This window comes from Callospermophilus lateralis, chromosome X, assembly GCF_048772815.1.
Source record: "Callospermophilus lateralis isolate mCalLat2 chromosome X, mCalLat2.hap1, whole genome shotgun sequence".
NCBI lineage: Eukaryota > Metazoa > Chordata > Mammalia > Rodentia > Sciuridae > Callospermophilus > Callospermophilus lateralis.
The window spans coordinates 97,445,011-97,517,099 of NC_135325.1; the positions used below are offsets into that span (position 1 = coordinate 97,445,011).

The window sequence follows — 72,089 nt, forward strand, 5'->3', positions numbered from 1 at the left end:
CCTCTCTCCTTGCTCCTCCCTAATCTCAGGAGAATCAGGATTACCTTTTTTCCCCATCCTAGGCAGTTATCTATCCTTGAGCATACCCACCATGGGACTGAAGTAATCCATACTTTGAGAATAGCACAAGAAGATCTCAGAAATGACTATTTAGCAAATTAACATGTGAATTACAACTCTAACAGAACACATGGAATGTAGCCTTTGAGTCACCTCTTTAAAAGCCCCCTGTTCCTGCTGATGGGCAGAGTCACAACCTTTGGGACAGGAGTCTCCTATTTCTCCTTTGCTAGCAGAGCAATAATTCTTCTTTTTCCTTTTTTTGTTCAAAACCGTGTCCTCGTTATTACATTAACATCAGGGATAAGGACTGAGCTTTTGGCAACAATTATATTCCTTAGTTTTCTAGAACTATTCAAAAGTATTATGCATACTCACTAAACAACTTCTCACAAGTGGTGAATTAGGAGCATGAAATGCATTTACTTTGCAAATACCTTTAAATAGTTCACACCATCAATTATCAGTGCTCTCCTTACTACCAGCAGGACTTTATTTTTATTTTTTTTTTTAATATTTATTTATTTTTAGTTATCGGCAGACACAACATCTTTGTTGGTATGTGGTGCTGAGGATCGAACCCGGGCCGCACGCATGCCAGGTGAGCGCGCTACCGCTTGAGCCACATCCCCAGCCCGACCAGCAGGACTTTAGAAACTTTAGGCACAACCAATTTAGAGAGACAACTCCAAAAATTACAAAAGCAATAGAGAAAAATGAAAATCCATTTTTACAATTCTGTTTCTCTAGAACCACTCCTGATACAGAACCAACAGGATATTTACATGTATATACACACATATACATACATACATATATATGCATATGTACACATAATATGTGAGAATCGCTGGTCAGAGTGTGCTTTGGAAGAGTGAAGGAGCTAAGGGCCAATGTCCGTGAATGATCACAGCAGCAATTGAAGCACCCACTTGAATGAATATAACTCGTATCTATATTGGCTCCCTTTTCTTCTACCTTTTGTACCATGCAGGCCCCTAGCCTATTGGACTGTGCTGTCTATATTTAGAGCAGGTTTTTCCCCTCAGTTTGCTTTCCCACATGCCAATCATTTCTGGAACCAAGGACACACTCAGAAGTCTCTTAATCTTAGGCATCTCTTAATACATCAAGTTGACAATTCAGATTAACCATCACAAGTTATATAGCAGGTATTTGGATAAAAATATCTAAAACTCAGGAAAAGCTGGAGTTATGCATGGTGTAATGGTACATGTCTATAATCTCAGTGCCTGGAGAGGCCAAGTTAGGAGGATCACAAGTTCTTTTTTTTTTTTTTTTTTTTTTTAAGAGAGAGTGTGAGGGGGGGGAGAGAAATTTTTAATATTTAACTTTTTAATATTTATCCTTTAGTTTTTGGTGGACACAACATCTTTGTTCGTATGTGGTGCTGAGGATCGAACCCGGGCTGCACGCATGCCAGGCAAGCGCGCTACCGCTTGAGCCACATCCCCAGTCCGAGGATCACAAGTTCAAAGCCAACCTGGACAAGGGGTGGGACCCTCATCAATTTATCAGGACCCTGTCACACACACAAAAAAGGGCTGGGGATGCAGTCCAGTGTAGAGCACCCCTGAGTTCAATCCCCAGTCTTTAAAAAAAAATAGGCCATGGGTAAGATCTCCTAAAAAGAAATTACAAAATGAGAGGAGAATCTATAATCAAATTGACTGTTAACATTTAGTGGTTGAGTAAGGAGAGTGAGCGCAGGGCACAGTGGTGCATGCCTATAATCCCAGTGGCTGGGAGACTGAGGCAGGAGGATCATCAATTCAAAGCCAGCCTCAGTAATTTAGAAAGGCCCTAAGCAATTTAACAAGACTGTCTCAGAATAAAATATAAAAATGGCTGGGATGTGGCTCAGTAGTTAAGTGCCCCTGGGTTCAATCCCTACTACCAAAAAAAAAAAAAAAAAAAAAAGTGAAGAAGAACCAGAGAACAATAGATGGGGAAAACTAGGATGTAGCAGATATGCCACATGACAAGAATGCTACAAAAAAGGGAATAGCTAATTGTAGCAGAATTATGACAGGTCAAACAAATGAAAATTAAAATGTGTCTATTAAATTTCACAAAATAAAGGTCATTTTATTACTGTTCTTTTGCAGGGCTGGGGGATCAATCCCAGGGCCTTGCACATGCTGGTGAACCTTTACCACAGAGCTACACCCACCAGTTCCTGAAGGTCATTTTTGGATGGTAATGTTAACTTAGTTCTGTATAACACAATCCCAGAACCTAGGGACTTGAAACAATTTATTGTTATTATATCTCACAATTATTTGGGTCAGGAATTCAGACATGGCATATAAAAGATGGCTCATTTCTGCTTCTTTGTTTCTGGGTCCCAGGCTGGGTAGAACAGTTCTGGGCAGACTGGTCACATCTCTCTCCAGACAGCTTCTCCATCTGGCTAGCTAAAGTCTCCTCACAGAATGACAGACTCTGAGCAGAGAGTTATTACATTGTGCCTTGAAGGTACCATAGTGAGTGTTCCAAAAAGCCCAGGTGGATGCTAACCAGGATTCTTATGATTAAGTCTTATAAATCCCTGAATATCACTTCTATTGAATTTTGTTTAAGCAAGTCCCTAAGAGCAGCCCAGACTGAAGAGAAGAGGAATTAGACTCCAATGGAAGAGGAGAAGAGAAGAGAGAGGAGGGGACATAAGGGGAGGGGAGAAGAAATCACTGTTATGATTTCTGAGAAAGTAAAAGGGTATAGAATTCAAAAGTATGGAATCCAGATGTGAAAACTGGTCTCAGAAAGACAGCTCTTCCATTGCTATAAGGATGATAAAACTTAAAAAGCAACAAGTAGATGAGGCCAATCCCATTTTCCCTTCCATTTTATGTAAAAAGAAGTATGTAATGTGGGGCAGGGGTACTTTGAAGAAAATGTCGAAATTTTGAAACAGTATAGAAAGAAAAAAGATATTGTTGACCAAATATATTGTTATCTGCCATAATATGAATTAGGATAGCTGGATAGACTTTTTGGCACATCTGAAGTAAAATGTTTCTCTAAAAATCAACATATTACATGAATAAGCAAGTAAATAAACCAATTCATAGCACTACTTAATAAAATTGACAATACATATACATATATGTCATATATAAATTAAGAAGTTACCTTATACATAGAATTATGTTTTGCAAATATCCATTGAACATTTTCAAAAGGGAATCACTTCTTTAAAAAGCACAGAAACTGGGAAGGGAGAAGGATGGGAATAGGAAAGACAGTAGAATGAATTGAACATAAATTTCCTATGTTCACATATAACCAGTGTAACTGCACATCAGGTACAACCACAAGAATGGGAAGTTAGGGCTGGGGATGTGGCTCAAGTGGTAGCGTGCTCGCCTGGCATGCCTGTGGCTAGGGTTCGATCCTCAGCACCACATACAAAGATGTTGTGTCCGCCGAAAACTAAAAAAAATAAATATTAAAAAATTCTCTCACTCTCTCTTTAAAACAAAAGAATGGGAAGTTATACTCCATGTATGTACAATATGTCAAAATACCTTCTACTGTCATTCATAACTGAAAAGAACAAATAAAAAAATGAAAAAACGTGCAGAAATCATATAAATGGTGTTCTCTGATCACAATGTAATGATTTTTTCCCCTGCAGTGTTGGTGATTGAACCCAGGAGGCTCTTTTCCATTGAGCTACTTTCCCAGTCCTTTTAATTAATTAATTTTTTTTTTTGAGACAAGGTTTTGCTAAGTTGTTGAGGGTCTCATTAAATTGCCCATGCTGGCCTCCAACTTGCAAACCTTCTGCCTCAGCCTCCTGAGTTGCTGGGATTATAGGCAACTGCCACCATGCCTGGCTTAGTTTCTACCCTCTTAATAACTTGCAGTGGGGAATAAACTCTAACATGAGCTTCAGAAGAGACGAACCATATTCAAACTATACCAGTTATGAAGAAATAGATGTCTTTTTAAGTTTACGGGTTTTTCACTTACTAGAAACAAAAATATAAATTTATGAGTTATAATGCACTAAATGTTAATAGAAGTAATAATCACATAAACAAAAGTTTTGGTATCCTCAATAATTTACAAGAGTACAAATGGGTGCCAAAAAAAGGGATTTATGGAAGGAAGACCAGGCAGGTAAAATCCCATTATTATTACATCATTTCAAGGGTACTTGTTATCCACATAATCTATCATGATGATATTAACCTTGTTTTTTTTTTTTTGGTACCAGGGGCTTTACCATTGAGCCACATCCCCAACCTCTTTTAATGTTTTAACATCTTGTAAACTATAGTACAGGTATTGTTTTTACTCTAAATGAGATGGGGAGCCATTGGAGAGGTTTAAGCAGAAAAGAGACTTTAATTTTATTTTTCTTTCTTGGGTTCTGGGGATTGAACCCAGGAGAGATTTATCATTGCACTACACCTTCAGCCCTTTTTATTATTTATGTATTTATTTATTTTGGTACCAAGGATTGAACCCAGGGGGTGCTTAACTACTGCGCAACATCCCCAACCCTTTTTTGTATTTTTTGTTTAGAGACAAGGTCTTGCAGAGTTGCTTAAGCCCTTTGCTAAATTGCTGAGGCTGGCTTTGAAATTCAGGATCCTCCTGTCTCTGCCTGCAGAGTCACTGGCATTACAAGTATGCACCACTGTTCTCAGTTTGTCATTTAAAAAAAAAAACAACATATTTTTAGTTGTAGATGGACACAATACCTTTATTTATTTATTTGTGATGCTGAGAATTGAACTCACTGCCTTACACGTGGTAGGCAAGTACTCTTACCACTGAGCCACAACCCCAGCCTTCAGTTTGTCATTTTTAATGGGAAAAATCTGACATATTGAAAAGAGATTGTGGTAGGAGCAAAGATAGAACACCAGTTAGGAGGGTATTGAAATAATCCAGGCAAGACATAATGATCACTAGGTGAAGCTGCACATGCTGTAATCCCAGCAACTCAGGAGGCTATGGCAGGAGGATCATAAATTCAAGGCTAGCCTCAGCAATTTAGCAAGGCCCTGTCTCAAAATATTTAAAAGGGCTGGGTATGTAGTTGAGTGTAGAGTGTCCCTGGGTTCAATCCTCAGCAACACAGAAAAAAGAGAAAGTTTCATTGTTTGTATGTGTGTGTATGTGTGTGTTTTGGTACCAGGGATTGAACCCGGATTCTTAACCACTGAGCAACATCCCAGCACTTTTTTTTTTTTTTTAAATTTAGAGACAGAGTCTCCCTGGGTCGCTTAGGGCCTCACTAAGTTGCTGAGGCTGGTTTTGAACTTGCAATCCTCCTTCCAGCCTTGTTTGTTGCTGGGATTACAGGTGTACATCACCATGCCAGGCCTAATTTGCCTGATTTGTTCATTATTGTACTCAGGTTCCTGATACATGGTACATAGTCAATAACTATTTGTTGAATGAATAAACAAAATGTTGTAACTGCTCCTGTTAAAGTTCCCTGTTTCCCATTATAGAAACAATCCTGGCAACAGTTGTCAATGCTCACAAACAAGGTTAATATCATCATGATAGATTATGTGGATAACAAGTACCCTTGAAATGATGTAATAATAATAGGATTTTACCTGCCTGGTCTTCCTTCCATAAATCCATAAGCCCTGTCCATCAAAAAGGCATCAGGCAAACACAAATTTTATAAAACATCTCAACAGATTCTAAAATTATCAGGGTCATCAAAAATGAGAAAGATCTGAGAAACTGTCACAGCCAAAAGTAGCCAAAAGTGACACAATGAATAAATATAATGTGATGTCCTGCATGGGATCCTGGAGCAGAGAAAAGAACAGTCAGCAAATAACTAAGGAAACCTGAGTAAAATATGGACTTCAGTGAATAATCAATATTGGTTCATTAGTAGGGACAAATGTACCATAGCAATGTTAATAATAGAAGAAATTTGGTGTACAGTGTGTGCAAGCTCTACAATACTTACAGTTTTTTGCAAATGTCAAACTGTGTGTGTGTGTGTGTGTGGTGCTGGGGATTGAACCCAGGGCCTTGTGTGTGCAAGGCAAGCACTCTAGCTAAGCTATATACCCAGCCCTCTCAAAATATTCTTTTTTTTTAAGAGAGAGAGAGAGAAAGAATTGTTTAATATTTATTTTTTTAGTTTTCGGCGGACACAACATCTTTGTTTGTATGTGGTGCTGAGGATCGAACCCGGGCCGCACACATGCCAGGCGAGAACACTACTGCTTGAGCCACATCCCCAGCCCTCAAAATATTCTTAACAAGTTTATTAAATTAAGCCAGGTGGAAACTTAATCTGACTTTATGGTGTTTAGACGTGGGATTTTTGGAAGTGATTAAGGTGGAGCCCCCATTATTGAATACCCAAAGCTTTATAAGAGAGACCAGAAGACAAACAGACACACACACTCCCTGTCTCTTGCCATGTGATGTCCTACCCTGTCTTTGGGACTCTACTATCCATAAGACCTTTACCAGATGCAGCCCCTCAATCCTTGGACCTCCAGAACTGTGAGCCAAAATAAACCTCCTTTCTTTAAAACTTACCAGTCTGTGGTATTGTGTTATTAGCAACAGAAAATGGACTAATGAAATTCCAAAACAGCAGTGATAAACTATTAAATGTTAAGATAAACAATACATTTTAATGAAAAAAAATTCCAAAATAAAACAAACCTGTTGAGTAGGGTGGCATTGTCTCAGTTTTGCAGATCTTTTTAATATCTGACTTATTAGAAGCTGAATTTTTATATTTTTTTATTCAACCTGTCACAATATGTTGTTTTCTATAAATTGAAGGGATTACTTTAGATAGAAGTGTGGATGACATATGTGATGGTTTCAATGTTGTTAATCCCCTCAAAACTTTATATTAAGGGCTGGGGTTATGGTTCAGTGGTAGAGTGCCCATCTCACACATGTGAGGCACTGGGTTCAATCCTCAGCACCACATAAAAATAAATAAAGATATCGTGTCCATCTACAACTAAACAAACAAATAAATAAAATAAGTGAAGTGTATTGTATCTATCTACAACAACAACAAAAAAACCCTTCATATTGAAATTTAATCCCCAATGCAATAATATTAATAGGCATGTCCTCTAGGAGGTGATTGAATCATAAGGGCTATGACTTCATTAATAGGATTAGGTAATGTGTCAAGATGCATTTTACAGTCATTTATAACTAATTAGAACAGATAAAAAAATTTAAAACAATTTAAAAATTAAAAATAGGATTAGGTATTATTATTATTATTATTATTATTATTATCATTGTTATTATTTTTGGTACTGGGAATTGAACCCAGAGGTGCTTTACCACTCAACTATACCCCATCTCCTTTTACTTTTTATTTTGAGACAGGGTCTCACTAAGTTGTGATCCTCCTGCCTCAGCCTCCCAAGGTGCTGGGATTACAGGCATGTGCCACCCTGCCTAGCTAGGATTAGGTGCCTTTATCAAAGGGATTGGTGGAGGGAAGAGTTCTCCTATTTTCACTTTTGCATCTATTCTGCAGGTTGAAGACACTTATGTCCTCATCTATGAGGAATAGGCCTCACCAGACATTGAACCCACTGACACATTGGTCTTAGACTTCTAAACTTTCAGAACTGTGAGAAATAGATTTCTATTATTTATAAGCTTCTTAGTCTCAGATATTTTGTTATATATAATGATTGACTAGGGAATACAAGCTGGGTAAGGAGGGAGCTAAGAGGGTGAGAAGAGTGAGAGACAGTGGACAGTTGGTAGGATCAATGGATTAGAGCTTTAAGTGTGGCATAAAAAGAGTGTTGGCATTAGGGTATACAGGGAATGAGATATAAAGAATGAGATATAAAGAGATATAAAGGTGGTGCGGAATGTGAAATATGAGCCCTGTGTGGCAACACTCATCTGTACTTCCTGCTACTGGAGAGGCTGAGGCATGAGGATTGCTTGAGGCCAAGAATTTGAGGCCAGCACAGGCAATGTCTGATGCCTTATCTCAACAACAACAGAATAGCATAAGAATTGTAATGCATTCCACTGTTATGTATAAATAAATTTTAAAAAACAGAATAGCCTACATGAAAATGAGATAACAATGGGGTTTCAATTACTGCTAAAGACAAAGACTAGGGTATGACCAAGGAAGAGAGTGGCTGAGATAAGGTAGAGGGCAAGCAAGATCATTGGGAAAATGGAGTTTGAGGAACTAAGAGAAAAGCGTGTTGGACATAATATACCACAATTTTTCATATCCCTATTTGTATATAAAGTATGTTGACACCCAATTCGTGACTTCATACATGTACTTTGGTGGTATATGTGTGTAATAAAATTATAATGCAAAAAAACCCCCCAAAACAAAGTATATGTATAAAAACATGAATTGGTGTGAATATACTCTATATACAAAGATATGAAAAATTGTGCTCTATATGTGTAATAAGAATTATAATGCATTCTGCTGACATGTATTTAAAAAAATAAAATCAATTATAAAAAAAGAAAAGGGTGTTGGAAGGATCAAGCAAACGCATATTGAAAGATTCAGAATTTATAATAGTATTTTATTGGGGTGACTATATCCCAGAGTTAAAATTGAGCAATGAAGGGGAATAATCCAGAGACCATAAAATGACAGCAGCAATGAGTGGCAGTGGATGGATACTATATAATCTGTGTTATGAAATTCAGAACAGGGAAGTTTAGGGAGGGGAGTGGTGTAGAAGTGTGATAAGGAACACGTTGGACAACCAACTCACCCTGTGGGAGGATAAACAGCCATTATGTGAGGGCTGTAGGGAAAGAAATGTTTTCACGGAAGATCCAGATTTTCTTTAAAATCAGAAGATGAAGAAGAGAGCGCACAGAAAGGAGGCTGAGAATATAGAAGGTCCAGAGTTCTAGGAGGTATGATGGAAAGACTTCATTAGTTGGGGAAACTTGAGAGATGGGGACAAAATGGCCAATGTACAAAACCAAATGGAGGGCTGGGGATGTGGCTCAAGCGGTGGCGCGCTCGCCTGGCATGTGTGTGGCCTGGGTTTGATCCTCAACACCACATACAGACAAAGATGTTGTGTCCGCTGAAAACTAAAAAATAAATATTAAAATTCTCTCTCTCCCTTTAAAAAAAAAAAAAAAAAACAAATGGAGATCAATCTCCATTTGAGGGTTGGCTTAAGAGTCTGGGGCTTCTTATAGTGACTGACATAAATGGACAGATGTTCTAATGAGAATAGTCCCTTGTGGACTTGAGGTAGTGATAGTGAGGTAATAGGGAGGAGTGGGCACCTGGGGTCTTCCTTGATTCTTGTTGATAGAAGTAAAGGTTTAAGGAAGCTTGATATTTCTCCACTCTGAGCTTTTACTTGAGATGCATGGGCCCCCTCTTGACTGCTGTTGACAGAATAACAAGGAACTGTGGTTTTAGTCTCAGTGTATTATTCTGCTCTTGACTTCTTCCAGGGGAAGGGCTATATATGGGGTCCCAAATGAATCCTCTGTTGATGCAATTGAGGACTTCTAAAGTAAGATAGGTGTTAGAGCACAGGGCTCTGATACCTGATGATGGGAGGCTAGTCAAAAGTCTGAGGAGCACTGGAATTCCATGGCTCTACTCTACCCATCAATCTACCCATAGGTGACAAAATGATTTCTGATTGAGGGGGAATGGTTAAATAAATTGTGGTGTGCTGTAGCCCTCAAAAGCTATCACTTTCCTATTTCTCTCTCTCTCTCTCTCTCTCTCTCTCTCTCTCTCTCCATTTCTTTTTTTTTAAGAGAGAGTGAGAGAGGGAATTTTTAATATTTATTTTTAGTTATCGGTGGACACAACATCTTTGTATGTGGTGCTGAGGATCGAACCCGGGCCGCACGCATGCCAGGTGAGCGAGCTACCGCTTGAGTCACATCCCCAGCCCTCTCCATATCTTATGACACAAAAAGAACTCCAATATGAATTTCACCCATGAGGTGAAAAAAAAGCAAAAGGAAAATAGCATGCATAGTATGATCCAATTTATTTATTTTTTGGGGTACTGGGGATTGAACTCAGGGGCACTTGACCACTGAGCCACATCCCCAGCCCTATTTTGTATTTTATTTAGAGTCAGGGTCTCACTGAGTTGCTTAGTGCCTTACTGTTGCTGAGGCTGGCTTTGAACTCGTGATCCTCCTGCCTCAGCCTCTTGAACAGCTGGGATTACAGGAATGTGCCACTGTGCCCTGCTAATTTATGTTTTTTAAAATCAAATATGTATAATATATATGTAGATGCACCAAAAAGTTTCTGGAAGGTTACACATAAAACTATCATTGATTACCTATGGGGTTGGAAGGGAAGAGCTGATGAGGAATAGAAGAGCAGGGCATAGAAGGAAGAGGTGGGGATTACATGTTGTAATTTTTTTTAACTGTGGATTGAACCCAGGTGCACTTTACTACTGAGCTACACCCCCAGCCCTTCTTATTTTTGTTTTGAGACAGCATCTTTCTAAATTTCTGAGGGTATCCCTAAGTTGCCAAGGCTAGCCTCAAACTTGCAATCCTCCTGCCTCAGCCTCCCATGTCATTGGGATTATAGGCCTGCACCAATGTACTAAGTGTTGTGATTTAGAGAAGAGAAAGTTGTAACTACTTGGTTTCAAAGCCAGATTCTTGTACTACATAACTGGGTAATCTTGGGCCAAGTTACTTAATCTCCCTTTTCCCTCAGTTTCTTCATCTATAAAGTGGATATGCTAACTAGCATCGACTTTACATCACTTTGAGAATTAAGTGAGTTAATATATGAAAGAATTTGCAACAGTACCTGGCTTAGGGTAAGTACTCCATAAACATTAGCTATTGTTATTGTTAGTATACTTCTTTGTTGTTTGAACATTACATAATGTGAAAATCATCAAGCGTTTCCTTTGAAAAAGCTGAGAGGAAGGAGCCCATAGAGAGGGAGAAGTTGAAAATATAAAAGAGATAATAATAGGTTAAGTAAGGTTATTGAGAGACCCATACTTGTTTGGTATTTGGAATGCAGCTGGAGGAGTTAGACCCAGATTGGAAAAGTGATATCTTTCATTTTAACAGTAGGAAAGAGTGACTGTGAAAATATTTCTAGTTTGGTAGTAGGAAGTGGTTGTCTATCAAGAGACTTCTCTCTTATTTTTAGAGTGTCCATAATTTAGTGCTGTCCAGGAATTGGAGGTTTTTTTCTTTTTTCTTTTTTTGGTATCAGAGATTAAACTCATGGGCACTTAACCACTGAGCCACATCCCCAGCCCATTTTATTTTTTATTTTAAGACAGGGTCTCGCTAAATTGCTAAAGCTGGCTTTGAACTTGTGGTCCTCCTTCCTCAGCCTCCTGAGCTCTGTGATTACAGGCATGAGCCAACATACCTGGCAGGAATTGGAGTTTTGAGAAGAATGGAGAAGTTTGGGGAGTGTCACTGGGGAGAATGAGAAAGTGAGCTAAAAACATGATATGTATCTCCAGATAAATGAAAGGTTCAGTTGAGGCCAGCAACCATTAATTTAGACAGGTATCATCTCCCCATCTTGATAAAATAACAATTTAACAGTATTTTGCATGGGTTATATTTAGTTCTCATAACAACCTCATGAAGTAGAGTCTTCATTGTACAGATGAGAATACAGACAATGTTTAAATAAGTTACCTGTGGTCACATAGCAAATAAGTCAAACTGGATATTTACATGCTTGGCAATAATAGAGGAAAACAGGGATAGTGGGTTTGGCTTATTACTAACTTGGTCTAGATGGTTAATCTTGATAGTCTTCTGATAAAAAGAGGGTCTTAGGTCCCAGATTTTAGCTATATTTGGGATTGGAGTTGGGAGCAGCTGTTTTGTTGGTATGAAAGGAGCCAGGCAATTGGACAGACCAATGCATTTTCTCATCTTTGCTCTGAGACTGATTTTTGGGGGTGGGGGTGGGGAGTGGTTTGATTCTCAGGTATGTTTTGCAGTGATATTGGATCTAAAGCCAGGCTGCAGTTACCTCTAAAATGTTAGGCTGAGAGGCAATTTGTGGGAAATGTGAGCCTATTCAAAGACTTCACAGGCTATAGATTCTGAGAGATGTGAGGCCCAGCAGGGATCTGGTAGTGGCCCAAATCTTTCTTGCAGTGAATGAAGCTACTCCAGTGTTCAAAGCAGTGGCCCAGCTCCTAGAGAAACCTTTTTCCCCTGCACTCTCTAAGGGGTTTGGGTGCTATGCTTAGTGCTCAAGAAGTTTATAAAAAAGAAAAAGAGACCTACTGCAAACTTCCCTAGGCAGCATTTTAATATTTATTTTTTTTTTAGTTTTCGGCGGACACAACATCCTTGTTTGCATGTAGTGCTGAGGATCGAACCCAGGCTGCACGCATGCCAGGCAAGCGCGCTACCGCTTGAGCCACATCCCCAGCCCTCCTAGGCAGCATTTTAGAGCCTTGTGTCAAACTTTCAAAATCCCAAGAAGACAAACACAATTGTTAAACATTTAATGTTTCTTATACCTGGGTTACTTCTTTTAGTAAAACGTATGATAGACTTGGGGTTTCTGGATCCTGTGCTACATGTGCATTGGGGCCCTTATAAGTTGCACAAAACATTTATGCACAAAAGAAGGATAGAGAATGTGTATGTCTAGAACATAAAGGTCCTTTATAACTATTATTACATGAATACATGAAGTTCATTTTTAATTTGTGAAGACATTTATTTATTTTATGACATGGTTTGTTGTAGTCATGATTTTACTTAAAATTGAATCCTTTTCTGGGAGCAAAGCCCCAATAATTACCTTGGAAAAATAATCCACTTTAAAGTTATACCATTTACAACACAATATCTAGAAATTCATTGAAGTGAAAAGTGGGCACTGGTAATGTATCTGTGTAGGTGGATCATGAATGAACATACTTATGTACACATATAGATCTGAATATCTCATTAATATTAAGGACCTAACTAGGCATTTCTCATAATTCGTATTAGATTCTGTAAACATCAAGAGTGTATGAAAGTAGACTAATATATATATATATATATATATATATATATATATATATATATATATACACACACACACACACACACACACATACATATAATGCCACAGTCTAGCTGGGCACAATTCAGGAGCCACTTGTCAAAAGAAACTAACTTTATTTTTAGAACCACACACTCCAAACAAAACAGCTCCTCAGGAAAAACCCCTCAGAGCCCAACTGCCACCACTGGCTTCCCACTAGCCACTCTCCCACCCACCAGCCTCTTCACCTCCCACAATCCTCCTGCTCTTGAGGCCGATTGGCTGGGTTGCATGGGCGGAGCCAAAAAAGTCCCCCAATGAGCAGCTCCGTGGTCTGAAAGGGCAGGGAAACAGCCCAATGAGCATCACTGCAGAGGAGCCAATCAGCTAGATGTTGCTAGATGTTGCTGGGGCCGCTGTGAGCCAATCATCAGCTGGTAGTCTGAAAGGGCAGGGAAACAGCTCAATGAGCATCTCCAATGAGCATCACCGCAGAGGAGCCAATCAGCTAGATGTTGCTGGGGCCACTGTGAGCCAATCATCAGCCAGCAATCTGGAAGTTTGCTGGGGCCCCTTTGGCTGTGGCTCTCAACAATATATAACATATATATAAAATATTAATATATACACACACAGCTATATGTCAATTCCCATTGATATTACATTTTTTATAATTTAGATAATTTTTTTTTTTGTGCTGGGAATCCAAATCGGAGCCTAGGGACCCAACTCAAGGTGCATGCTAGGCAAGTACTCTGCCACTGAGCTACATCCCCAGCTATGTATAATTTTATGGAATTAAGTTAGCTATTATTTCTAGCAGTACAAATTTTCATTTTTTGTGTGTGTGCTGGGGATTGAACCCAGGGCCTTGTGCATGCAAGGCAAGCACTCTACCAACTGAGCTATACCCCAGCACCCATACTTTAAAAATATTTATTTTTTGGTTATAGGTGGATACAATATCTTTATTTTTTAATTTATATGGTGCTGAGGATCGAACCCAGTGCATCATGCATGCTAGGCAAGTGCTCTACCTATGAGCTACAACCCCACCCCCCCATACTTTTTTTTCCTAAATGTTTATTTTTTTTAGTTGTAGTTGGACACGATACTTTTATTTATTTTTATGTGGTGCTGAGGATCAAACCCAGGGCCTCGCACATGCCAGGTGAGTGCTCTACTGCTGAACCACAACCTCAGCCACCCCATACTTTATTTTAAATATTTATTTTTTAGTTGTAGTTGGACTCAGTACCTTTATTTATTAATTTTTATGTGGTGCTGAGAATCAAACCCAGGGCCTCACATGTGCTAGGTGAGCACTCTACTGCTAAGCCACAACCCCAGCCATATATTTTTTTAAGAGACAGGGTCTCGCTAAGTTGCTTAGGGCCTCTCTAAACTGCTGAGACTGTCTTTGAACTTATGATCCTCCTGCTTTAGCCTCTTGAGCAGCTAGGATTACAGGGATGTACCACTATACCAGGCAGGGAAATGATCTTTGATGTAAGCAATGAGGAACAAGTGAAGATTCCAAATGATACAGGGATTACAATTAGACTCAATTTTAAATTTTCTTTTTTCCCCCTCTTTTCTTCTCTCTCTCTCTCTCTCTCTCTCTCTCTCTCTCTCTCTTGTTTTGTTTGCTTGGTGCTAGGGATGGAACCCAGGGCCTTGCACCTGCTAAGCAAGTGCTCTACCTCTAAACTACACCCCAGCCTAGAGCTGAGCCACAACTCTAGCCCCCTCAATACTTTTTAATAAGTCTAAAATTAGTAGGTTTCAGAAACAATAACCTCAAGAAACTAGGAGGACCATCTAAGTGTTATTAATTTCTGGGTCCATAAAATTAACTTTTATTTACTAGTGGAATATATACTTATTACATATAGTGTTAGCGTATAGAGACAGTCTTTGACTTATAATGTTTCAGCTTTAAATTTTTTTTTACTTTATAACAGGGCAAAAACAATACATATACAGTAGGAAACCTAATTTTGAATTTCATCTTTTCCCAGGCTAGTGATATGCAGTATGATAGTTTGTAGCTATGATGGGCAATGCTGGTGAGCCAGGTGCAGCTTTCAGTCAGCCATGTGATAAGGGGTATAAAGAAATAATCCATACTCCACCAAATTCTGTGTTAGTAAGTTATGAAGTTTGTTAGGTGTGTCAAATGCATTTTCAATTTAATGATACTTTATGATAAATAATGATGAACAGGTTTTAGGGGTCATAATCCCATTGTAAATCAAGGAGCACTGTATATAATCTAAAGCATATTATCTACTTTCACTCATCTCAAACTGTAACAATATCTGTTTCTAATGTATTTGTTATTAAATGATAGGCTCCCAGGGTAATGTGAGCATTGCCAGGAAAGGAAGGATGTTTGGTAAGAAACCTGACAGCTTGGGGTCTGGGCTTTTTTGCATGTTCATAAACTCAATATTGTAAATGTCACAGAGTTGACTGATGCTGGGAATGTGGATTCACACTAAGGACTTTCACAAGAGACTGATATATAAATCAGAAGGCCAGGTTTTTTTTTATAAAGACAAACATATTTGTTTACACAGATTTGAAAATAGCAAAGTTTTTCCCTGTGGGAGGGTCTTCATGGGAAGCCAAATTACAATCTGAAGATTATTGGTACCATAGAATCAAGACAAGGTAAGTTAGTTGCATAATACCATTTGCTATGATTGCTCTAATTGTCCGTCTCCCCAATATTAACTAGAGTATTTGTTCCCTTGTGTATTTGTTTTATTGATCAGGGCATACCTATCCCATTTCTTGAGTAGTACCTAACTCAGATTTTTAGACAATTTCTTCTATGCTTTCTTTGATGACCAAAACCCTCAAACTGGCATAATTTTGTTTTCAACTAGCTTTTCTTTTAAAAATTACATCATCAAAATGTGTTTTTTTAGGGCTGGGGTTGGCAGAGTGCTTGCTTTGCATGCACAAGGCCATGGGTTCAATCTCCTGCACCACACACACAAAAATGTGTTTTTTAGCTGTGTCAGATTACATCAGTAGTGCTCACCTAGAGGCTTTTTTTTTTTTTTGTACCAGGAATTGAACCCATGGACGCTTAACCACTGAGCCATATCCCCAGCTCTTTTTTTTTTTTTTTTTAAAGAGAGAGAGACAGAGAGACAGAGAGAGAATTTTTTAATATTTATTTTTTAGTTTTCGGCAGACACAACATCTTTGTATGTGGTGCTGAGGATCGAACCTGGGCCACACGCATGCCAGGCGAGCACGCTACCGCTTGAGCCACATCCCCAGCCCCTCCCCAGCTCTTTTTATGTTTTATTTTGAGAGAGGATCTTGGTAAATTGCTCAGGGCCTTGCTAAATTGCTGAGGCTGGCTTTGAATTTGAGATCTTCTTGTTTCAGCCTCCAGACCGCTGGGATTACAGGTGTGCACTCCCATGCCCAGCTGAGGCTGTCTATCTTTCAAGTAAATTATCTCTCTTGGTTTATAGATCAATTTTTAAGTATGGGGAGGTAGAGGACTGGAACCTGGTGACTTTTACTTAATAAATCTATGGGGTGTTGGGCGTGGTGGCGCATGCCTGTAATCCTAGCGGCTTGGGAGGCTGAGGCAGGAGGATTGCGAGTTCAAAGCCAGCCTCAGCAGAAGTGAGGTGCTAAGCAACTCCGTGAGACCCTGTTTCTAAATAAAATACACAGTAGGGCTGGGATGTGGCTCAGTGGCTGAGTGCCCCTGGGTTCAATATCCGGTACCCCCCCAAAAAAAAATTCAATGGGGGTACCTTACTGTGGTTAGTGGAGTTACTAGATAACAAACAGGATGCTCAATTAGATTAAGACAATTGAGTACTATATATTTTCAGTGTAAGTATGTTCAAATATCAGATATACTTACACTAGAAAAGTATTCATTGTTTATCTGAAATTCAAATTTAGGAGTCATGCATTTTTATTTGCTAAACTTGAAAACCACACCAGTATATTAACATGAAGCTATGAGACTTGATTGAGTTCGTGCTGGTTGGTATGCAGTAATCCATTTGGGTGTCTCAGGGAACAAAAACAGTCCCACTTAAAAAAAAAAAAAAATGAGGTTAAACGTAGGTACCACCAAAGCGTGGAGGAATCTTGACCCTTTGAGGAACCCGTAACTGACGCAACTCTCATAAAGGCTGTTTTGGTGGATTCCCCGCCTCCTCCATTCTTCCTTCCTGCAACAAGAAAAAACTGTTCTAACACTTCTTCCTTCTCAAGTCCCGCCCTTTCAGCTGTCCGCAAAGGAGAGGAATCGGTTACCCAAAAGGAGCCTGCGAGAGCGCCGACGTGGAGTTCAGAGGAGCGGAAGTCGTCAGATTTCACTGAGAGCCGTAAAGCGCGTCTGGCTTGTTCACCTTCCGGATAACGACAACAGCTCCGACTCTCAGTGCCGGCCTTCCTCGTGTAAGGGGATCTGCCGGATCCTTGCTAATTCAATTTCTTTCCCTTTCCGGGCCCTTCCCTATCGTCGCCCCCTTCACCTTGGATCATGTTCAAGAAGTAAGGACATGTGTGGCCTCCATAGGCTGCTCACAAAGGCGGTGGGAGTGGGGTGGGGAAGAGGGCGAGAGCAACAATCCTCTTTCTCTCTCCCCCGCCCCTGCCATCCTGACTCCCTAAGGTTTTCTATAGTATATGCTCTCACTCGCAACTTGTAACACTTCTTTAAATTTTCAATCCCTAATCCTCAATCTGGCTTCGGTCCCTCCACTCCCATTTTCTTTCTCCTTAACTCTCTTCTTTTGCCCCCCCCCCCCCCCGCAAATCTATCGCCATTCCTAGGGTTCTACCAATCACATTCTTGCACTGTGATTTAGGGGCATATCCTCTTTAGGTGAGAGGGGAGCCCTGCACTCGCTGCCATATGTTTATTAGTTATGAACTGAATAAAGGAAGGCTTGACTTCCTGGGTCATGGGAGTGAAGGAGTCTGGGTGACAGGAAGCAAGCGGCCTGTCATGCCTATTGCCTAGTTGCCAGATTAACCTTGTCTTGGAAATAACGTGATTGCCTCGTAGGCTATTCAGTGTAAGGAAGACAGAATTCCTTGGGAACCTACCTAGTGGGTTTACCTTCCACATTTGGTAGAGGCAAAAAGCACAGGGGAACATGGGCAAAGGAAGGTGGGTTTTGTGCATGAAAATTTGAGAAAAATAGATAGGGATCTTAAAAATTATATCATCTTCACCACTTAAAAAATGTTAGCAGATTACACTGCCTAAGAACAGCTGATTTTTCTGTGTTATGCTTGGTTTTGGCCTTTTGCAACTTAATGCTTAAGGCTTTTTTTTTTTTCTTAACAGGTTTTATTATTGATGGAAATCTGTTTCTTCCTTTGAGTAAGATTAGGAAGCTGATTACAGATTATAGTGCAAACTGTGTTTTATCCATAACCCCTTCCTCCAGCTAATTGCTGTATATGTGACAATTTATTTTATTATTAAAACATGGTTTTGTATTGGGCAAAAAAGGGAAATGGTGTTTCAAAAAACAGTTTATTTCATAGTTATTCTAAGGATTGAGTACTATCTTGGGAATAGATGGCCAATAGATTACCCAATTAGAACAGTAATCTTTAGATATTCTAATAGTTTTGCTTAGCAATGCCTTTTTTTCTTGCAAAAATCACTTGGCAGGTTTGATGAAAAAGAAAATGTGTCCAACTGCATCCAGCTGAAAACATCTGTTATTAAGGGTATTAAGAACCAGTTGATAGAGCAATTTCCAGGTATTGAACCATGGCTTAATCAAATCATGCCTAAGAAAGATCCTGTCAAAATAGTCCGATGGTAAGTCTTTTCTTTTCTCTGTGTAAAGCTTAGAGTAGCTGAATGTTTAATGTTTATGTTGCTCTTATTCTAAATGAAATTATTTTCACATTAACTATTGATAGATTAATGATAAAAATAGACACAGTGACAATAAAACTTACCATGTATTTATATTTTCAGATATTTCCTATATGCATGAAAAGTGTGGTTTTATGTATTGATTGTTTTATTAAAGGATTACATTGTAAATTTAGAGTTGAACTTACTCCTGTTTGTTTTTTTTTTTTTAGAGATATGGTTTATTATCTAACAATGGAATTCAAATAATAAAATGTAAAATAAAATTGGTTGTAGCAGGACATATTTTCTCTACTGGACTGATACTATAGGAAAAACAGTGTGAACAATGTTTTTTGGCCAGGATTTTTATTTAAAAGTTTACTATATCTCTGTATATGCTTATTTCATGTTGTAAATTTTAAAGGATATTTTATTTACATTCATTTTCGAAAGAATATCTAACTTGGTACTTTGTGACATTTGTCTTATAGCCATGAACATATAGAAATCCTTACAGTAAATGGAGAATTACTATTTTTTAGACAAAGAGAAGGACCTTTTTATCCAACCCTAAGGTTACTTCACAAATGTAAGTCTCATTAGAAATGCACATTTGAAATGTGTTGAAAGTGACTGCTGATAGTTAATTTGTTATTTATTAATACTAAATAATAAGGAATATAAAGTTAAAGTGAATGCCCATCTTGCGGTAAATCAGAAAAATGCAAAATCTTCATATTTGTATTCCAGAAAGCCCAAGAAAAAAGCATTCATTCATTCAACAAATATTTATTGAACTTACTATATGCCAGGCACTAAGTTAGGATCTGAGAATACTACTTGAAGCAAAGACAAACATGGTCCTGTCCTTACGAAGCTAGCTGAGAGAATAGACAGCAATTAGATAATCACACAAATATGTAGCCATAAACTGTGATAATGGTCAGTAGAGATAATTCTGTACATGGGAGAGCACTGGCTAAATGTGGGAGTCCCAGTTATTACTAGTTGAGTGTCATGATCAGATGTTGTGAAACCAAATACTGTTTATTTCATACATTTATAGTTATTTGAGTATATTATAGAAGAAAATCATGGAAGATATAATGCCAGTGTACACAAGAGGTTTTCAAAATGGGAAGCAAAATTTCTGCTTTTTAGTCTGGTATTCTGGCCAAGAGGCAGAAGGAAAGGGAATGAATGGCAGGCTCTGTTGTTGTTGTTGACTGAATGAATTTGGCTTTTTAGTAAGAGGAGATAAATTTGAAATTACTTAGTGGTACAGAGGTCAGGAGAAGTAAATCTGTTAGGCAAGTCTTTATAAGGGAATAGTTACATCAGGTGTGGTGGTGCATGCCTATAATCCCAGCAGGAGGCTGAGGCAGGAGGATCCTGAGTTCAAAGTTCAAAACAGCCTCAGCAATTTAGTGAGACCCTGTCTCTAAATAAAATACAAAAAAGAGCTGGGGATGTGGCTCAGTGGTTAACTACCCCTGGATTCACTCCTTGGTACCAAAAACAAAAATAACAACAAAAAACCAAGGGAATAGTTAGAATTATTTGATTAAGTATTGGTTTTGTCAGGTTACAAAACAACTGATGGAGTGAAATCGAGTCTTGATGCAACAAGAAAAAATTTTTTTTTTTAGAGAGAATTTTTTAATATTTATTTTTTTAGTTTTCGGTGGATACAACATTTTATGTGGTGCTGAGGATGGAACCCAGCGCCCCATGCATGCCAGGCAAGCCCGCTACTGCTTGAGCCACATCCCCAGCCCCAAGAAAAATTTTTAAATGAGAATATTTTGGTGACATTAAAACATTTTGATATGCCTATTAAACTATGAGCAGAGACAAAATCAAATGTATTTCTGTTTTGAAAAAACAACAAAAATTCAAGCCCCTCCCCCCGAAATGTAAAAGACTTTCTTGAACTATTGGGGAAATTTGAATATGGTTTGGCTCTAAAATGGTAAAGTAGAATTATTAAATTTTAGGTATGACGATAGAATTGTGGTGGTATAGAATGGCTTTATTCTTAGGTTTGCTTATTTATGATGAGGCATTATGTCTGAACTAATTTTCAAATGATAGAAGAAAATATGTGAGAATAAATAGAGATAAAGTGAATAAAGCACAGTGTTAATGAATAATTATTAGATGTAGGTGGATAGTGTCCAGCTATTCTTTCAATTTTTCTATAAATTGAGCATTATCATAAATTTTGGGAAAAGGATGTTCCTGTTTAATAATATTGTATGGGATCAGCCTTTTAGAACATCTTACTTATTTTTATGCAAAAAGTAGAATAAGGACTGGGACCATGGAGCATGCCTGTAATCCCAGTGGCTTGGGAGGCTGAGACAGGAGGATTGCGAGTTCAATGCCAACCTCAGCAATTTAGTGAGGTGCTAAGCAGCTCAGAGAGATCCTGTCTCTAAATAAAATACAAAATAGGGCTGGGGATGTTGCTCAGTGGCTGAGTGCCCCTGAGTTCAATCCCTGATACTCCCCCCAAAAAAGAAAAATAGAATAAGTGGCTGGGGTTGTGGCTTAGTGGTAGAGTACTTGCCTAGCATGCATGAGGCACTGGGTTCGAGCCTCAGCACCACATGAAAATAAATAAATAAAGATATTGTATCCATCTACAACTAAAAATGTTTTGTAAAAAATAGAATAATATGGTGGTTTAAAACATGAACATGGATTCTATTCCCGGTACATATCATTTGGCAAGTCACTTACCCTCTTCAGGCTTTGTTTTCTTATCTTTAAAAATGGACACTAAAGTGGGCTGGGGATATAGCTTAGTTGGTAGAGTGCTTGCCTCACATGCACAAGGCCCTGGGTTCAATCCCCAGCCCCACACTCATAGACACAAAACAGAGACTATAATTGTGTGTCTCCCGGGTTGGGATTGTGGCTCAAGAGTACTTGTGTAGCACGTGTGAGGCACTGGGTTCGATCCTCAGCACCACATAAAAATAAAGATATTGTATCCACCTAAGACTGACTGACTAAATAAATAAATAATTTTTTGAAAATTGTGTATCTCCTGTGGGTTGTGAGGATTAAATGAGACAGTGCATATAATATACTTAACATAATGCCTGGAAAGCATCAGGCATTCATTATATGACAACTATTACAGTGAAGTAATTGTTCAATAAGTGTTTACTACTACTTATCATGATTATCATCATCATCATCAAGGGACTGTTATTAATGAGGTTGAAGATCTAGGAAACAAATTATGGTTTGTGAGTAGTGAATACATTCAGTCAGGTTCCCTTGTTTTTGTACTTTAGTAATAATTGGATGTAAGTAATCCAATACACTAACAATAGTTATTTCAATTACTTTGGTGGTACGTTTAAATTAAACTGATCTTTTTTGTTTTTGTTTTTGGTACTGAGGATTGAACCCAGGGGTGCTTAACTACTGAGCCACATCCCCAGCCCTTTTTATTTTTTTTATTTAGAGACATTGTCTCTTTTTTTTTTTTTTTTTTTTAAAGAGAGAGTGGAGAGAGAGAGAGAGAGTGAGAGAGAATTTTTTAATATTTATTTTTTTAGTTTTTCGGCAGGCACAACATCTTTGTTTGTATGTGGTGCTGAGGATCGAACCCGGGCCGCACGCATGCCAGGCGAGCTTGCTACCGCTTGAGCCACATCCCCAGCCCGAGACATTGTCTCTTTAAGTTGCTTTAAGGCCTCACTATGTTGCTGAGGCTAGCTTTGAATTTGCTATCCTCTTGCCTCAGCTTCTCCAGTTGCTGGGATTATAGGCATGTGCCACCACACTTGGCTAATCTGTGATCTTCATAAGAAAAAGACTTAATCTGGGGCTGGGGATGTGGCTCAAGCGGTAGCGCGCTCGCCTGGCATGCGTGCGGCCCGGGTTCGATCCTCAGCACCACATACAAACAAAGATGTTGTGTCTGCCGAGAACTAAAAAATAAATATTAAAAACTTCTCTCTCTCTCTCTCTCTCTCTCTCTCTCTCTCTCCTCCCTCTCTCGCACTCTCTCTTAAAAAAAAAAAAAAATATAAAAAAAAAAAAAGACTTAATCTGTTCTTCCACTAGTGAGAAATCTAGTGGTAAGACATTAAAATTAAGAAATTTTACCTATTATTGTCATTTCTAGAGAGTGCTGAAAAGCTTAAAAAGTTTTTCTCCCATTGTTGGAAATCCTGTAGGGATCCTTTTTTTTTTTTTATTCTTTTTTTAAAATTTTTTTTCATCTTTCATACATTTGATTCAAGTGAGTTATGCACTTCCATTTTTACCCCAAATACAAATTGCAGAATCACATCAGTTACACATTCACAATGTTTACATAATGCCCTATTAGTGACTGTTGTATTCTGCTGCCTTTCCTATCCCCTACTATCCCCCCTCCCCTCCCCTCCCATCTTCCCTCTCTACCTCATCTGTTGTTGTTCAGTTCTTTCCCTCCCCCCCTTTCCCCTCACAACCTCATATATGTGATTTCATATAACGATGAGGGTTTCCTTCCGTTTCCATGGAATTTCCCTTCTCTCTCCCTTTCCCTCCCATCACTCATCTCAGTTTACTGTTAATCTTTTCCTCATGCTCTTTCCCCCTGCTCAGTTCTTAGTTGCTCTCCTTAAATTCCCTGAGGACCTTAAAAGAGCATACTATAGGGATACTGCCACATCAATGATCATAGCAGCACAATTCACAATAGCTAGACTGTGGAACCAACCTAGATGCCCTTCAATAGATGAATGGATAAAAAAAAAGTGGCATCTATACACAATGGAGTATTATGCAGCACTAAAAAATGACAAAATCATTGAATTTGCAGGGAAATGGATGGCATTAGAGCAGATTATGCTAAGTGAAGCTAGCCAATCCTTAAAAAACAAATGCCAAATGTCCTTTTTTTTTAAATATTTATTTTTTAGTTATCAGCGGACACAACATCTTTGTTTTTATGTGGTGCTGAGGATCGAACCCGGGTCGCACACATGCCAGGCGAGCGCGCTACCGCTTGAGCCACATCCCCAGCCCTCTAGGGATCCTTTAACTACTTGGTTATGAGTTATTAGTAGACATCACACACATGCATTTTTTTAAGATTACAAGAGGAGGGGCTGGAGGTGTGGCTCAAGCAGTAGCGCGCTTGCCTGGCATGCGTGTGGCCCGGGTTCGATCCTCAGCACCACATACAAACAAAGATGTTGTGTCCGTCGAAAACTAAAAAATAAATATTAAAAATTCTCTCTTTCTAAAAAAAAAAAAAAAAAAAAGATTACAAGAGGATATGTGCACATATTTTGGTAAATACAGAAATAACCAATAATTACTTATTTCTATGACCTAGAATTAACTATTGTTAGCATATTGGATTACTTACATCCATTTATTACTTACATCCAATTATTTTCTGTAATATGTGTAAATGCTTATTTTGGTGCTAGGGACTGAACCTGAGGCCTTGTGCATACTAAGTATACTGTACTATACCCCCAGCCTGTTTGTCCTCTTAAGATTGGGCTCTTTTTTTTAACTAACATCTTACATTGGTACTATACTGTTACAATTTCTGAACGGATACTGATGCATTATTATTAATGAAAGTCTGTAGTTTAAATTCAGGTTTACTCTTCCTTTTGTTCAGTTCTGTGGTTTTGCCAGATACATAGTGTCCAGTATCCAGTGTTACAGCATCATATAGTAAAACATTCCTGGTATTCTACCTATTCATCCTTCCTCCTTCTCCCCTACCCTGACCCCTAGTAACCTCTGATATTTTTCAGTTTTTTATTCTGCTTTCTTCATTTATCATGAACATTTCCTAGGGCATTAAATGTTCTCTAAAAACAGTGTACTATTATATATGTGCATGACTTTTTCATAGACATACCTTAAGTCATTTATCTTTACCTTATTGTTAGACATTTAGGTTGATCTCAGTTTCTTTCAAGTAGAAATGTTAGTGCTGCAGTATCTTTCTACCTAATATGTTGTACATCTCTCATTTTTCCTTAGGGTAGAGACCTAGAAGTACAATTAGTGAATTAAAGAGTTTGAACCTTTTCAAGGCTCTCATTGCATGTTTTTAAGTAGTCCTTAAGAAAGGTTACACCCATTTACAAGTCTTCTACCAGTTTATGGTAATTCTAGTGTTCCTACCCTCTTGTTAGCACCGGGGATTACTTTTCTTAAAAATACCAGTCTGATCAGTAAAGGATAGTGATTTAGTTTTATTTTTCATTTGTCAGAGTAATGTAGTTTTTGAAATATTTGTGCATGCCCTTTGCCTTTTACTTTTGAGTCTTCAGTCTTATTAATTTGTATAATTTATTTCTTCTCTTCTAGATCCTTTTATTCTGCCACACCAGCAGGTTGATAAAGGAGCCATCAAATTTGTACTCAGTGGAGCAAATATCATGTGTCCAGGCTTAACTTCTCCTGGAGCTAAGCTTTACCCTGCTGCAGTAGATACCATTGTTGTATCCTTCCCAGGCTCTAACTGCTAAAAAATGTATTCATTGTGTTCTTGTCATTAATGAATGATCTATCATCCAAGAGAACACATTGTATGTACTTTTTTAGAGGATACTGTTCCTGTTGTCTCATGCCTTTCTGATTATAGTTGAAGTAATGAGAGTAACTTTTTATTTCTTGATTCTAAATTGTTTCATTTGAGGTAGTTTCATAGAAATTAAATGGAATCAAGTTATAAATTATAAGTCACAGCTGCTGGGTAGCAGTGCATTCTGTAATCTCAGCTACTTGGGAGCTTAGGTGCGAGGATCACAAGGTGGTCAGCCTTGGCAACTTAGGGAGACCCTGTCCCCAAAAAAATGTGCCTGGGGGGAGGATGGGTGTATGTTTCTCAGTGATAGAGTGCCCCTGAGTTCATTCCCCAGTGCAGAGGAAAAAAAATCCCAGCTGCATTGCAACCCAGCCCAATTAGGGCTTATTGTTACTAGATTCAGGATACAATCTAACACAATCTAACTTTTGATTACTAATCAGAAGAATACAGGTGATATGAGTGGATTAGTATTTTGGACATTAACTTACCTCTCTTATTGGGGATTGAAACCAGAGGCACTTTATCACCAAGCTATGTCCCTAGTCTTATTTATTTATTTATTTTTTAGTTTTTGGCGGACACAACATCTTTGTTTGTATGTGGTGCTGAGGATCGACCCTGGGCCGCATGCATGCCAGGCGAGTGTGCTACCGCTTGAGCCACATCCCCAGCCCCCTGTCCCTAGCCTTTTAATTTTTTTTTTTTTCTTTAAGACAGGGTTTTACCAAGTTGCACAGGATGTCCTCAAATTAATTTGTGATCCTACTGCTTCAGCTTCCTAAGAAGCTGTGATTAAAGGCATGCACCACTACACCTAGCTCCCAAGTAGATATAAGGATCTATTCAACTCCTGACGTAGTTGAATAATTCTGCATTATTTGTATTTCTGTATGTAGTGCTATTTCAACTATATTCTGGATTAAATAGATTTTTGTCAATGAGTCTGTACCAGGAGGTCATCTCCTTTGCCATAGGCAAAGTGGCCATTTGCTTCAGGTTGAGAAATAGGGAAATCATTGGTGGAAATAAAGACATTATTATACAGTAGGAATGCCATTGGAGTGAGTTGAGTATGTCCTATGCTCAAAAGGAGGCTATCCTCTGTTTTGGCAGTTTTAGTTAAAGGTTAGAATAAGTTGTGTGTTTTCTTTTAGGAACAACTTGTGTTTTATAGATACTAGTCACATAATAGGTGCTCAAATATTTGTGGAACATTGAATGAATTGAAAACTAATGGAGAAAAGTATTGTTTTTCATGTGTATGACTTTTCTAAGTGTTGGTAGGTTTTTAGTTTTGGACTTTCCTTTAAGTGGAACGTTTTCCTAGTACTAGACATTGTTTTTGGTGGGTGGGTGGGGGTGCTGGGGATTGAACCCAGGCCCTTGTACATGCAGGGCAAGCACTCTACAATCTGAGCTATATATCCTCAGCCCCTTAATACTAGACTTCACTTTGTTTTTTGTTTTGTTTTTTTTGAGACAAGGTCTCACTGTGTTGCCCAGGCTGATCTTGAACTCCATGGACTCTAGTGATGCTCTTGTGTAGCTGGGATTACTATACCCAGCTACAATTGTTACTTCAATGTGTACTTTACATAAAGCCACCATTCAGTGGTCAAAATAGTAGAATGCAAGTTATCCTACTGTTTGGTAATATTGCACTAATAAAAAGGAAAAAACAAGACAGACACTAAAATAATTGATATTTATTTATTTATGTGCAAGAAATTTTATCTTTTTTTGTATGACATGGTTTTGTTAGCATGGTATGTAGTATTAATATTTGACTTAACCAAAATGATAATTAAGAACATTTATTTAACATTTCTTGAATGTACTCATATCCCCTGCCCTCAAGGAGTCAGTAGTCAGGAGAGGACACAAGATGGGTTCAAAGTGGCTAACTAGTAACACAAGTAATACTTGACACATTTCCCTCCCTGCAAGACATTTTGAGAGATAGTTTTCTTAGCTATGTGTTTTCAGGCAATCATGGCAGAAGGAAAACAGCATGCTCTATGTGTTGGAGTCATGAAGATGTCTGCAGAAGATATGTAAGTCTCACTTTAGGCCTCCTTAGCTTTTGAGATATGGAGCCTAGGAAGTATCAGAATTACAGGTGAAATTTGCTCATTCATACCACATCTTATAAATTACTAAGCACAGAAGCCTAATTTTTTGATTTTTCCTTCTTCTTCTTCTTTTTTTTTTTTTTTTTTTTTTTTTGTGGTGCTAGGGATCCAACCCAGGGCCTTGTGTATGTGAGGCAAGCACTCTATCAGCTGAGCTATATCCCCAACCCCATTCTTTCTTTTTTTTTTTCCTTTTTTTTTTTTTTTTTTTTGTGTGTGTGTGTGTGTGGTGCCGCGGATTGAACCCAGGGCCTTATGCATGCTAGGCAAGCACTCTACCAACTGAGCTATATCCCCAGCCCCCACATTCTTTCTTAAGTACTATGAAAAGAACCCATGTGCCTATACAGGTGTTTTATATGTATATATGGTACTTTAGGAATTTTTATTTAATATCTTATAAATTGAGAAGGGAAAAATATGTTTTGCTGCTAGCTTTTAAAAGTGACACAGTTCAGCACTATGTAATATTTGTCTTACATTCTAATTTGGTAGTATATGAAATGTAGAATATTAGAACTTTTAAATGTATAAATGTATATTACCAAAATATAGGCAATATATTTTAAAAGTTTGGAACCCATTTGATGAGCAAAATTAGTCCTATTAATTTTGTTTTAAGGTTTAATACTTTGATATTCTCCTGGTCTTGTGATATGATTACTGAGGTTGTATAGGCTCACTAGTTAGATTGCTTAAATCACTTTAGAACATGAACTGCAGCAGAGTAATGAGCCTAAAATAGATAATAAGTGTAACAAAAATAAATTCCCTACATGTGTCTCAATAACTAGAAAATAACATTACACTTTGTTTGCCATGAATAAAACTATAAAAATGCATAAAAATGTGTTTATGTGTTTTTCCCCTTCTACAGTGAGAAAGTCAACAAAGGAATTGGCATTGAAAATATCCATTATTTAAATGATGGGCTGTGGCATATGAAGACATATAAGTGATCCTCAGAAGGAATGCACTTGGGCTAAATATGGATATTGTGCTGTATCTGTGTTTGTGTCTGTGTGTGACAGCATGAAGACAATGCCTCTGTGGTTATGCTGAATAAATTCTACAGATGCTAAAATTCTGTTAGCTTCAGAAATTATTTTAATTTTTCTTAAACTCAAAATTGGGTAGCACACTTGGACATTAAAGGGTATCTGGTAAGTAACTAAACAGACAACTTAATGTCCTATAAGGTTAATGATAGAAGATGAATTGGTAACTGGACTTGTCAAGTTATGGTGGACCCCCAAATAATTTGTCAAGTTAATGGGGCTTGAAGCCAGACTGGGAATTTTATACTGTTATCCCAGGTTACCCAGCAGTACTTTTGTGTCTGTGTGTGTATGCCTGTGTGTGTTTGTTTGTTTGTTGTTTAAATTTTCATTATGGAAAGTTCCTAACATATTCAAAAGCATGGGAAATAGTATAATGGGCCTTTTTTTATCCATCACCCAGCTTCAATTTTTGGCCATCAATAACTACATTAATATGTATCTTTAAAAGATAAAAATAACCATAATAGCATGATCCCACCTAAAAAAATTAACTATTTCCTAATATGATCATCTAAACTATTCAATTTCCCTCAATTGTCTCTCTTTAAATTTTATTAGTTGTTGGTTTGCTTGAAGTAGGTACCAGATAAGATCTGTATGTTGCATATGGTTGTTGTAAATTCCTCTCCTTTTATCCTTTAAATTACATCTCAACTTTTTGTTTGGTTGGTTGGTTTATAGTGTTAGGGATCAAACCCAAAGGCCTTGCACATGCTAGGCAAGTGCTCTATTGCTGAGCTCTGTTCCCAGCCCTATCCATTGAAGTAATTATTTAAGAAGTATAGTTCATTTGTAAAGTTTTCCCATACATTCTGGATTTTGTAGCACTATGAAGTCATATAACTTAAGTTTTATGTCCCCTATGTATCCTATGTACACATTGAAGGCTGAATCAGATTAAGGTTCAATTATTTTAGTGCCTTAAGTAAAATCATACCAAAGGACACTCAGAATTTCCACATTCGGGTCCCCACTTTATTCCCCAAAGACTATGTATCTCCTTTCCTAAGGGCCATGGATCTACTTTAATAAGAACAGTAATCTGTTATGAGAGCTTAAAAAGCAGCTGTGAATTTATTTAGTGATAAAGGCCTTTCCTCCTCATAACCTTGCTATTATTTTAGTGTTTCAGCCATCTTCATTTGGTTGTTTACCAATATATGATATGTGATTTTATTTTTCAGATGGATACAGACATTTACAAGATTGTGGTGAATCGTGTTACAGTTAGAAGTTGGTGAGAAAGGTGAGGGTGGATAGTAAAAAGAGAGATTATTCTGCTGGCTGTTCCAGCTCAGCCTCTCTGGGTCTCACATAGGTGAATATAGATCCAGAGTTTGACCCTCAGATTAAGAAATCATTTCTCACTGATGAAACTTGTAAGACTTGGAGATTTCCCAGGTAGAATGTAAATGTATTGATTTATAGCAATAGGTCTACCTAGGGTAAACAGTAGTAAATAGAACATTTCTTGGTAAACATGGAAAAAGTAAACAAAGGTTGATAACTTGGGATAATATTTCATCTGGGCTGGGGTAAGTTTTGGAGAATTTTTCCTGTTTCATTATTACTTAGAATGCTTATCTGCTAAAGTCTTATCTTTTCTAAGATATTTCTATAAAAATGCCCTGATATTTTACTTCGTGTATCCTTTTCAAGTTCTATGTATAATATTTTCCTTTTGCTATACCAGTTATATTCTTGAACTTAGCATATTGTTTTGGTTTATTATTCCTGGTATATAAAAGTATAAATAGTCTCATCAGTAATATAGTTAGAAATCATCTCTCAGGAGAGGTGTCTTCATCAGATATATGCCAGCTTACTGGTTTCAAAATCAGTTGTCTCTCCATTTGGGGGAGGAAACACACTATTTGAGACCTGTAGCTTATATTCCTAAAAAGAATATATGTATCATTTGTATCAAAGCCAAGCTTTGAACTTTTATTTTTTTGCAGTGCTGAGGATCGAATCCAGGGCCTCATATATGCCAGGCAAGCACTCTACCACTGAGTACAACTCCAGCCCTGAACTTTTATTTTTGATGCTTAGATAACATTAATTGGCCAAGATTACCTGTGAAGAGTTAGCAGTGAAAAACAAAGTACACACAAACACATATTGGAGAAGTTACAACTTTTAATTGCCTGGTTTCTGAAATGATTTATCCTTGTATCTAACCATTAGTACAGTGGGTATAGAGAACACTTTTTTAAATATTCAACATCAACATCTGTGCTTGTTTTTCTACTATGCTGAGGTACACTGAATATGTTGCCTTGGTGATGTGAACTAAATATGTATGTTCCCTATCTCCCCTGGGTCTGAGTCCTCAGCTCATCCATTTGTTTTAATCAGGGTTATCACTCTAAATGTACAGGCTTTTTCAGCTTCTCAACATTAGGTCATGCATGGAAGCCGATTCAAAGAGGTTAAACTAGCAGGTATATCAGCCTCTTTAGATACTGTGGTTGAAGGAAACTTGTTTACCCATATCCCCAAGAGTAGGAATACAGGGAGAGCCTGTTTTCTCTCAAGCAATGTGTTTCCAGTTCATTTTAAGTTTCAAAATTAATTTTGTGTCAAACCACTTTACCAGCTAGCCATGCCTATATATTTTAATCACTTTTACTTAGCCAATGTCAATTCAGCTCAGTGGGTATTTATTATCTACTAGATTTTAGGTGATGTGGCACAAAGATGAATAATACACTAGTAGCTGCCCTTAAGAAGCTTCCAGTCGAGTTAATAAAGAAAATTTAAGCTGGGCACGGTGGCTGGGAGGTTGAGCAAGTTCAAAGCCAGCCTCAGCAATTTAGCAAGGCCCTGAGTAACTTAGGGAGACCCTGTCTAAAAATAAAAAGGGCTGGGGATGTGGCTCAGTGGTTAAGTGCTGCTGGGTTCAATCCTTGTTACCCAACCCCCCACAAAAAAAAAAAAAGAAAGAAAATTCATATTTTAAAACAATCTGGGTAATGGTGGCAGCCTAACACCAGTATGAAGTCAGTAGGAATTTATAAATGCTTTTATAATTTCAGTCATCAAAACTTGCAAATTACACATGAACCAAACACAAAAATAGTCCTTAGGTTGTACTCAATATAAGGCTAAAAAGTTCACATATTTTGTAGTTGCAACAATTCATTTTTCCAGTTCTGATGGTTGTCCCATTATCCAGTGGAATAGAGGCCTGACCAGTCCTCTCTGGCAGACTGTTAACAGTGGTTTGGTGGCATTCTGTTGGCAGCTGCATTTTTTTCTTTCATTTTCTCTCTTGTCTTTTTGTGTTTTCTGGACCCCAAACAAAAGCAGCTGGGTTTATCCCAGGGGTAATTGTGAACATTTCCACTTTGAGGGATTTGATATTCCCCAAACAGAAGTTCATATGGCGTTTATCAAACAATGATTACATCCAGCCAAGTTCCCTCTCTCTTTACAAATCAGCAACTGAGGATACATTATTTCTAAGTATAGTACTTCAGAAGAAGACATAACAATGGCAATTCACTAAATTTGCTGAGGTATTTCATTATAATTCACTTTTTGTTGTTCATGAAAATATTTATGTAGCAAGTATATATTAATGGAAATGACTGTATGCCCAAACAAAATGTGGTAAATATTTTAACTTTGTTTATCTAGGTTCCTTAATTTTGAGAATATATCTCAAGCTCTTCAAGAAACTCAAAATGATTCCAATATCTAAAGGAGTATCCACTAAAACAGATTTTGTAATGAAAGAAAAGCAGTGAAAATGTATGCATCCTATGTCAATATAACCATCACATCTGAGGTCTCAAGCAATCAGAAACTTACTCAAGTTATTCAATAACTATAAGAATTAGGCAGTTAGAATATTTTGGAAGCCCTATAGAACACTTATGTTTAGTATGTTACTAGTTGTATCAAGGCAGTAAAGATTAGACTAAATATAACTGTACTCTTAATATCAGTCTTTAAGCAGCAGTTCCTAAAGAAACCATACCTGTCAACGCGGAGACTGATGCATGTAAATGTATTCTATTTTTTGTTTGTATTTTATACTTTGTATGTGTACTTTTAATGGCAGGTAAAATAATGAGTTGAAAGACCAACGATAACATCAATTTGTTCAATATTGATTAAAACCAATTAAGTACTAGTAAAGGACCACAAGGCCATCAGATCAGGGGTGAATGAACAGATTTGAAGCCAGTTTTTAAATCAATGTTGAGATTATAAGGCAGGTTTCTTTGTTTAAGAGGCTAGCCTTTTAGAGAATATAATTTATTCATGAAAAAAACAAGAAGGATGAATGGAATTTTTTCTAATATCATGTTTACTAAGAATAGGTCATGAGGAGGAAAAGTTAAAGAAAAACTCATTAGTACAATTAATATTTACCTCTTGAAGTGAAAATTAAAGAATTCCAAATTTTATCCTTGAAGACTTTGAGAAATGAGAGATGCATTAGTAGTTTATACTTAAAATCCTAGTTGTAACAAAGAATGGCATGCCTCATTATTAATGTTCAGCTCTAATTAGATGGATTGTTTTGGCAATTTGTGAAATATTCCAAACAGAACTGATGTTTCAAATGACTAAAATTTAGACTTGGATTAGAGGAATGAAGTAAAAGATGTGTAACCATCAAAAGTAGTTAATTAAAAATTGGGCTTGGGCAAGAGTCTTATGTGGAAGATTGTAATTCAACAGGCTATGATTTCCAAAATATAGCAAACTTCTTCATGTCCCCATATACCAAATTGGTTCATCTCTTAGGCAAAAACAGAAAATAAAAAAAATCAAATTTACCAAACCACTCAAACCTTTTTAAAATTACATTCTAAAAATAGGAGAAACCCCATAATTTATATATCATAATTTTTATTACTTTTGTTTATTCCCCAATTTTTCAAATACTTTAATTTCAGCCAGTATGTGAACATGGAGGACTTCAAAAGCATGATGAATTACTTGACTTCCTTCAAGTTTATTGTAAATGTTCTCAAAACTCCGCCAAGAATATAAAGATTTGAAAGATAACCAAGATTTATTTTTTCTTATTTTAATTTTTAATCACAAGACTTGATTGTCAATGATACTTATTAATTATCATGTAATCTCTGATGGTAAAACAAATGATTTCTTCTGATTTTTTACAAGCATGTGAGCAAAAGACTTGGTTTTCAGCAATAAATCTTTGGTTCTAACTAAGCACTTGTTTGGAGACATGTGTCTTGAAAACAAATCCAGTTCCTTTTTTGCCTCAGGGGAAGCTATGTTGGGGAGTCTTCAGAGATCTGGCAACCCAGTTTTATTCTTACCAACTTGAGTTTTGAAAGGGAATGCCTTCTGTCTTTGTCCCCAAAATCTTTGGTTGTCCTACACTGATGCCTGATGGAGCCCTGAGGCTTATAAACAAGTAAGATGCTTTTCATGATGAAACTGCATGTTGTTCTGACACTGTCTATTAATAGTCCTGAATGAGCTTAAATTTGAGGCACCTTTTTTTTTTTAAATTATTTTTTGCTGTGCTTTGGTGGCACCCAGGGCCTAATGCATGCTCAGCCTTGAGGCAATTTTGAAAAATATCAAGTACTTTTCATTTTGCTTCCCTATCTATAGGGCTTGAAATGTTTATTTCTGCACATTGATGTTTTAACTAAGTTTTAATTTCTCATTATCTGAAAGATTTTGCATGTACTTTAGTCTGAATACAGTATTTATCAATGTGAATGCTGCTCCATTCAAAATTCATTTTTAAAGCCAGAATTCACTCTTATTTGTCTGACTGGTCAGGGTGGGGGAGAGTCTTTTTTGTACTTTAGGCTCCGAACTGCTTTCTTAGAGAGTTGACTTATACAAGGTTAGGGAGATGTATGTTTTTGTATGACTTAATTTCTTTATAAAGTTTGCTGATATAAGCATTTTGCATTTAAGAAAGTTCAACTTGAAATACATTTGAATATAGGATAGAAATAGCTTTACTTAATGGGATAATAGCTATTTTGAACCCATTAAGATCTCCTCAATAGCTTTCAAAAAGCACATGACTGGAAAAATATTTTTCACTGGCATTGCTTTATTGTTTTAAAAATAGTAGGGACTGAAATGTTATTTAAAATTGGATGCTTATACTGCACTATTTCATGTTGTGTTTCACAAGGTTAAAATTCTATATTTTGTAAAATGTCTGGAAAGGAGTCCAAAAAGTAATCTTGCTTTCTTGTTCCTGAATGCAAAGGTCTGAGAGGAGGCACATGATCTCATTAGCCTCCGGGTGTTGTCAAACACAATTCTCCCTCATGTACCAAATGCCCAGATGCATTTATTGGGATGCAGGAGTCTCACTCAAGCAGTTTTTTTCCCAAACATGAAGAGAAACATCTTGGTTAAAGTGTGGGGAGATAGAAACCATATTGATTTGGGCGTTTTGGCTCCAGTAATATCTCATCTACTGTGAAAGGTGGATGTTCTAAGCTAATTTCCTTTAAAAAGCAGTTCATTTTTTTCTCCTTAAAAATATTTATAAAAAAGCTGTTTTATCACACAGCACAGATGAAATGTACAGATGTTATCTTAAAACTATTAAGGTGTTTCCCTGTGAATTTGAATATTCACTACCAGCTGTTACATCAGTATTAATATTTTACCATCAAGAGATTTCATACAAAGGATTGATGTTTAACTCTTTAAAGGGAAATAACATTCCCTGAGTGCCTACTATGTGTTCAAGTTCTATTTACATATTTTGCTTAATCTTTATGATGCTTTCCATGAGGTAGATTATAATTTTCATTTTACAAATGAGGAAACTAAGCCAGGCATGGTGATGCATGCCTGTAACCCCAGAGACTTAGGAGGCTGAGGCAGGTGTATCACAAGTTGAAACCAGCCTCAAAATGAGATGGTACTGGGGATATAGCTCAGTGGTAAACTGTCCCTGGATCCAATTCCCAGTTACAATGAACACACACCAAACAAAAAGAAGAAGAAACAACTAAGGCACAGAGAAGTTAGCTAATAAATAACAGGTTTGGAATCTGACTTAGGTCCACTTGATTGCAAAGCCTGTTTTGCAGAAATCTCTTCTTTTGTATATTATAAAGTGTTAATCTCGACTCACAGTTAAATCTCTATCTTTATGGATTACTGGAGAGATGTGTGAATTGGCAAGCCTCTGTTCCAAAGTGGGAAAAATATGGATAGGATTTGAACGAGATGCGTGGGATGCATGCAGGTCGTGGAATGCACACAGTCTTGTGCTGCCGTGGCAATGTTTTTCTGTTCCCCCTTCAACAACAGGGCATGCTAGAAGAATCTTTAGAAGTTGAACAGTCCTCAGATCTGAACTTTTCCTATTATTCATCTTTGAGCCAGGTGATTTGTAACTTTTTAAAGGTTAAAAGCCTTTGCTTGATCTATAAAACACAAAGGGGAGGGCTAGTTAAGAAGTGGGGTAACGAGTCTATACAATATACAGTGTAATACGCAAGGACAGGACTTGATGTTGCTTTGAAGATAGTTGTGGGGAGGTTAGTGAATAGTAAAATTAATGAAAGGAGCAGTTTTGGTTCAGTTATAATTCAAGGTAAAAAAGTTGAGAGGTCTATATTTTGTTCCAAAGTACAATGATTTAATTTTGAGAAGGAGGAGCCAGTGATTGCACTCTTTCAAGGAGATGGCCTGGGGCCTGCTTAATCAGGTTGCAGTTTCCATTACATTCAAGAAAATCAGAAAAATAAATACAACTTGTAGAAGAAAAATTTGTTTTCTCCCATTCACATTTAACCCTTGGAGGGGGGAGGCGGTTCTCACATTTTTGGAATTGTTTAGAACTGTGGTGTACAACATGGTAGCCACCAGCTATATATGGCTACTGAGCACTTGGAATGTGACTAGTCTGAATTGAGATGTTGTGTAACTGTAAAATACAAACTGGATTTCAAAGAATTAAAAAAAAAAAGAATGTAAACTATTTGCTGATTACATGTTGAAATGGCAATATTTTTAAATATATTTGGCTTAATAAAATATATTTGCTAAGATCATTTTACCTGTCTTTTTACTTTTAAAAAAATTTTAAAGTTATAGAGGGACATAGTATCTTTATTTTGTTTATTTATTTTTAAGTGGTGCTGAGGATCGAACCCAGTGTCTTACATGTGCAAGGTAAGCGCTTTGCCACTGAGCCACAACCATAGCCCCTCTTTTTACTTTTTTAATGTGGTTACTAGGAAACTTAAAATTACATGTGTGGTTCACATGTTCAACATATCAAAGTCTTACATGAAGCCAGAAAGTTTTCCCCTCTCCCCTTCAACTGGTACATGACTGGTGTTCTATTAGAATATTTCCATTAATTCAGTACTTTCGAGTACCTAGGTGAATGTCTCTATCAGTCACTTGCTAGATCAAAGCATTTTAAATATTTTTAAGCCCTCCTACCACTAGCACTTTTGCCCAACTGCCAAAGCAATGGCATAACCAATGTGATTATTATTGCATGGAATTAATGAAAACTACCAAAGAAATGGAAATCATACAGGTTAAAAATGGCATTTATCAGATCTAGGAATTTTAAGGCAAAAGGACCACCGTATTCTAATAAACTATGATCATGCAAAGCTTATACCAAGTGATCACCAGGCCTTGTATTGAACTCATACATATACAAGGAAATTAGTGTATATGCTCCATACTAATAAAGGTATATGTTTTTTGTTTGGTTGATTTTGTTTTTTTTTCTGATATGGGGGTTGAACCCAGGAGCACTTCATTACTAAGCTGCATCTCCAGTACTCCTGTCTTGCTAAATTGCAAATGGCTTTCCTCAAATTTGTGAGCTTTCTTCCTCAGCCTCCTGGGTTGCTGGGATTGCAGGTGTACACCACCACACCCAGCTGGATTTTCCTTTTTTAAAATTATGATGGGGGTGTGGGGGTGTAACCAAATGGAACTATGCTTGCCTATTATGCACAAGGCCCTGGGTTCAATCTGTAGCACCACACACACAAATTATATGAGCCCTAGATAAACACCATTTTTTACTTTCCAAACAAGTCATTTTCCCATCACCCTTTAAATGTTTTATAGCATTTTGTCTTTTTTTTGGGGGGGGGGTGTATTTGGGATTGAATTCAGGGGCACTCGACCAGTGAGCCACATCCCCAGCCCTATTTTGTATTTTATTTAGAGACAGGGTCTAAGTTGCTTAGCACCTCACTTTTGCTGAGGCTGGCTTTGAACCTGTGATCCTCCTGCCTCAGCCTCCCAAGCAACTGGGATTATAGGCCCGGAAGCATTTTATCTTTTTTAAAGAGAGAGAGAGAGAGAGAGAGGATTTTTAAAATATTTATTTATTTATTTATTTAGTTTTCGGCAGACACAACATCTTTGTTTGTATGTGGTGCTGAGGATCGAACCCTGGCCACACGCATGCCAGTCAAGCGTGCTACCACTTGAGCCACATCCCCAGCCCCAGCATTTTATCTTGATGATGTTGGAATTGGTGTGATTATTTTTAAATTTGGGGGAATTCATTCTTTACAGAGAGTTGGTAAATATTTCTGAATTAAAAAAAAAATTATTTTAGTTGTAGATGGACACAATACCTTTGTTCTATTTATGTCGTGCTGAGGATTGAGCCCAGGGCCCCACACATGAAAGATGAGCACTCTGCCTCTGAGTCCCAGCCCCAGCCCCCTGAATTCTTTGTATGCCAAAAGAAAGTGAATTTCTGTAAACATACGCTCTTCACATAATCACTCAGGCATGCACTGAATGCATCTAAGTCTGCTTGTACCAAAAGGAACAGAATGTTACCAACAAATGAAGGGCAAATTAGTGATACATGATCACTAGACTGCTTTCAGACTGTTTCCAACATAGGTGTGTTCTGCTTTGAGAAAATCTAATAAACATGTTTATTTAAATGCATTATAGAAAAATTTGGGCATCATAAATCAGATTTGATACATGGCAACCTTTTTGCTACATCAAATAAAAAAACACTGAGGAGTCTAATCTGTATTTTTCCCCAGATCCAATGTTTTAATTTTAAGAAGGAAGATCCAATAATTGAACTCATTCAAGGAGATGGCCTGGGGCCTACTTAAACTCAAGTCTGCAGTTCCCACTGCATTCAAGACAGGTGAAAAATAATTTTTGGAAGAAACTTCAAGTTTTCTCACCTTCACATCTCACCTACAGGATAGGCGATGTGTCTTTCATTTCTAAAATTGGTTTAGACCTGTGCTGTTCAATGTTTGCCACTAGGCATATGTGAAGTATATTTACATACACAAATTCTATTAAACATCTATTCTTCCCAATTCTCGCCCATTAACAGAGTGGGGTTAGGGTCGGTTTTTGGTTAGTGAATGTATTATTTTTCTGTGTAAACTAACATATATGGAGATCAAATCTGTAACCATGACCTCAGTAGTAGTATTTTCTGTCAGTGATTCAGATTTTATCTACAAGACTTTATATACATGAGTTGAATGAGACAATTTTTTTTTTTTTTTTTTTTTGGTACTAGGGATTGAACTCAGGGGCATTTGACCACTGAACTACATCCCTAGCCCCCTTTTTCTTTTGTATTTTATTTAGAGACGGGGTCTTACTAAGTTGCTTAATGCCTTGCTTTTTGCTTAGGCTGGCTTTGAACTCACCATCCTCCTGCCTCAGCCTCCTGAAGCCACTGGGATTACAGGTGTGTGCCACCATGCCCAGCTGAGACAGCACATTATTTGTGGTAATATCAAAGAATTACATGTACAAAAATACTCATGTTCAAAAATATGATCCTTGATTTGGTTTGAAGAATATATTACCTTACCACTTATTAGCAAGCCAAATAATAAATGCATTCTGACATTTATTATAATAAATTGATATACTTATGTAACTATTTTAACATAGTATTGTTCTAGGGAAGGCAACACAAAAAAATAGGAAATTTTAATGTATTTGTATTGGGAGCAGGGTGTCACATTCAGAGAGATATTGTTTATCATTGTACCCATGCTGAGCATGATTTTGATCAGTAGTAATTCAACTGAACCACATATTATTAGGGTGCTTGATAAAAAAAGTTTTATTATTCAAAATTATTGTTTCATCTTTTTAATTTTTTTTTTAGTGTTTCATCTTAACCAAACGTCCCAGTGAGGAAGATCAGAGTAATTAAAACAAAGGGTTTGACACACTACTATGAGGATCAATAATTTGAAGCCCACAGCCCTCCTGATGAAATTCTCTTTCTAGTTTGCTAAAGCTGTGGGAGACCATTAGCATCATGATGTCTGCTACAAGGAATATTTTTTAATATTTAATTTTTAGTTATAGGTGGACACAATAACTTTATTTTTTTTTAGTTGTAAATGGACATGATACCTTTATTTGTTTTTATTTTTATGTGGTGCTGGGGATCAAACCCAGTGCCTCACACATGCTAGGCAAGCACTCTACCACTGAGCCACAACCCCCACCCACTTTATTTTATTTTTATGTGGTGCTAAGGCTCAAACCCAGTGCCTCACAAAGGCTAGGTGAGCACTCCACCTCTGAGCCACAACCCCAGCCCTATAAGAAATACTGATACCTAAAATGTAATGGTCTCATACCCTATGGGGGCTTATTTCTTTAAATATTTATTTATTTATTTATAGATGTAGATGGATATAACACAATGCCTTTATTTTTATGTGGTGCTGAGAATTGAACCCGGGTCCCACTCTTGCTAGGTGAGTGCTCTACCACTGAGCCACAATCCCAGCCCCTATGGGGGCTTATTGATCTGACTTAATTCAGCATGTGCTGGCCAGATTATTGGACATGTCAGCTCCATGTATTTCACACATTTGTAATGCAGGAACAATTGTATCAGGTACCACTGTGTAAAGATTTTGGGTAGCCTCTGATATTAGGTAAATGGTATGGTAATGCAATGTGGATGCAAGGTTAGGGCCTCCACAGCAAAAACAGTTATGTGTGGTGCAACCACTAAATGAGAAAAATTTCAGAATTTGAGCAAGTACAAAAAAAAAAAAACTAAAAATAAACAAAAAATATGACTCAGTTAAAATGAAACTGTCAGGTGGCCCAAACAAATTCTGCAGACTTCCACAGAACTCATTTGCCTAACAGTAATATATAAATTTTAACTGATTCACTTTTATCTAAGTTTCTACTCAGAGCCTGATTAACTGAAACAACAGTTAAATGGCATTACATTCTTTATAGTCACCTCTCCAATTTCAGTATCTGCATGCCAAAATATAGAGTCACATAGAAACTGTGTATGCTGAGGAATACCACTAAATTTTCTCACAAGGATAGAATGCAACTTTTCTTTAATAGTGGATAGGAACATTTCCTTGGTTGCTTGGTTATGTATTCTGAGAGGGCAAATCCACTGGCACCTGAGGTGGCTTAGAACATAAATCTACATTAGGAGTAAAGGAAATACAGAGCTAAAAGTTTTGCTTTAATCACAAATTCACAACTAGATATTTCACATGAATATATTAGAAAGTTAAAAAGACATATTAAATTTTTCTAACCAATTAGCAAAAATATGTCAAATTTTTAATGTTTAGAATTTATCACATACATATTTACAAATATGTCCTTTATTCGCAAAATTTAAAACATTTTAACACATTTAAATTGTCTTTTAAGGAAAAAATACCACCCTATTTAAAAACATACTGATAAACTTTAATGTCTAATTATACCAGTGCCACCAGATTAAAAAAAAAAAAGTATGTACTGCTGTAGTAACACATGCTCTTTTTCCACTTATCAGTCATTATCAGAACCATTTGGAGGTAAGAAAATCAATGCATCATTGAAAAGATGTCCAAATGCCCTAAGACGGTATACCCCATACATCATCACATGCATCTGATTAGGAGTCAGTCCATTAAAAGTAACAGCCATATCTGAACAACATCCTTCTACTACCTGGTTGGGATGATTAGTCATTGCTTCTTTAATAGAAAGCCCAACAGATTTGGTATTAAATACATCTTTTCCGTCTGCGTCTTCTGCATTTTCTGCAAACACTCCAGCGTATTTCAGGCAGACTGCTAGCTGCTTATCTTCAGATATCTTCCAAATCATTCCTCCCTGTTCAGGACACTTTTCAGGGATATTCAGAAGGCTGTTAAGTCGTTTCATTGATTCTATACTTAAGACAATTCCTCCTTCCACACTCACATATTCAAGGTCTCCAGATTTTATAGTGTGACCTAGATAGAAAGGTTGTGATGGATCCTTTTTTAACAAAAAATACTTTAGGTTTTCAATGATAGCAAATGTAGTGGGGCATGCAAGAAAGAACCAGTGGTATTGGTTGCTATACTTATCAAAGGCATATTTGTAAGCTTTTCTCATCATTAACCACATTTCAGTTGTTTTCATATTAATTGACTCAAATACTTTAACATTTTCAGAACTGAAGAACTCTGCTTTGTCACAGTGTTTGGTCCAAGTGTCCTTCACTGCAGCCCAAAGACTCACATCTTTGGGTTTTACAAGGATGATGCAATATACCCGAAAGCTCTTACTGAGCTCCATGCGTTCATCCTCTGAAATTTTCAAGATATCTTCTTTGTTAGGAGCTTGTAGGTGATGATGCTCATGGTGATGCATTCTATTTCCATGACCAATTCCAATGTGTCCTAGAATAGTGATCAAAGCACAGAAAATGCTTCCGAGCATCACACCCTTCAAAAATGAACTGCTTTCAGAAAGCATTTTTCCTATAAAGAAGAAAAAGACCCTTAAAATACTTAGTCTAGTCATTTGGTTTGGTATTACTTTATTCTGACATTTTGCTCTTAATGTTAAAAAAAATTCCCAAGCTTGAAATCAATTTAGTTGCAGACAGTATTAAGCACTTTCAGAATCTTTAGTTTTCAATGGTATCTGACTTCTATTCAGTATAAAATATAATTCTGCAGAAATTCCTCTATGGAGGATTTGCTGTGGGAAGGTTATTTTTGTACTTTATCTATAAGGATTTAATTAACCAAGCATTAAATCAAGGTATTAGTCCTGGAAACCAATGTTACAGAGGTTATCTGTCCATCATTCTTTAAAGAATTTTGTACCCCAATCTTGCACTATATTATTTAAGTACCTCTGAAGATATAAATGGACTTTTAGATCAATATTTTAGATTGAACAGATAAATCACCTATAATTGGCAAATCACCAATGGCATCTGTGCTAACATTTCCCTTTTCAACCTTTGCTTTGTTTAACTGATGACTAATGTCTTCTGTGTTTTGAGTACATCTAAATCAAGTTTCTTGAGATTGATAGATTTTAATGTGTATTGTTAATGTTTACCCCCCTGTTCCTAAGATTATGGGTTTCCAATAAGTCATTCCAGCCATTTTCTTTCTGAGAAAAAGGAAAAAGTTTGATTGCTTTGCTAGCAAAGGAGAAACAGGAGACTCCTGTCCCAGAGGTTGTGATTCGCCTCATCCCAACTAGTGATGGAATAAAAGCCCCCAATGAAAATGAGCTATCTAGATGAAAAAATGAATAAATATAGGCATAGGGATCATTGATAAACGTTAGTACTTCCTCAAAAGGCGTTTTCTTCTTTGGGGAAGTAAAATGGGAAAAGTCTACACATACATTTCAATTAGAAATTAAAAGAAAACATTAAATACAACTACTGATAAAATTGTATGCACACGTCTATGCTACCAAAGGCTGAAAATTCCCCCAATCTCTTCTCTGTCTCCACAAAAAATACTCAAGTGAGCTATTTAGATTTCCCCCTTGTTTCTCAAAGTTGAAAGGAACTTTAGAAGGTACCTAATGGCATTTTTCTCATTTTACAGATAGGGAAATTGAGGACTACAAGGTTAAGTAACCCAAACTTAAAAAGCTAGTCAGTATTAGTAGACTAGAACTCAGATCTCCTGACCTGTTTAATTCTTTTTTAATTAAGGACTAATAATCTAAACAGTGCTTCTACCATATTATTGAGAATTTAATAAATGAGTTCCTGAATAACCTTGTTTTCCTATAAATTAAAAAATGTGGCATCTAATGACTTTAAAAAATTTTTTTTGTAGATAGACACAATACCTTTTTATTTTATTTATTAATGGGGTGCTCAGGCTCAAACCCAGTTCCCCATGCATGCAAGGTAAGTGCTCTACCACAGAGCCACAACCCCCTCTGATGACGTTTCCCACCCAACAGCACCACACGGCTACAAGGAAACCATTCCCATGGTTTTCTTCTAGGGGAAATGGACTTTGATTGCTATCAGGCCAAGGTGTGGAACAGATTGGTAGATGTAATTCCTGAGTGTGAGGTGGGGAAAGAAGAAGGATGTTGGTTCTCTTGTGTCATTCACAGAACTTGATCAATAAACAATTCCAAGAATTGAGAAGCAACAAAAAACAAGGTCTGCTTAATTAAAGAATTGTCAGATACACTCTAAACTTAATTTATATAGGATTTTGGCATTTTGTATTACACAGTTTTCATTTGGCCAATATATGCTAATTCACATGCCTCTTTGCTTGATTATGGCATACGTGTGTCGGAATTCTTCTTGGTGGGGACCCTACTCCTGGCTGAGAAAATATTAATTAAAACGCAATAAATCTACAAATTTTACAAGATTATTTTCACCAATTATTTCAGGATTTTTTTTTTCCTATTTGGGGAGGCAAAAAAAAAAAAAAAGTAACACTGGGGGCTGCACAGGATAGGCATTTTTTAACATGACAGACGGAAACTTAAAACTGCGCACGGAAACAAGGCAAAAACTATCCAAGTGATAGTTTTAGAAGGTAAAGGTGGGTGAGGTGGATTATGTAAAAGGGAGGAACACAAAATGTAGAAGTGAGGAGTAGGACAGGGTCCCCAAGACCCCATGTTAGTGCCAAGGGAGTGCCACCAAGAAGGTGGCTCTCCATCTCTCTAACTCACTGGTCCTCCCTCAGCACCTGCCCGGGCATCCCGCATAGAGCATGCTGGGAACAAGCTAGGGGCCAGGCCTCCCCCGGAGAAGCGGAGGGGGCAAGCCGCTCCGGGGTGAGTTTGGGGTGGGGAGGTAGACCTTGGCACTCACCCGTGTCTAGAATGGCTTGGGGATAGGAAGGCACGGCTTCCTTTCACGTTCTTGCTACTCAGTCCCGCTCCTAGCTGGGCTGCTCTAGATGCTGGCGGTGTCCTCTCGTTGGTATAGCTAAAGGTGGGGAGATCAAGGAAGCTGACGCTCCGAAGGAGGGGGGCGGGGCAGAAGAACTCTGCGCCAGGCGGAGGGGCCGCCTTCCCACGCAGACGTCGAAAAGGTCGGCGCGCACGCAGCGTGCCTTTTCTCCCCGCCCCTCGACGAGTTCAGAGAAATGCGCAGGGCTGGAGTGACCTGAACGTTCATCAGTACCCAATGAGACGCCCAGAGAAGCGTGAGTGCGTACAACTCGATGACACCTCCCACTTCTTCTCTACCCTGCTGAGAGGCTGCCCCGGCGCCTAAGAGCTTTGCTTCCTGCTGCGCTAGTTTCACTCTTTTAGATGGTTTCTCTAAAGTACCCAGCTTCTTTTACCCTTTTGTCGACCAGAGAGTGCTCCACACTGTATACCCGGGCTCAAATAAAAATGCAGGTCATTAAAATAGTAATCCAATTCTAGAATGAAGATTCACAGTTGTTCTTGGAATGGGGTTTTAAGTCGCTCTGCCTGGAATCCAATCCTGTCGTCCCGTCTTTTGATAACCTGGGAAAGTTACTTCACCTCGTTATGCTTTGGTTTCTTTTGTAAAGTTTGGTTGCTGTATATGTGTGTGTGTTTTCCTAACTTTTTTCAATACTGAGGATGGAGCCCATGGCCTTGCATTGGCTAGGCAAGCACTCTGCCCTTGAGCTAAATCCCCAGCCACTTTCTAGGAATGTTTGGAAAATAACACAAAAGTGTCTATTTTATTTTATTTTTTTATTTTTTATTTTTTTTTAAGAGAGAGTGAGAATTTTCATATTTATTTTTTAGTTATCGGCGGACACAACATCTTTGTATGTGGTGCTGAGAATCGAACCCGGGCGTAGGCGTGCCAGGCGAGCGCGCTACCACTTGAGCCACATCCCCAGCCCCCAAAGTGTCTATTTTATAGAAGATTATGAGATTGTGCACATGATCCCCTTAGCAAAAGTTCAAGTGTAGAGTAAGCATTTATTAAATCCCTAGCACTTAAGCTAGTGCCAGCATGCAGTTGACAGTACATATTTGTAGAGTTAATGTAGGAACTACAGACGAGGAACCAGGCCCACAAATACTAAGGAACTTTTGAAAGGCCACCATTAAAATAACTGCAGAGATGGGACTAGAATCCAGGGCTCCTAATTAAGAGTGCAAACTTCCTTTTTCACTAAATATGTGATCTGTCTTTTAAAATTCACTTTTGTGCTCCACATGGCATGTCTGTAATCCCAGCAACCCATGAGGCTGAGACAGGAGAATCACAAGTTCAAAGCCAACCATTGCAATTTAGGGAGACCCTGTCTCAAAATACAAAATAAAATAAATAAGTTAAGAAAGGGATGTGACTCAGTAGTTAAGTGTCCCTGGGTTCAATCCCTAGTACAAAAAAATTCACTTTACTATATATAACTATATGTGTGTGTGTGTGTGTGTGTGTGTGTATAAATATAAAAGTGCACTGTCATTAGATCACATTCAAATAACACTGAGTGGAGACTTAGGCCGGATTTCCTAAAATCATTCATATATATATATATATATATATATATATATATACAGTGATCCAGTTTAAGTAGACTGAAAGATTCAGGGAACAATAAAACAATGAACAAATAGATTATAAGCAATTACTATCCTGGCAGCACTACCCTAAATTCTGGGGCTATAATGTTAAAATAAATTTCCTGCCTTCATAGAGCTCTCAGTCTGGCAGAGAAGAAAGACATTAAACAATTCATTACAATGGTGGGATGTACACTAAAGGAACACACACAAAAAAAATGAAGTCTAGGACTAGAAAGAAACTTAAGACTACAGAATATCTCCATTGTATACTCTGGTTTCTCTTCAAATTGTAGAAATCTTTTGTCCTATACTGAAAATTTCCATGGAGATGAGAAAATTTTAAACCAAGTTTTGAGGCCTTGTTTCAGCAAGGCAACATTAAAAAGAATATCTCCATTATATTTTGTTAATGTATGTATATTGTTTTATGTCACAGGGATTGAACCCAAGGATGCTTAAACACTGAGCCACATCCCCAGCCCTTTTTATTTTTATTTATTTATTTGAGACAGGGTTTTGTTACCAAAAGTTTGGTCTTTGTCCCTGATGCCAGTCCAATAATGAGGACAGGGTTTTGAGAAAAAAGAAAAAGAAGTTTTATTGCTTTGTAGCAAAGGAGAAGCCCAGAGGACTCCTATCACAGAGGCTGTATTCTGCCCATCAGGGAGAACCAGGGGGCTTTTAAAACAGGTGATGCAAAGACTACATTCTACTTGTTCTCTGTTAGAGTTTTAATTCACTCCTACCTACTCACGCTTCTTCTTAATTTGGTAGTCATTTTGGAGATCTTCAGTGCCATCCCCAAAGTCTTAATTACTTCCTTCCTGTGGTGGGTGTGTCCTCAAGAACAGGTAATTCTGCCTTGGATGGGGAAGAAAAGTGATCCTGTTTTCCCTGAGATTAGGGGAGAGATTAGGGAGGAGGAGGGAAAGAGGAAGGGATATATGTCCTTTAAAAATTAAGTCACAGTGGCAGAGCAGCCAGGGCTATATTCAAAGCCTAAAATGGACTGCTTTTACAGCCAGCCTTGCTAACTTGCTGAGACTGGCTTTGAATCTGGGATCCTCCTGCCTCAGCTTTGTAAACTGCTGGGATTACAGGTGCATGCCACCATGTATGGCCAGGGTATATACTTTGTCTGTGGTGAGGAGAGCTCGCTCTCTCTCTGCTTCCTGGTGTCATGTTCTGAACTGCTTTCCTCCACTACACTCTTCCTCCATGATGTTCTGCCTCACTGGGGCCCAGAGCAATGGAGCCTTATGTCTATGAACCAAAACCTCTGAAACTGTGAGTGCAAAATGTACTTTCTTTTTCTAAAACTCTTCTTGTCAGGTCATTTGGTCAAAGTGATGAAAAAGCTTACTAAAATAGAAAAATATAAAATGTTTTTTTTCTAAAAAAGAGTAACTACCTGAAATGACAGATATATTGATTAGCTTGATTTTGGTAATCATTGCCAAATATGCCTCAGTAAAACTAGAAGAATATAAAATGATTGTTTCTTGGTACCGTGGATTGAATCCAGGCATGTTTAACTGCTTAGCCACATCTCAGCCCTTTTTAATATTTTATTTATAAATTTGCTGAGTTGCTTAGGGTATCATTAAAATGCTGAGGCTGGCTTTGAACTCGAAATCCCCCTGCCTCAGCCTCTCTAGCTGCTGAGATTACAGGGTTCCCTACCATGTTGGGCAAAAAAAAAAAAAAAAAAAAAAAAAGATTATTTTTATACAGGAAGGTAAACCAAACTGGATACAATGGTTCAAAATGCTCAAAAAAACCCATGGAATTTTCAACACCCAAAACTCTGTTAATAAAGGGTTGTCTAATAATAAAGTTTTCTACTTTAAGCAGGGCTTAAATATAATTGGCATTTGAAATGAATTTAGATGATTGATTTATTGTTAGGTGATTGCATTTTTAAAATGATATTCCTTTTTTAGTCTAATTTTAAAAATACATGCAACTAGTGTCTTGCCTAGCATGGTAAGACAGGCCTGGGGTTCAGTCCCAGCACCAGAAACAAACAATACAATACAATTAGTGAGGATTTAGGGAAGACAAGCCCCCTCACCCCTGCTGCTGGGAATATAAATTAGTTCAACCTTAACACAGGGTAATTTGACAATATAAAAATAATACTAACATTTATAAGGAGCTTGCTATTTGCTGAGCACTCTGTGAAGTGATTCATGCTAGTTGACTCACTCAATTTTGCTATTCAGTTTGCATCATTTATAATAATGAAACGCTCAAGACCCCTAACCCAACAATAGAATCCTGGTTAAATGTAGCATGGAACTTCTATACAATAGGATTGAAATTATCTATATTTACTAACATGGAAAGCTCTATAAAATGTAGTAAGTTTTTTACAAAGGTTATAGAAGAGAATATGTAATATATTTTCTTCTGTTGTAATAAAAGTAAAACCCAGGGCCTGATTATGCTAGCTGTACCCGAGCCATTTCTATAACATGAAAAATTATATGAATATATGTCTATGTGAGTATGTTTAGTAGCGCTAGTAATATTGTGAATTTTTGTAGAGAACTCCCTATCTCTTGTAGTTACATATTGAAATGTTTATGGACAAAATTATATGATATCCAGAAAGTGCTTCACAATAATCTGGAAGGGAGGGATGTAGCTGGGGTACAGATGTAATAAGATCGGTTTTGAGTTGATATTGAAATTATAAAAAGTATATGTGGTTTCCTTATACTTTTCTTCTGTTTATGTTTGAAAGTCTTAAAAAAAAAGTTGGGGTTCAATCCCTGGTATGAAGTAAGTAAATAAATATGAAATTCTAAAAAAATAGTGACTACAGCCAGATACAGTTGTGCATGCCTTAATACCAGCTGCTTGGGAGACTGAGGCAGGAGGGCCACAGGTTTGAAGCAAGCCTCAGGAATGTAGTGGGGCCCTAAGCAACTTAGTGAGACCCCATCTCAAAATAAAAAATAAAAAGGGCTGTGGATATGGCTCAGTGGTTAAGTGCCCTTGGGTTCAATCCCTGGTAACAAAAATAAATGGAGAGGGAGGGGGGAGGGGGAGGGGGAGGGTGAGGGGGTTTTAAATAATGCTTGGCAAGTTCCTGACTTTGTAAACGCTTAATATATATTTATTGGAGGGCAAATGGTTTTGCTAAGTTTTTTTCTGGTACTGGGGATTGAACCCAGGAGGCTTTACCAATCAGCTATATCCCCAGCCCTTTTTTATTTTGAGAGAGGGTGTTGCTAAATTGCTGAAGCTGAGATTGGAATTTGTGATCCACCTGCCTCAGCCTCCCAAGTAGCTGGGATTACAGGTGTGTGGCACCATGCTGGGTTTGTTAATTTAAAAAAAGATCTCAGGTGGTAATTGAATAGAAAAACATTTAAAAATGAGATTGCAAACATGAATATGCTTGAAAACACAGATGCAATTCATTTAGAGGCCACAACATGCTCAAAAATAAATAATACTAGCATGCATGAGGTCCTCAGTTAGATCCTCAACAATGCAAAAACACTACTACTAATAATATTAATAAATTTGTTCAGACAATATATTTTGTTTTTTGAAGATAAACCATTGAGAAACTCTAGACAGAAAAGCTACATGTATTACTGTTACTTTATTTAGGTAAACACAAAAGATATTTTTAGCCCTCAAAAAAAAAAAAAAGATTTATGCAGAAAATCATCCACCTTAGATTTTCTTCACTATTTATTATTCCAGTGAATGTTTATGGAAAGTTGTGTTATTTTCCCAAAGGCCTCTGGACAGATTTGAATGCTCGTGTGCAAGTGAATCAACAATTTGATGACCTCTCAGCTAAATAATGCATGCACTTCACAGAAATGTATTACCAAAGCAGTGTTGTCAGTTTTCAATGCAATTTCGCCTTACTTTCTCTGCATATGAAGGCAACCAAATTCAAAAGCAACCCTCCCATACAAGATGCAACTTGGTGTGCTTAGGAAAATGTTTAGTGCATGTTAGTGAAATAAACTGTTTATTTTATGCATAATATTCCATTATGAAGATAATTCAATCATTCTCTTAATAAATATTTCCCATTCTTTTATTAAAACAATAATGCATTTTCCCTTACACATTTAGTCTTACATGCTGGTTCTTTAAATTTTATGGGAAAGATTACTAGAAGTAGGCTTGCTGGTCAAAAAGTGAATACTTTTTTTTTGGTACTGGGAATTGAACTCAGGGGCACTCGGCCACTGAGCCACATCCACAACCCTATTTTGTATTTTATTTAGAGAGAGGGTCTCACTGAGTTGCTTAGTGCCTCATTTTTGCTGAGGCTGGATTTCCTTTGGTACTGTGAGTTACCTCCCCAGCTCCCTTGCTAATTTTTAACTTTTTTACCATTTGTATTTCTTTCTCTGTGAATGGCCTGTTTTTTTCAGGTTGGCAGTTATCTTATAGACTCCCCCATGCTTTTAGGATCTTTAATTGATTTCTGTATTAAGGCTATAGATTTTTGTAATGTGAATAACAAATACATTTTTCTGTAGTGTTTTCCTTTATGTTTGATGTTTAATCACACAGATATTTTAAGTTTTGTAATGTTAAGTTGGTCCATTCTTTCCTTTTGGATTTCTGTTTTTGATGTCTACCTTTAGAAAGTGTTTTGCCACAGAACATATCTATAGAGTTCAGTGGTGGTTAAAGATTTCCTGCCTTAGGTTAGTGCAACCACGTTTTCTCTGAGGTACCCTGTCCCCTGCCCAATCTAGTCAGTGAGTCAAGCATAGTAGCACATGCCTGTAGTCCCAGTGACTTGGGAGGCTGAGGCAGGAAGATCATAAATTGAGGGACCAGTGTCTGCAATTTAGTGAGGCCCTAAGCAACTTAATGAGATCCTGACTCAAAATAAAAAAAATAAATAAATAAAAAGGGATGGGGTTGTGGCTGAGTGGTTAAGCACCCTGGCTTCAATCATCCTTAGTACAAAAAAAAAAATCTAGTCTATGGAGTTCACAACACAAGATGGAATGCTATAAGTGTATATGTGAAGGCAATTTATTAACTTCAAATCTATGTTTGAAACCACAAGATGTGTTACAATTGAATGTTGTCTAACTTCTCTCAAGCCACATAGCATTTTGTTTTTTCATACATTCCACTTAGCATTCCAAGGACAGTTAAATGTTTACCAGAGCTATTCTTTTGTGAAGTAAAATTGGAGACAGGGGTGGTGAGCTGAATTTAGCCAGAGTTTTGAAATGTCATGTTTTCACTGGAATGTTTTCTTTTCTTTCTTTAATTTTTTTATAGTTGTAGATGGACAACATGCCTCTATTTTTTGTTTATTTTTAAACAAATAAACTGGGTGCTAAGGATTGAACTCAGTGCCTCACTTGTGCTAGGCAAGCACTTTGCCACTGAGCTACAGCCCCAGTGTCTGGAGTGTTTTCTTTCTTTCTTTTTTTTTTCTTTTTTTTTTTTTGCGTGGGGGGTGTACTGGGGATTCAACTCAGGGGCACTTGAACACTGAGCCACATCACCAGCCCTATTGTATTTTATTTAGAGAAAGGGTCTCACAGAGTTGCTTAGCACCTCATTGTTGCTGAGGCTGGCTCTGAACTTGTGATGGTTCTGCCTCAGTTTCCAATCTGCTGGGATTATAGGCGTGCACCACTGCATCTGGCAAGTGTTTTCTTATATCCTGCTCTTGAGGCCCATTGGCTGGGTCGCGTGGGCGGAGCCAAAAAAAGTCCCCCAATGAGCAGCTCCATGGTCTGAAAGGGCGGGGAAACACCCCAATGAGCATCACTGCAGAGGAGCCAATCAATTGGCAGCTAGAAGTTTGCTGGGGCCGCTGTGAGCCAATCATCAGCTGGCAGCTGGAAGTTGCTGGGGCCCCTTTCGGCTGTGGCTCTCAACATGGTTGCACATACAGACTTGGTCTTGTGGGATTCTGCTTTGTATCTGGGCCATGTAGAGTAATACAGACATCATTTTTATAAGGAGAAGGGAGGAAGAAGGTAATGTTTACTAAGAAGTAGGTCCTATACTAGGTACTATCCTTCCTTCCTTCCTTCCTTTTTTTTTTTTTTTCCTTTGGTACTGGGAATTGAACCCAAGGATAGTCAACCACTGAGCCACATCCTTAGCCATTTTTATATTTTATTTAGAGACAGGGTCTTGCTAAGTTTCTTAGGGCCTCACTAAATTTCTGAGGCTGGCCTTGAACTTGCGATCCTCCTGCTTCAGCCTCCCAAGCCACTGGGATTACAGGCATGTGCCACCGTGCCCAGCTAGGTGCTGTCCTTTCAACCCTCCCAATTTAACAATGAAGCAGTGAACAAATTCAGATTTCCTTGGACACTAAACAAGCCTAAGTTTTGGGCCTGTCTCCCTTGCATGAACCCTTTTGTGTTCCTGGAAGGGTCCTGAATTGATAGGCTATAAATGTTTGTGAAATTTGTGAAAATAAGTTAGAAATGCAATTAGTTAGCTAGCCCTCACTCTCTATTCTTTTTTCCCCTCTGTCATTTTCCCCCTCAGGTTGAGTAGTTAGAATGATTCTAGTAGAATGAGAACAGGCATTTTGGGGATCCATCTGAAGAGAAATCAAGTTGCAGATAAATTTACTTCTGGTGAATGAAATATATTAGTGTTGTTTGCTGTCAGTGTTGTGTTAGGAACTACATGGACTACCTCCAAGAAAGTTGTGTGGTGCTCAGAGTTGGAGATTTTGAGAAAATTGAGCCACCCCCCCCCCCCCCCCCGTTTTTGCCTCTATTTCCTGCTCCTTAAATCAGTTTCTTTCCCTTTGAATAGCCCTCAGAAAGCTTTTGTTGTGAGGGTCTTGATATTTTAGTTTCCCAGGTGATTGGGGGTTATGGTAGTTTTGGTGATAAGTGAGGGGCCAGGGCCACCTGGTAGGGAATGCAATTATGGCTGGGGGAGGTTTTAACATAACAAGCCCCCATCTGCCAGGTGCTCATCTGTCAGATAAGGCTCCCTGTGGTTTTCTGTCACCATTCATTGTCTAGGTGTCTTTTCCCTGCTCACCCATTGATGGCTGACTAGTAGCAATATTTGAAAGTATTGTTTCTTCTTGATTTTTTTAATGTTTGTGGCATTCATCAGTTTTTAAAATTTATAGTGGACTGGGGATTTAGCTCAGTATTAGAACACTTGCCCAGCATGTCAAGGCCTCTTCTTCAGGTGTCTTGTTATTACCACAAACTTGGTCCTTGTCTCCGATGCCAATCCAATAAGGAGTATACAGTTTGGAGAAGGAGTAAAAAGAAGTTCTATTGCTTTGCAGGCAAAGGAGAAACACAGGGGTCTGGTGTCCCAGAGGCTGTGTTTCTGCCCATCAGGGGAAATAGGGAGCTTTTAAAGAAGTGATTCAAAGACAATATTTATTCTCGATCAGAGTTGTAATTCATTTGTTAATTTGGGCAGAGCAGCAAGGGTTATATTCAAAGCGTAAACTGGACCACTGTTAGACTACCTTCTCACTCTCCCTGCTGAACCTATAGTTAAACTCTGCAGCATGATGGAGATACCCTTTCCTCAATCAGCCCAGGCCTATGGTCCCCTTCTCCCATGCACCCCATACCTGAGTATGTTTTCTACAATTGTCTACTTTTTTTTTTGGTACTAGAGATTGAACCCAGGGTCACTTAACCACTGAGCCACATCCTCAGCCCTTTTTATTTTTTATTTTGAGACAGGGTCTGGCTAAGTTGCTCAGATCCCCCCAAAGTTGCTGAGGCTGGCTTTGAATTTAGGATCCTCCTGTCTCAGCCTTCTGAGTCACTGGGATTAACAGCATGTGTCACTGTGCCTGGCCCCAGCTCTAATTAAAAAAAAAAATAAATTGTTGGTGGACCTTGATTAATTTATTTATATGCAGTGCTGAGAATTGAGCCTAGTGCCTCACACATGCTGGGCAAGTGCTCTACCACTGAGCCACAACCCCAGTCCTTCAGCCCTAATTTTAAAGGCCTCAGGGGTAGTGTACAGAACATGTTGAAACAGAATCCTGTTCCAAGCAATTTGACAATCTCCAGTGTTGGGAAGAATTTGACATAGGCAGTGCCATTTTGAAATGTATACTCCATATTAGAAGAGTCATCTCAAAGTCACTCTGACTCCCTGACCTCAACCCCATTATCATGCAAAGAACCCCTAAACACTCTCATCATCCTCAGAAAGGAAATTGTTTTCTGGTATTGAAATTCTTATTTTTTGGGGGGGGTGGGGGGTGGGTACAGGATTAAACTCAGGGGCACTGGACCACTGAGCAACATCCCCAGCCCTATTTTGTATTTTAATTAGAGACAGGGTCTCACTGAATTGCTTAGTGCCTAACTTTTGCTGAGGTTGGCTTTGAATTCACCGTCTTCCTGCCTCAGCCTCCCAAGCCACTAGGATTACAGACAGGCATGCACCACCGTGACCCCATGGGACTGAAATTCTGAAGACACCTGAAAGAACCCTTCTCTAAATGGCCCAACTGCAAAATTCCCCGCATATGTGCTCCAAGCTCTAAGGTAAGGATGGTTTTCAGTCTCTACATGCCCCCCTCCACAGGTTTGTCCCAAATAAACCTTTGTTACTTTTGAGCTTCCTCTCCCCTCTCCTTATTTTGTTCATTCGATTCTTTTCCTTATATCCAGATGATTCAAGTGAGAAGAAGGGCACACAAGAGAAGTTTGCCCATTGAAAACTCATTTGTTGCCAGGCACAGTGGCACAGGTCTGTAATCCCAGCAGTTTGGGCAGCTGAGGCAGGAGGATTGCAAGTTCAAAGCCAGCCGCAGTAACAGTGAGTCCCTCTATCAAAATTAAAACTAAAAAGGGCTGGGGGATGTAGCTCATTGGTAAGTACCCTTTGGGTTAGATCCCCAGTACCAAAAAGAAAAATCGTTTGTTTTATTTTTGGACAGGGTCCTCCAGCAAGGACAATTTTATTTTGATACTCTGTGCCCAAGACTTGGCATTTTGTACCTGCCTTCTCTTCTCTTTTCAACTCCACAGCCCTTTGCCCAGCCGTTTCTAGCATATGCGCTAATTTTTACCCACCCTGAGTCAGTTCATTGACTGTTTTACAAGCTTTGAACAGTCCTTCAAACAGCTCCTGTTGTATCTGCTGAATTTTCTAAATGTCTTTAAATGTTAGGCCTTAGCCATTCAGTAATCTTTCCCCAGACTATGCCCCATACCTGCTGTGATTTTTATATGTGTAACATATTTGTTTGAGGTCTGGCAGAACTGGCATTTGTCAAGGCATAGTTTCAGGCTGTTATTCAGGTGATCCAGTAATATAAGGAGCTATATTTTTCCTCTCCTCCAAAGCTCTGATACATATAATTATGCCATATAAACAAATTTGCAACTCCAGATAATCCTTATCATCAGTTGCCTTTGGGGGGATGGTGCCGGTGATAGAAGGCTTTGCACATGCAAATCACTGATCTACATTTCCAATCTACCTATTGCTTTTTCCATTAAAATCTGGGAGATGTCTGGGGCTCAAAAGATGTGTGGGAAAACCTTTCAAATGGGTAAACTTCATAGAGTAGGCGAAAGCTGTTTTTTCTTTGCCCCAGACATCTATGGATTTAATAATATCACTTCTCAAACACAACATTGGAAATAATGGATTTCCTACCATGCAGTCTAGAGGTTACTCTAAACACAGAAATCTCCTTCTCTGCTCTCCTTGAAGTGAAGACAGATAATAGAACATCAGTATTCCCTTTCCTACCACGAGTTTTCCTTCTTTCCCTTTACATATTCATTGCTTCAGCTAAATAGTAGTTCCTAACCCTGACTGCCCATGTAATCTATGAAGCTTCTTATAAAACATCTATTTCTGGGCCTCATCTAATCTTAGAGATCAGATTCTAACTTTTTTTTTTTTGGGAACTGAGGATTTGACCCAGGGGTACTTGATTCCTGAAGTATATCCCCAGCCCTTTTTTATCTTTTGAGACAGAGTCTGGCTAAATTGCTTAGGGCTTCACTAAATTGCTGAGGCTCGTTTGAATTTGCAATCCTCCTATCTCAGCCTCCAGAGTTACTGGGATTATAAGCATGCACCCCCTCACCAGCTGAGATTCTAACATTTTCTAAATGTCTATACTAGGCCCTGTGCCCAGTTATAAGTATGGGCAATTCAGTCATGGTCCTTGTTCCATGTAATTCATGGTCTAGGGACACATGTAGTTCATAGTCTAGGGACAGAGACAGACAAATAAATACATATATATGTATATATTCTTACTAAATATATATACATATATACACATGTGTGTATATCCCATGAAAATGCAGTTTAACTACATATTATTTTCTTAATCTAGCTTGTTTCTCTTAAAACCATGCCTATGAACCAGGTATGCTTACATGTGCCTGTAATTCCAGAGACTTAGGAGGCTGAAGCAGGAGAATCTCAAGTTCAAGGCTAGCCTCAGCAACTTAGCAGGACTCTGTCTCATAATAAAAAATAAATTAAAAGGATGGGGTCTTATCTCAGTGGTTAATTGCATCTGGGTTCAATCCCCAGTTTCCCCCAAACAAAACATAAACTCATGCCATATGAGTGATGATAAGCATGGAATTTTTTTTATCAAGTCTTGATATATAGGAAGATGAGACTTTCTAGGGTTATTGGGTGACATAAATTGAAGATTTTTTAAAAAGTAAGATTAAACAAATATATATAGAGATTTTATTTTACAATAAAACAAAACCTGAAAATAATCCAGATGTTCTTCAACAGACGAATGGTTAAATAAACTTGCTGGGAGCCATCAGTCACGTAGGTATGACAATCTCCTTGCCAGCTTACTCCCATGCTGTCTAGTGGAAGGACTTCTGAAAGGTGACCTTGCTCAAGGACCAGGGCGGTTTAGCATAATAGGAGATTAGGGTGTTCCCCCTTAAGAATAGGGCAGTTTAGCATAATAGGAGATTAGGGTGTTCCCCCTTTAGAATAGGGCGTATCCTGCTGCTGAGTTCCTCTTGAGTTCTTAGGGTCAGACAGTATATTTTGGGAGACAGAAGCCTATGTGGAGTGGATTTGGGCAGAGTGTGGATTAGGGCAGAGTGTGGATTTGGGCAGAGAATATGGATTTCCCCAGAACGTGTTTGTAGACGGCCGGTGTGAGTTCTGGAATAAAGAATTGCTGTTTGAATCTACAAGCTGTGTGGAGACTCATGATTTGTGCCCAGCCAGAGACTGCGGCATAAACTGTGGCACATCCCCATACAATATTACTCAACAAGAAAAAAACAATGAACTGTTGATAAATATGACAGCATAGATTAATCTCCAGAAAATTATGCTGAATAAAAACAAACAAAAAAAGGCCAGCTGGGTGTTGGCACATGTCTCTAATCCCAGCATTTGGGGAGGCTGAGGCAGGAGGATCTCAAGTTCTAGGGCAGCTTGGACAACTTAGCAATACCCTGTCTCAAAATAAAAAGGACTGGAGGTGTAGCTTAGTGGCAGAGTGACCCCAAGTTCAATCCCCATTAATGCAAAAACAAAACAGAACAAAAAAGAAAAGGCCAATCCCCAAAGGTAATGCATTGTGTGATTCCATTTATGTAACATTCCTGAAATGACAAAATTATAGAGAAGGAGGAATGACTAGTGGGTTCTAGGGGTTAGGGAAGCAGAGTGGGAGGGAGGTGTGATTATGAAAGGGCAACCTGAGGGATCCTTGCGATGGAAACGTTCTGATAAAATTACCCACACATGCACACACAAATGATATATAACTGGTGAAATCTGAATAAGCACTTTGGATTCTACTAATGTAAATTTCTTGGTTTTAATATTTGTTATGATTTATATGTGAGGTGTTCCCTAAAAACTCATATGTGAGACAATGGAAGAAGATGTAGAGGTGAAATGATTGGGTTAAGGCTCTCATAACCTAATTAGTGAATCAATTCCCTGATGGGATTAACTCAGTGGTGACTGAAGGCTGGTAGGGTGTGGCTGGAGGAGGTGGGTCCCTGGGGGCACACCTTTGGGGTATATATTTGTTATCTGGTGAGTGGAGTCTCTTTCTCTGCTTTCTGATTATCACAGGAGCCACGTCTCTTTGCTACAGTCTTCTGCCATGATGTTCTGCCTCACCCTGGGCCCCAAGGAATGGAGCCAGGTATCTATAGACCAAGACCTCTGAAACTGTGAGCCCTCTAATAAACTTTTCCTCCTCTAAAATTGTTCTGGTCAGATCTTTTAGTCACAGCAGCAAAAAAGCTAAAACAATATTGTATTGAAGTTGTACAGATTGAGCATCCCTAGTCTTAATATGTAAAATCTGAAATACTCTAGAATCCAAAACTTTTTGAGTACCAACATGATTCCACAAGTGGAAAATTCTACACCTGACCACATGTAATGGGTTATAGTCAAAATGTAGGCATGCCAAATATACAATTACCTTTAGGCCATATGTATAAGGTATGTATGAAACATAAATGAATTTCATGTTTAGACTTGGGTTCCATCTCCAAGATATCTCATTATGTATATTCAAATATTCCAACATCTGAAAACAATTCTAAATCTGAAACACTTCTTCTGGTCCCAAGAATTCTGGAAAAGGTGTATTCAACCTGTATAAGATGCTAACATTGGTGGATAGTAAGGAAAGAGTGCATAGAACTTCTCTATACATTTCTTGCAACCTTCTCTGAATCTCTATTAGTTCAAAAAAGTAATAATGAGACATTACTAACCAGAAGTCCAAAGGGATTAAAAATGTCAAACCCATTTATAAATGCAAAACCACAGACAATGACATTAGGAGAAGTTGGGAGTATAGCTAATGTTCAGTGTGACAATGGAGATATATAGTCCCTTTTGGGGAATATTAAATTCAAAAAATAGGTAAATTTGTTCAGGGATGTAACCCAAAATTTAGGGTATATTTTTTCAGGTTTTTCTTTGCTTTCTGGAACCAGGGATTGAACCCATGGGTGATGCTTAACCATTGAACCACATCCCAGCTCTTCATTTTATTTTGAGACAGGGTCTCACTGAGTTGTTTAGAGCCTTGCTAAGTTGCTGAGGCTGGCTTTAAACTTGTGATCCTCCTGTCTCAGCCTCCGGAGCTGCCTAGATTATAGGTATGTCCCTCTTTGCACCTGGCTCAGGTTTTTCTATATATAAAATTAAAACTTTTCACACTCAGGAAGATATGCTTTTTTCCTGTTTTTATTTTATTTCATTTTAGCTTTTGGTGCTAGGGATTGAACCAGGGCCACTTAGTTACCGAACTAATTTCCCAGTTCTTTTTGTTTTATTTATTTTTTAAATTTTGATACAGTGTCTCTAAATTGCTTAAGATCTTGCTAAGTTGCTGAGGCTAGCCTTGAACTTGTGATCCTTTTGCCTCAGCCTCCTGAGTCTCTGAATTATAGGCATGTGCCATCATGCCTGGCTATCTCTCTTTTAAGAATTGTTTACTGATATGTTTTAAATGTATATATACTATTTTATCATATGGGTGCAGAATTGATAGTTTGCCTAATCTCTGATTTTAGATATTAAGATTATTTTCAAGGTATAGGGTTGTGGCTCTGTGGTAGAGCACTTGCCTAGCATGTGTGAGGCACTGGGTTCAATTCTCAGTGTCACAAATAAACAAATAAAGGTCCATCAATAACTAATAACAATATGTAAAAAAAGATTATTTTCAAGTTTTTATTATTATTACTATTGTTATTTGTTTTTTTGGTACCAGGGATTGAACCTAGAGGTACTTAACCACTGAACTACATTCCCAGACCACCCCTCCCTTTTGTTTTTTTAAAAAAATTGGTACTAGAGATTGAACCCAGGGGTGCTTAACCACTGAGCAACATCCCCAGCCCTTTTTTATATTTTATTTAGAGTTGCTGAGTGCCTTGCTAATCTGCTGGGCCTGGCTTCATGCAGTCCTCCTGCCTCAGCCTCCTAAGTTGCTGGGATTACCACCACACCTGGCTCCCAGCCCTTTTTTGTTTTTTATTTTGAGACAGGGTCTCATTAAATTGCTTAGAGCCTTGCTAAATTACTGAAGTTGGCCTTAAAATTGAGATCTTCCTGCCTCAGACTCCAAAGACCCTGGGATTGTAGGTATCCACCACTGCACCTGCAAACTTTTACTATTATAAATAATGCTGCAGTACATATCACTACATAGGAACAGCAGTGAAGCACAAGTGTTAGGGAGGTTCCAGGACAAATTCTAACTTCATTTATAGAAAGGGCATTGGGAATATCCCCCAACTGCAGTACCAGCTTCACATTTATATATCTTTGATTAGTTCTTTAGTATAAATTCCTTTTTTTTTTTTAAATCTCAGGTCCTCATGCTATGTAAGCAGTCTGCCACTGAGCTTCACCCCCAGACAGTCTTAGTATAAGTTCTTAGGAGCAGAATTACTGGGTCAAAGAGATTTTATCCTGGTTTGGTGGCACATGGCTGCAATCCAGCAACTAGAGTGGATCACAAGTTTGAGGTCAGTTTCAGCAATTTAGTTAGGCCCTAAGCAACTTATTAAGACCCTGTCTCAAAAAGTTTAAAAGATAAAAAAAAGCTGGTAATATAGCTCAATGGTAACCCCCCCTTCAATAGTGTTAAAAAAGTATATTTTAAAACTTTTGCTACAATTTAGCTAATTTACTTGACAAAAAGTTTGTGTCAGTCTTCCACACTGTTCCCCCCCACCCCCAGAATACATTCTTTATTGTTGATGTTACAAACAAGGATAAAAAAAAATTAAGGCTGAGTAGATTCACTGTGACTCTTCTTCTGTTCTTTGGCACAGTGTTACAGGATGTAATCCAATGCTGGGTATATCTTAGGCCCTCAAAAATATTTGTTGATTTAATATAGTTCATAGTGTTTCCTTTGGAATTTTGGAACAAGTATGAAACAAAACCAAAATATTAGTATGCTTTAACCTTGGATTATGTCATTGATATCTAGTAAAGAGCAAGGCCATGAGGGAATGAGGGAATACTATTTTTTTCTTTTTGCTGTGTCGGGGCTGGAACCCAGGGCCATGAGCATGTTATGTAAGAGTACTACCACTGAGCTTAATCCAAGCTCAAATTGGTACATTTTGATAGGAAGGTTCTAGGAAAATTCTGGAGGCTAAAGAAAGGAGAAATCACCTAAGATTTCTGGAGGTAGGCCAGGAGTGCGGTGGTACATGTCTGTAATCCCAGTGGCTTGGGAGGCTGAGACAGGAGGATCATGAGTTCAAAGCCAGCCTCAGCAATGGTGAGGTGCTAAGAAACTCAGTGAGACCCTGTCTCTAAATAAAATACAAAATAGGGCTGGGGATGTGCACCAATGGTTAGGCACCCCTGGGTTTAAGCCCCAGTACCAAAAAAAAGAGAGAGATTTCTGGAGGTAGACTGAGGGGGTCCACCAGTTTGCTGGAAAGGGAGGCAGTGCTTGGGGCGTCAGGATAGTTGTTGGGGAGGTAGCAGAGAGGAAATCTTTTGCCTGCTCCCTGTTTCCTGCTACTATACTTTAAGCACTAAGGATACTATTTTTACCTGGCAGACTTTATGTCAGAACATCTAGTGTGCAAATTTATTGCAGCAGAATTCTGGGAAAGATTATTCTGAATTGTACTCTAATTTTTTTTTTATTTGGGGGAGAAGTCCAGTTTTTTTTCTTCTGTTTTTTATGTGTCTGGCATGAGGCTATTTCCTGTTAAGTGGGACCAATGGCTAGAGGTCTAGGCTCCTTGTCATTGCTGCTTTTTCTACTCTTTTCCTGAAATACAAACAGGATGGGCAACCATGCATGCTTTCCTTGAATGACTTTGTCATTTCATTTAAACTTCATAACAACCCTATGAGATAGCTCCTTATTATTCCCCTTTCATATTAGAAGAAAATAACATAATTAATTTACCTCTAGTACCCTGCTAGTATCTTGCAGATCTAGGATTACAATGATTTTGAAATCCCTTCTGTCTGATTCCAAACACCTGCTTCCAACCCCTGCCTGATTTCAAGAACACAGAGCAATGTGCTCTTTCTGAACCTATTTCCTGCACTATGTCTCCTAATTTTTAAAAATTTGGGATCCCACCATTTGGGATTCAATTGAGTAGGCTTTTCCTACTCAAAGATCTCTTTAAAACTTATCTTTTGGTTTGTGGGTGTAGCTTGATAGAATGCCTGGCTGGTATGTGTAAGTCTGAGTTCAATCCCCAACACTGAAAAAAAAAATACCAAGGAGGAGCAATGACTTTCTATAAGGAAAATGGGCTGTTAGCTAAATTCCCCAAAGAAAGGACATAGGTAATTAATTCAGTTTTCTCAAGGTAATCACTTTTGAAGAATCAAGGACACAAAGGTCCAAAGAAAGATAGAGTAGATCAAGTATAAATTTTATATTAGTACCATTAGGGGTTTGTTCCCGTTTAGAGAGCCAGCCCTTTGGGGCCAACTCTACTGTTTCACAAACTTCTCCTGTACTCTTTCTTGCCTCTCTGAAATTTCCCTTTGTTTCTCAGTGTCGTGAGAGAGCGTGAGTAAGCTATGCCATCAATATAGACCAACCACTTTTTTCCCCCACAATGTCAGAAATTATTGAATAACAATGAATTCATGAGCTATACCACTTTTAGTCATGGTGATTCACTGAATGCTCATGTGTCACCTGAGAGTCATAAGCTGGGTAATCACAAATTTTTTTATTCCATTTCAATATTATTTTTTCTCCTCCTCCTCCTCCTCCTCCTCCTCCGGGACCAGGATTGAACCCAGGGGTGCTTAACCATTCAGCCACATCCCCAGCCCGTTTTATTTATTTATTTTTGAGACAGGGTCTCATTAAGTTGCTTAGGGCCTTGCTAAGTTGCCGAGGCTGGCTTTGAACTAGATTTCCTTCTGCCTTAGCCTCCTGAGATGCTGGGATTATGGTGTGCACCACCATGCCCGGTTTAATTTCTATAATACTCAAGTCATATATCATACTCCACACAAATTGATATATATGTCACAGAAGACTGAGGAAGGATAAAGACAGCAGCAGTGTTATAGGATCCTGTGCCAAGAGCACAGGCAGAGAACAGATAAGAAGGCAGAATCATACTTACTATACGTGGTTAGATAAGTATTTTAATGAACCAATTCTGCAGAGTTGTCAGGACAGAGGGTCTAGTTGGACAGCAGTTTCCGTTTCAGAGTGCCAGCTTGAGGTGTCAGCTTGGAGTGGGCTGTGTGATATAGTTTTCCAGGGCAGGAGAAACCATGCTGTGCTGAAACCTAAATGGAAGGGATCAGAGGTTTGTCTCTCTGGTGATTTTTCTGGGCAAAGCTCCTAAAGATTGACCAGGTGACAGGGTCAGGGTGCCACTTAGTTAAGTTTTGGGGTGAAGATACTCCTTTTATGGATTTCAGGTGAGGGGGCTGCATCTGGTTAACTTGTAAGCTCCTGTGTCTGATGTTCCTGATATGATTTGAGATGTCCATATGAGTAGGTAGTCCTTGACTTAATTTGATAAGTTGGCATGCATAGGTTTTTTATCAATTTATGCTTTATGGTTGTGCTGGGCAAATGGTGTTTATTTGTACAAACAAGCTGTAGAGTCGTTATACCTTGGCACTTGTACTCAAAATGTAGTAGCTCATGGCAAACTGCTGCTTTACAAAATGGAGTAACTCAGGATTAGGAATAACCTAAAAACAAACTACTATTCTATACATCATGGAAAAACTCAGAGCAGGGCACAGCCTGCTGAACACACTCAGGACTATAGGAAAATTCAGTTGTGACCATATATCATGAGGGAGTGTCCCCTACCCCCAGTAGGCCAAGACAGCATACTGTAATAGAACCCTTGATATTCTGGTTTTGCTGTACTTTTTCTGTATGTATTTTTAAGTTTATGGTACTGGAACTGAACTCGGGGTCCTGTTCTACTGAGATAAATCCTCATTCCTTGATTTTTTGAGACAAAGTCTCATTAAATTGCCAAGTTGGTCTTGAACTTTTGGTCTTCCTGCCTCAGTCTCCCAAATAACCGTAACTGGGATTACAGGTGTGCACCACCATGACGACTGGAGATAGATATATATATATATATATATATATATATATATATATATATATATATATATAATGTTTTATTGCAGGGGGATTGAACCTGGGGCCTTGCACATGCTTGGCAAGTGCTCTACCACTGAGCCACATCCCCAGCTTGCTTGCTGTACATTTTAATAGACACTTTTCAGATTAGAAAAAAAATCTGTTAAGATGTAATGATACCATCATTGAATTCATATTATATTCTTTGTAATGCACTACATACTTCTCATGCTAGAACTAACTGAATTCTCATGAGTCTGAGAACAAACTCTGTCCCAGAAATCCTAACTTCTTCCAAGTCACAGATAGCAGCAGAACCCCAGTTTAGGTCTGATCTGACTTTAGAGTCTGTGTTCATGACCACAGTTATCTATAATCAGATAATAAACTTTATCTCAGTATAGATATAGGTAGGGGCTCTGGGAAAAGGTGGCAGGGTATTTACTGACAAACAATGTGATCTGTGTCATCATTTTGCTTAGAGCTGCTTCCTGGGGGATATTTGTTAATGAAACAGTGAATTTATTGTTGTTATTTTATAAGTAAGAATAGCTAATGTCTACATCACTCAATGACAAATATTCATTGAATGCTTTCTATGTGTCAAGCACTAGGCAAGGTTCTGGGGTTACAAAATTAAGCAAAAACATACTGTGCTCCTTGTTTTCTTGGTGCTTATAGAATTGTGGAGGAAATATTCAATAATCACAACAATGACTGTAATTACAGAGATAAGTAATCAAAAGGGAAAGAACGTGATTCTGTGGCTACAAATAGCAAAAGAATCCCAAATGGATGGTGGGGTGGGATCTGGAAAGCTTTCCTGAGTCAGGAGGTAAGAATGAATTGGAATGAACTAGGTGAGTAGTGGCTGGGAGTGGGAGATGAAATATACATCTCAGGGAGGGAAATAGAATTAGCAGATATCCTGAAGATTTGGTCCCTAACCTAAGAACAATGCTTTTAGGTTAAAAATGAAAGTTTTTAAGCAAAGGTCTGCCATGACCAGATTTACATTTTAACAAGATCACTCGTTCCAGGGATAATGGATTGAAAAGTAGTAAAGGTGGAAGTCAAAGGACCAATTTGCAATAGTCCATGTTAGAAATAATGAGTTGGACCAGGGTGGTGTTAGTGGAGATGGCAATGAATTTTGCAGCTGACAAAAATTTTTGAAAGTGGTGCTGATAGACCTTGGTGATGGATTCCTTAAGAAGATGTGGGATGGGAGGGGTTAGTATCCTTTAACCTTCACAGCCACCATAGGTGGCTCTTTTACCCTCTTTTACAGATAAGAGAACTGAGACTTGTAACTGCTTTGGAATAAGTCTGCAGGCTTCACAGAGCACTAAAGACACTATATAATCTGGACCTGTTGACCAACATATCATTGTTCCACTTCCACCATTCTCCTTCTAGTTCTTTATAGTCTACCTATAGTGGCCTTTCAGTTTCTTGATATGCCAGGCTCCTTCTAGTCTTAGAGCCCTTTCACCTGCTCTCACTCTAATTTGAAATACTTTTCTCCTTTTCTTTTCCTGGCTCACCCTTTTTCTGGGAAACCTCTAATCTCCAGACTGAGGCCTTCAAGTTATCTGCTCTCATAGCACTCTGTGCTTTTTTCATGTATTAAAATTGTATCTGGTCTCTATCCCTCCCTCCCTCTTGCAAGCCTGGGAATGGGAACCCAGGGCATCTCACAGTTCATGCAAGTGCTCTACCACTGAGCTACATCACCAGTCTCAAACCTGGTTTCTAGATATTTTTATTTTTTATTTTTTTGCTTTTGATACCCAGGATTGAACTCAGGAGCACTCGACCACTGAGCCACATCCTCAGCCCTATTTTGTATTTTATTTAGAGACAGGTTCTCACTGAGTTGCTTAGTGCCTCACTTTTGCTGGGGCTGGCTTTGAACTTGCAATCCTCCTGCCTCAGCCTCCCAAGCTGCTGGGATTACAGGTGTGGGCCACTAAGCCTGGCTAGATATTTTTATTATTTCCTCTACAAAATTGTATATTTCAAGGAAAGGATCTTGTCTATTTTATCTCTCTCTTCCCAGTGATCACCAGGGGGCTTAGCATACAGTAAGCATGATGGTTAATTTCATATGTCAACTTGCTGGGCTAAGGGATACCCAGATATCTGGCAAAACATTATTTCTGGGTCTGTCTGTGAGGATATTTCCAAAAGAGGTTATTTTCCACCCCACCCCCTGTGGTACCAGGTATTGAATCCAGGTCTTTGTCCACTCTACCACTGAGCTACACTCCCAGTCCTTTTTATTGTGTGTGTGTGTGTGTGTGTGTGTGTGTGTATTCATTCCTTGGAATTGAAGTCACAGGTGCTTAATCACTGAGTCACATCCTTGTCCCTTTTTATATTTTATTTAGAGAGAAGGTCTTACTAAGTCACTTAGGGCCTTGCTAAATTGCTGAGGCTGGCCTTGAACTTGTGATCATCTTGCCCCAGCCTCCCGAGCCACTGGGATTATAGGTGTGTGCCACCATGCTTGGCTCTTTTATTGTATTTTCAGACAGGATCGCACTACATTACTGGCCTCAAACTTGTGATCCTTCTGTCTCAGCCTCCCAAGTCACTTGTATTACAAGTATGTGACACTGTGCCTGACTGAGATTAGCATTTGAATTGGTAGACTTTATAAAGAAAACAGTTCTCACCAATGTGAGTGGTATCTTCCAACTTGTTGAAGGTCTAAATTTGGAGGAAGGACGTATTTACTCTGTTTGATCTGAGACATCCTTTTTCTGCCCTGGACATAAGTGCTACTGGTTCTTAGGACTTTGGACTCAAACTCGGACTAACACTATTGCCTTTCCTGTTCTCAGATCTTCAGATTCAGACTGACTTAAACCACTAGTTTTCCTGGTTCTCCAGTTACAGCAAATCATGAGACTTTTAGCCTCCATAATTGTGTGATCCAATTTATATAATCTCTCTCAAGGCACACACATGAACACATACTGTACACATATTTTTTCTGTTCTCTGGAGAACCCTGACTAGTACACTAAGATGTTATATACATATTTATTGAGCGGAAGAGTGAGTGAAGCTTATGGAGATAACTTCTCTACTATTAAGCGATTGATCCAAGATAAACTAAATCTAGCCAACAGTACAGCTCAAACTCTACCTACTATTCACTCTTCCTGTTGCAACTGAACCACATCAAAGGCCAAACAGCAATTTCTGGGGAATATATGATCAGTTTTTTCCCTCCCTTTCTCCTGGTCCTCTCCCTTCTTTGATCCTCTCCTATTCTTTCTTCTCCTCCTTCTTCCTTCCCTTTAATTTCTCTCCCTCCTCTCTTCTATTTTTCTTTATTCCAGTGTTGAAGGGCTACACAATTGTCCAACCTGCACATTTACAACTGAGGAAAACTTGGCAGATCAGTCAAAATACCTGCCCAAAAGCTATAGTTAGTAGAAGACTTAATAGACAACTTTAGCTTCATGGTGGGCATCATTCTAACAAAATCAGTCGAGATCTAATTTACTTCAATCTTGTTTACCCAACATCTGTTTGTTATAACCAGATTAGTTCCACCACTGACCCAGGCACATGGTTTGCACATTCTTACCTCAAAGGCATGGCCCAAACTGGTTTCTTTACTTGGTATTTCTTCTTTCTTTCTCAACCTATCTATTTTATTCCTTAAGGCCCATCTCAGTTCTCACCTCTTCTCTACAGACACCCCTGGTTTATTGTAAACCCACATAGCAGTCTGTATCACTCATTTGGCCCTAATCTTACTTTACTATGTATACTCGGCCCTCTATAACTATGGGTTCTGCATCTGTAGATTCCTAACCACAGGTTGAAATATTTGAAAAATGACTTCATCTGTACTGAACACATACACACTTTTTGTCTTTATTCCCTGAACAATACAACTATTTACATAGCATTTACATTGTGTTAAATATTAAAAGTAATCTAGAAATGATAAAGTTTCTCAGAGGTTATGCATAGGTTATATGCAAATATTATACCAACTTATATAAGAAACCTTAGCATCCATAGTTTTTTTTTGGGGGGCGGGGTACCAGGGATTTAACCTTGGGGTGCTTAACCACTGAGCAACATCTCTAGCCCATCTTTATTTTTTAATTTTGAGACAGGGTCTTGCTAAATTGCTTAGAGCCTTGCTAAATTGCTGAGGCTGGCTTTGAACTTGTGATCCTCCTGCCTCAGCCTCCCAAAAGTCACTGGGATTATAGGCATGTGCCGCTGTGTCCTGGCTATATTTTTATATCTGTAGAGGTTCCTGGAACCAATCCCCCATGGATACCAGGGATAATTGTATCTTTACTTAAATGCTCTTATATAAGTATTTTCTTTCTTACAGATTTCTTCTCACCCCTGGATCACCAAGAACAGGAACTATATCACATATGTACATCTTTCGTATTCCTTTTTTTTTTAAAAAAATTATTTTTTAGTTATAGGTGGACACAATATCTTTATTTTATTTTTATGTGGTGCTGAGGAAGGAACCCAGAGCCTCATGCATGCAAGGCAAGCACTCTTCCTCCGAGCCACAACCCCAGCCCCTATATTCCTTTTTTTAAAAATTTTTGTAGTTGTTGATGAATGCGATACCTTCATTCTTAATTTATTTATCATATGTGAGGTCCTGGATCAAACCCAGGACCTCACATATGCTAGGCAAGCACTCTACCACTGAGCTACAGTCCCAACACCTCATATTCCTTTTGACTCCAAGAAAAGTACTAGACACATAGTAAACACTCAACCAACAATTCTTGAATGAATGAATGAATGAATGATATTAAGAAGGAGAAAATAAAATGGTAGATTCTGCCATCTTGTGGTTATTAGTCTTTAGTGTAGTCATTTTCACTATATTTTTTTAGTGTTTTACTTCACTTTTTTGCTCTCATCACCTCTGTTTTCTCTTATAACATATTTAGATAACCATGTTTTTGGTACACTGAGCAAAAGAAATCTTCCCCACTTCACCATAATCACCTAAAGAGTCTTAACATGTGCCATTTCTTAAATTTCAACACTAAAAAAATGTAGTGAAAATGGTTACACTAACTCAATCACCTTTGAGTTAACAGTGCTAGAATCTAGTCTCAGTTTTATTGACAACCTTGTGAAGATCAAACAACTTCTCCTGTCTCAGTTCTCTTACTAATCATCTCAATTTACTGCAAGGCTGTAATAACACTGTAAAACTGTAGGGATGAAGGTTCTTAGGAAAGTCTTTTTAAAAGTGGCATATATGCTTAACATTCCCATAAAAGAAAAATTTTTATACCTTCCATTGTATAACATCTAAGCTATATAATTGTCTATTATCTATTTTTAGTCTCTCAACAACCCTAGGAGGTAGGCACCCAGGCATTATTACTCTCAGTTTATAGATGAAGCTCAGAGATTCAAATTCAGAGTCATTACATATACATTGAGGACCTGTTACATGCCAGGTGTACTGATAGGTGATTTCATGTGTTAGAGAAGTTAAGTTCATTGTGTAAGATCACATGGTTGGTAAGAGGCAAAGTCTGTACACTAATGTCTAATTTCTCTCCCGGGGCTATTTGCAATTGATGGTTCTTTTTCTTTTGTGAAATGAGTATTTTGTTCCCTGTTAAAGATATTTCAATATCCGATGAGCAGATTCACCAAAACATTTTAGTGTAGGCTATAAGCCTGAACTCTACTTGATGCAGTGGTTCTCAGCCCTGGTTGTACATTAATATTACCCTGGGAGTTAGAAAAAAATAATCCACGGTTTGGCGCCCCACAAGACAATAATTAAATCACTTTCTGGGGATGGAGCCTGGGAAAGAGATTTTTTTTGTCTTTTTAAAAGCTGATTTTAATATGCAGTCAGGGTTCAGAATCACACTTTTCTAGCAGAGAGGTCAGTGACCCAACAATCCAGTTTGTCAGAGACAGGTCTTGGCAAACATCACGAGAATTCAGTGAGGAAGAGGGAAGAACTTTGAAGAAACACATGAGAATATCATTTATTGAATCTGATCTTAGCATTGCAAGGAAGCTGAATAGCAGTTGGTGTAGGTAAATTCTGAGTTAGAGAACCAGGAAAGAGCACAGAGATCCCACTTTGAGAATGAGAGGTTGGGATGGCAGACACTGCCTTCTCACTCTATTAGAGTCCACATTATAAACCCCTGTTCATTCATTCATTCATTCAAAAATAAAATATTTACTGAACATTTACTATGTGCCAGGTGCTATTATAGATACTAGGGAAACAACAGTGAACAAACTAGATACAGACTTTAGACTCATTTAACTTACATTTTAGTTGTGAATATAGGGGAATGGTTCTGCCTTGGTGCCCTGGTGACCTTAGACAACTAGCTCTATATAGGCCAAACAGCCAAGGTTCAAACACAATCTGGCTCCTGTCTTGAAGGAATGCTCTGTTGTCTTCTCTGAAACATGGTAAGATAAGCAATATCGTGAGAAGCTATTGCTAGTCCCCTTCTCATCCACTTTTCTATCTTGTGGGAGATAGCTATTAGGAAGTTTCTCATTTGCCTCCTTGATTTCAGTAAGGCATAGAGCTTTCCACCATTAAACCCACAGCTCCCTTCAATATAACTGCAGTTTCAACTGCTTGGCTATAATTTTAGAGTTGGCTCCTCCACAGCAAAGTGCCTGGCTTGATCTATTAATAAATAAAATTTAAAAGCTATATTGCATTTCAGGGAGAATTAAGGAATTTAATGTTCTCAAACATTTATACAAAGCAATCCCCATGATATACCCATTTTATTTCATAGTGTGTTCTCTGACAAATACAGATAAATCATAACCTATGACAATGAAGTATTGCAATTTAAATTAAGTGGTATAACCAATTATAACTGCTGTCTCACAATATCTTTATTAGAGCAGATTAACACCAGCCATATATGTATATATAACTTTTTATTTTGTACTAGGGACTGAACCCAGGGATTCTTAACTACTCAGCCACATCCACAACCCCTTTTTATTTTTTATTTTGAGATAGGGTTTTGCTAAATTGCTTAGGACCTTGCTATGTTGCTGAGGCTGGCTTTGAACTTGTGATTCTCCTGCCTCATCCTCCCAAGTCTCTTGGATTACAGGCATGTGCCACTGCACCCAGCCTATTGTGGCTATTGATCAAATGAAGGTGTTATTTCGCATACCTATTAGAAGATGGAAGAAGGAATGAAGACATTCGTCCAGTTTCTGGAAGCATGTCTAAATGATGGTCCTTAAGGTCAGCCATCTTTAGGGATCTTCAGCTGAAGAAAACTTCCTCCTTACCCAATACTATGCCTTCTTCCAAGGGCATTCTATACCCAATGCGGGAGCATAAAGGCCCAGCCCTCATTTTAGTTTCAGAACCTCCTATGGATTGGACAAAGCCTTCATTGCAACTTCATCTCAGCTTCATATCTCCCTCTGCTCAGTCCTCTTT

General features: G+C 38.2%; 2 protein-coding genes across 4 annotated transcripts; one reads left to right on the forward strand and one right to left on the reverse strand.

Annotated features, from left to right (window-relative positions):
- Nucleotides 1–15,698: 15,698 nt before the first annotated feature.
- On the forward strand, nucleotides 15,699–28,761 carry Mcts1 (MCTS1 re-initiation and release factor). 3 transcript variants are annotated; one of them, XM_077107345.1, is made up of 7 exons: nucleotides 15,699–15,775; nucleotides 17,360–17,545; nucleotides 18,777–18,929; nucleotides 19,463–19,560; nucleotides 25,320–25,453; nucleotides 27,529–27,596; nucleotides 28,552–28,761. In XM_077107345.1, the coding sequence occupies exons 3-7, from the start codon at nucleotides 18,895–18,897 to the stop codon at nucleotides 28,631–28,633; spliced, it is 417 nt and encodes a 138-aa protein (XP_076963460.1). In that variant the 5' UTR covers nucleotides 15,699–15,775; nucleotides 17,360–17,545; nucleotides 18,777–18,894; the 3' UTR covers nucleotides 28,634–28,761. The 3 variants fall into 3 exon arrangements, with proteins under 3 accessions (XP_076963460.1, XP_076963459.1, XP_076963458.1); XM_077107344.1 differs by lacking the exon at nucleotides 15,699–15,775 and having other exon boundaries at nucleotides 17,307–17,641; XM_077107343.1 differs by lacking the exons at nucleotides 15,699–15,775; nucleotides 17,360–17,545 and adding an exon at nucleotides 18,043–18,263.
- A 12,660-nt stretch (nucleotides 28,762–41,421) lies between these two features.
- Nucleotides 41,422–44,956, reverse strand: C1galt1c1 (C1GALT1 specific chaperone 1). The gene is made up of 2 exons (XM_077107074.1): nucleotides 44,832–44,956; nucleotides 41,422–42,489 (listed from the first exon to the last, which is right to left on the reverse strand). The coding sequence occupies exon 2, from the start codon at nucleotides 42,482–42,484 to the stop codon at nucleotides 41,528–41,530; it is 957 nt and encodes a 318-aa protein (XP_076963189.1). The 5' UTR covers nucleotides 42,485–42,489; nucleotides 44,832–44,956; the 3' UTR covers nucleotides 41,422–41,527.
- Between the last annotated feature and the right edge of the window lie 27,133 nt (nucleotides 44,957–72,089).

Coding starts and splice junctions, on each gene's coding strand:
- Mcts1 (XM_077107343.1), top strand. Junction 19,561..25,319: donor CCTAAGGTTACTTCACAAAT/GTAAGTCTCATT, acceptor CTTCTCTTCTAG/ATCCTTTTATTCTGCCACAC. Junction 25,454..27,528: donor CTGCAGTAGATACCATTGTT/GTATCCTTCCCA, acceptor ATGTGTTTTCAG/GCAATCATGGCAGAAGGAAA.
- C1galt1c1 (XM_077107074.1), bottom strand. CDS start 42,484: ATGCTTTCTGAAAGCAGTTCATTTTTGAAGGGTGTGATGCTCGGAAGC.